General features: G+C 41.1%; 2 protein-coding genes and 1 long non-coding RNA gene across 3 annotated transcripts in view; 2 read left to right on the top strand and 1 right to left on the bottom strand.

Moving 5' to 3' along the window:
- Window positions 1-4,708: 4,708 nt before the first annotated feature.
- LOC103134494 (uncharacterized) lies at window positions 4,709-7,304 on the top strand. The gene is made up of 3 exons (XR_475841.2): window positions 4,709-4,795; window positions 5,438-5,560; window positions 6,584-7,304. It is a non-coding gene; the product is annotated as an uncharacterized LOC103134494 (long non-coding RNA).
- Window positions 7,305-16,035: 8,731 nt separating this feature from the next.
- Window positions 16,036-44,520, top strand: ppm1h (protein phosphatase, Mg2+/Mn2+ dependent, 1H). Its single transcript, XM_007546760.2, has 10 exons — window positions 16,036-16,526; window positions 23,562-23,727; window positions 25,816-26,175; window positions 30,515-30,627; window positions 30,743-30,827; window positions 32,244-32,362; window positions 38,034-38,097; window positions 39,655-39,762; window positions 41,846-41,997; window positions 43,134-44,520. The coding sequence occupies exons 1-10, from the start codon at window positions 16,294-16,296 to the stop codon at window positions 43,279-43,281; spliced, it is 1,548 nt and encodes a 515-aa protein (XP_007546822.1). The 5' UTR covers window positions 16,036-16,293; the 3' UTR covers window positions 43,282-44,520.
- A 5,145-nt stretch (window positions 44,521-49,665) lies between these two features.
- mon2 (MON2 homolog, regulator of endosome-to-Golgi trafficking) overlaps window positions 49,666-64,949 on the bottom strand; it is a 39,641-nt gene continuing 24,357 nt past the window's right edge. The window contains 20 exon segments of the mRNA XM_007546759.2: window positions 49,666-50,391; window positions 50,468-50,550; window positions 50,831-51,038; window positions 51,655-51,778; window positions 51,873-51,933; window positions 52,024-52,214; window positions 53,524-53,652; window positions 54,210-54,227; window positions 56,012-56,155; window positions 57,458-58,101; window positions 58,548-58,746; window positions 59,097-59,390; window positions 59,505-59,667; window positions 59,746-59,921; window positions 61,147-61,257; window positions 62,872-62,973; window positions 63,119-63,209; window positions 63,807-63,880; window positions 64,225-64,305; window positions 64,480-64,584. Coding sequence (XP_007546821.1) covers window positions 50,228-50,391; window positions 50,468-50,550; window positions 50,831-51,038; window positions 51,655-51,778; window positions 51,873-51,933; window positions 52,024-52,214; window positions 53,524-53,652; window positions 54,210-54,227; window positions 56,012-56,155; window positions 57,458-58,101; window positions 58,548-58,746; window positions 59,097-59,390; window positions 59,505-59,667; window positions 59,746-59,921; window positions 61,147-61,257; window positions 62,872-62,973; window positions 63,119-63,209; window positions 63,807-63,880; window positions 64,225-64,305; window positions 64,480-64,584 — 3,162 coding nt within the window. The 3' untranslated portion in view covers window positions 49,666-50,227.

Genomic DNA, 64,949 nt, shown 5'->3' with positions numbered 1-64,949 from the left:
TATATATATATATATATATATGAGCTTTTTGCTCAGTCCCATGTGCGTACTAAATCTTGTTTATATAAGTTCTAATATGTATTCATCAGAAGTACATTGCGAAAGGAGGGGATGTAGTTTTTGCGTCACCACTTTCAACCCGCCTGTGAACATTCTGGTGCGGCAGATAATTTAATATTTCAGCTAAATCTTTCACATGCTGACACGAGAACCTAGATGAGGCACAGATATTCCTGAGGGAGCTTGATATATTTAAAAAAGAGAAAATGTTAGCCACTGAAAAATTCAAGATGGTCACCATGGTGGTCAAAGAAAATACTACCAAGATTTATCACAGGTGTGTATTTCGCTATAGTGCTAAACTGATGAACCCATTGAAAAGAAAATAACTGCAGATGTCAGCGCTAAACCAAATACATGAAAAAATTAGTAGAAGCTAATGATAAACTGCTAAGCACGTAAACAAAATTTCTGGAAGCTAGCGCTAAACCAAACATGAAAAAATCAGCAGAAGCTATTGCTAAACTGCAATACACAAGAAATTAGTGGAAGCTAACGCTAACCTCTAAGCACATGAAAAAAATTTGTGGAAGCTTGTAGGAATCCAAACATTAAAAAATTGCAGAAGCTAATGCTAAACCGCTAAACAGAAAAATTGTGGAAGCTAATGCTAAACCGCTAAACAGAAAAATTGTGGAAGCTAATGCTAAACCTCTAAACAGAAAAATTGTGGAAGCTAATGCTAAACTGCTAAACCATGAAAAAAATAAGCAGAAGCTAATGCTAACCTTTAAGACGACTGCCTCTCAGTCTGTCTCACATCTTTATCTCCTTTATCTCCAGTTGACGACTGGTTTGAGATTCACAAATAGAAAAGTTCTCAGTTTCAGAATTTGCCACATATTGTTACTTTAAAGCTGATTGACCAAAGTCTAAAACATATGATCATGTGACAAAGTTAATTGAAGTCATGAAAATGGGTAACATTTTATGGCAATAATTGATTTAAAAGGTTCAAATGGCAGCCATCTTGTAAAATTACATCCTGACATTCAAGTGGCTAATTGGAAATATTAAAAACATACAACCTGAGAGCTGTGCATACAATTTTTTATGCTTGTATCCAGACATAGACAGTTTTTTTACAGTAATATGCTGCCCTGTTCTTAGTCTCCCCTCTCTCAAAAACATTCAGCTGTCTTGATGCTGTTGCTGCTGTCTGGGTCTCCCAGCAGAGCTGCCCGACTCTCTTCCTTTTCTGAGTGTTCACTGAGATAAAAGTCACTGCGGCCTGAAGGTGTTCATGGGTAAAAGCAGCCCTCTGGTCTCTAAGTAACCAAGGCAGCCACCACATCCTTTGTGTTTGAATTTCCATTTTGTTTTCGCTTTTTTTACTCTCTCTCTCTTTTTTTTTTTCTTACAACCACATTTCAGCGGTTTATGTAAAAATGTGAATAAAACCAAACCATGACCGAACATGAAAGCATTAACAGGGAAAAAAGAAAAAGATTTGAACATTTGTTTTTAATATAAATGTCTAAGGAGCTGTTTCATGCAGGCTCTCCTCTCTCAAATAACGGCTCTCAGTTCTGAGGCAGAAACACACGGAGCCGGCGGGGACACAGACTGTAGGTGATCCTGACGGCTCTCAGATGGCGACCCACCCTTTGCACACCGTTCTCATGACTTTCACAGAATGTCAAGGAGAAGCTCACACATTCCTCACAAAACACGTCAGCTCACTTCCCGAGTGTTTTTTTCTGACATCCTCTGTGTGGGCTCTGTTTTTGACTTTGTTTGCACACAAGACAAAAAGAATTTCCTGCACTTTAATATGATTTACGGCATTTTAACGGCCCTCAGACCACAACCACAGAGTCCAACAAGCGTGTAATTAATCAAAGTTGTATATATATTACTTTGTGTGTGTGCGTACGCATGTGTTCTAAAAGTGTAGCCTAATGTATATTTGTAAATAAAAAGGCACTTGAATATCTGTAAATAGAAGTAATATATGTAAATGGCTTTGTGCTCACATCTTAAAAGAAGCGATTTATGCTGAAATACACATTGATGTAATGAACACTAATGACTGTTGCCTGTTTTCATAGTCATAACACTGGAGGTTTCACTGTTTGTTTTATGCAGTTGCTGCACAGCCACAGAAATCTGTCTGTTGTTTGTGTTGGAATAGCACAATTTCTGAACTTATATCTCTAGCCAATCTGAACGCTTGCATCGTGCCAATATCTGGTGTTACGCAACCTTTCCATTGAAAATAGTGTGAATAGGAAGTCCAGATAAAACAGAGCTCTTTTCAGAAAACGGTGACAACAAAACCCTCCAAATACTCCATGAGGATAGGTTTAGAACCTCAATAACGCTGTTAGTGTTTTGTGTAGAAAAGCAATCTGTGGCTTTAGCACAGATTGCTAAAGCGACAGATTGCAAAGCAATCTGTCCAGAGGCTTTAATGTCTCTGGACATTAAAGTCCAGATTTTTGACTGCTAACATTAAAAACATCCTTGCTTTCAGACGCATTTGTTTGATTTGACTTACCGAAGCACCACTTATCAGTGGAACATTATATGACCAATAAATAAATGATTAAGTATAAAGTGATGAACCTTTTAAAACTCCCTCGCAAATATTCATCTTTTACTTGTAAAACTAAACTGTTCACACCACAAGTTGTAGTTTCTCACAGGCTAAGAAGCTAGCAGCATCAAGCTAACGTCTTTTCCTGCCTGTGAAGTTTATCAAATAAGGAGATGCTAGCCAATTTTCCGCCAAGAAATTAGCCTAATCAAAGCCGGGGAAAGGAGACAAAAGATAATGGGGTTTTACGTCCTAGATTTTATATTACTGTAGTTTGAAAAGACAAAAATCCAAAAATAACAACCAAACTAAAACACATACTGGGTTATGTAAAATAAACCTTGTTAATGTTTAAATCTCGAAAACATCTTTAAAGATTAGCTCTCTAATACACTTTTCTTCCTCTTAATTTTTCTTATGTTTTCTCTACATATGTTGTTTTATACTTTAATGACGTGTCACTCTAAAGTTTTTCCACTCCTGCTGAAAGTTTCAGGGAGGAGTCTCTGTTATTTTTGCACCACAAATCACCAACTAGGATGCCTTTCTGAAGGCTAACAGTGTTGTTGTTTTTTTAAACTGGAATGATTTCAACATCTAAAATCCTCTCAAAGAAATATTGACCAAAGCATGTCATCAAAAATATGCAAAGAACTCTGTACCTGGTGATCTCCAATACTTTTATTTATTGACGTGCTGAGATGTAGCTTATTTGACCAGTAATAAAGTAAAAAAAAATAATTCTTGGCTTGCTTTCAGTGTCTTGATAAATTTCTATGAGCTCCATCACTGAGGACTTTGCAAGACAACGGCAAAGTGAATTTCATTATTTCTAATTAAAATTGGACGCTTTGTGAGATTGTTATCCAATCAAATATTTCCGTTGGTCAAATTCTTGCTCGTGAAAATGTCCTTCACCTCTCTAAAATGGAATATTTGCAATGAAGCAGAAATGTGACTTAATCCAGATAACTGCATTAGCTTCATAGCATCTTTATCTGATTCAAAAAGCATTTTTCAGACTGTCAAGGGAAAAATTGCTCCACCACCCACATGTTACGCTGACACTTGGTTTCAAAACAGTTTGTTCATATTGACTCTCTCCTCCCAACTTCCCTCAGAATACCTCCAGATGTAATTTCACTCTAGAGTTTGTGGTTCTCGCCTTGTGACCCTCTAAAACACAGCTCCGAGACTTTTTTCATACAGGAAAATCCGCTGAGATCAAACAGTGATCTGCTCCATTCACAGCAGCGCAGAAACAGAAAAGTGCTCTAAAGTATCAGCTCATAGCATCACCTAGAAGAACAATTTGTAATTGGCGTCATGTCTGGATGACCTGGGCAAGTATTTCAGTAGCTGCAAGGTGGAAAATATATGTACCTTATCTTAAAACTCATAAAACCAGTAAGATGACCAGTAAAGTTCCTTTTTTTAATCTACACACCCCTGTTTTATCCATTCACAATGCCAACACTAAATTTTTTCTTTCTGTGAGATATCAATAATAAAATAAAAACTACTAGTTTCTTTTAGGCATGCAGTAATTCTACTATTGCATCACTTTTCTATTTCAACTTGACTATCCTTCGGTATAAAGGATAAGAAAATCACTGTCACCCAAAAGTCTCTTGATCCTTCTGCGTACTCTCGTAAATCAAGAGAGACGAATCTGCCGAGACGAATCGGATCCTACGAACAAAGGGCCTCGGTCCGCATCATCCCTGCGGCGGTTCGTGCATCGGCAGAAACAGGCAAACCGGGTTCTGCAGGTTGAATCAATCAGTCGAGCGATCTGGACGGTACTTTGTCACATTTTGTCATGTTACACAAATGTCGATGTTTGTGTTATTATTTGCCAATACAACGTAGTAAACGGTGGTAAGGTGAAAGAAAAAAAAAATCTTTAAGATTTTTTAGTGTTTTATAATCTGTTTATAGCTCACAATCTATATTCACCTTCACTCCTGCAAAGTTTGTCTAAAAACACGCAGTTGGTAATCTGCTATTGCTTTTATTTTGTTAATTTAAAATGGTCGTAGAGTCCTGAACGGTCGACTGTACAAGGATGCAAACCAAACTTGTCATTTTATTGTGTAACTTTTAAGGCGGAAATTGACAGCAGCTGTCAGTCGCAAGAATGTGGAGTAAACACTTTTTACTGGATAAGAAGAAGAACGGTCATTTACTTCATAAGTAAGTACGATATAAGTTCCAGTCAAATGTTTTATTATGGAGAAGGTCCGTTTCTAATTATTAGGAACCATGGGAACAACTGTCTCACCGTCATGTAGCCTAGCATGTACAAAAAAAGGGTTAGCATCTCCTCTTTTGTTTGCTTCTGTGTCTACAAGGGGAAACACAGTTTGTGGCATTTAGAGGTATAAATAATGTGGTGTGAATTCAGGCAAACTCAGCAATTCAATCAACACATCAGGAAGGAGAATCGGTTTCTAAGCTAGCCTTTACCAAATGGTGTAAATGCCGCTATGGGAGCAACAAGGTGTGCTACTTCCACAGACAAATTGCCATGACTTGAACAAGCAGAAGCTGTGATTATTTTGACAAAAACAACTCTTTTCAAAACTCCCTAAGTGTCGTATTCTTGTGTCAGATTGGATTCAGTCACAGCGCAAAGTTTTGGAGAATCTATGAGATGATTCTGATAGTTCTCATTCAAGGTCATCCCATCGAGTTTAGAACAGAAATCCCTGACTATCCAGTGTCTTCTTGGGCTCAGGGCTGCATTATCTTTTGCGTCATTTTAGACAGATGCCACGAAGATCCACACTTCCTTTCTTTGATGGGTAAATAACTCACATTGTGTTTTTCTCACAGGAAACAAATCTGCTTTTTCGGTTTCTGTCCAAACAATCACCTGGCTTACCGTCCACCTGACACGCCAACCTCTGAAACTGAAGCAAGCAGGCGAGGAACCAAAGGAAGCATTGGAGAAGGAAGGTAACCATTTTCTAAGTTGGTTAAAAAATGGATGCCACAAAGCGAGAGACACTCGCGACGCCTCGTCTTAATTCAGCCGTGGTTGGTCGGCGGTAGAGGAGACGACATGTGGCTCTCTCAGCGTCTTTACTACACGCCGCTTCCGTTTTCCTGCTCCATTGTTCTCCCTTTGAAAATAACACATACCTCAGTTTGCTATTGTGACGGCTAATCGGCCCCGCGGGGTCGCTCAGCCAATGCGAACAAGCCAATCCAAAAATACTATCATGCAAAAGCCGGAAGAAGTTAAAACATTGTTTTGATACTTCACACATTACATAAAAGCAGCCGGTCAAAAGGACGATTGAATAACAGCATTGATAAATAAGTTGTTTGGTTCTTTTTACATGGTTTGTAGATGAAAACCGACCGTCAGAAGCGGCTGATGCAATTTTTAGCAAGACCGATCTTCCATAAAACATTAGATTTTGCTTTTCTTTAAAGTTCGAGATCCTCATGGCAATTTCTTTCTAGTTTCCTTCAAAGACTCTTTTGCTCTCATTGATATTTTGTAACCCAAGTTACTTTTTGCACATTGCACAAAGTTTTGTAAACATTTCCGGTGGATTATGTCTTAAATGAAACCAGTTAACACTAACCCTGGGATGATTTTGGTATTAAAGGGGCTTTAATTCAGACTATGAACCCGTTTTGCATTAAAGTATAAACAGCTCAACTCAGTTCAGTGTTGTGTACCAAGTCAGCATATATTGAATATAAGTTAATGTTATATTTAAATGTTGGACATATCTTTAGGAATATACTGAGTGTTTATATGTGTGTGTCCTTAAGACTATTACTGCTCATTATTTATTGTTGTATGTTTATTATAATTATAATTTATTTATTTACTTATTTTTTTTGTTGTGTGCTATGCTGGGACAAACAAATCCCCACACTTCAGGGATCAATAATATCTTATCTTATCTTATCTTATCTTATCTTATCTTATCTTATCTTGTCTTGTCTTGTCTTATCTTACAGCTATGTAGTTTGCTGATGTTTCGTCTCGTCTTACAGAACACATTGCCACAAAACAAGAACAAGACAAAAAAAAAAAAAACCTCCCGGAAAAGCAGCCGTCAATCTCCAAAGATGAAGCCACGTTCATCTGAAAGTGTCAAACTTCTTGAAGTGTAAACAAATGCTAAGTAGCTTAAAACTTCTGCACTGAACCATATTTTACGACAAAACTGATTTGCATCCTGGAAACTGTGTGTGTTATTGTCCGGTGTTGGCTTCGGCTGTCGCCGGGTTTCCTCTGTCAGCTCAAGTAATTGTTTCCTAGCAGCATGGGGGTCTCATCATGGAGTTTGTTGCTGAGGCCATCAAAGGACAGAGCGGTGGATTTTTAAAACCTCTAATCTTGTCCATGACCCCTCGCCAGGAACCGTAGTGAACCTGTGCTTTACTGCTTCCCTTCGGAGGAAGAACACAATCACCTCCGCGGCGAAGAAAGATGGAAAAAGGGATGGAATAAAACATGAGGCCGTCTTTTGATGTGAGACTCAGATGTGGTCTGTGTAGCTGGAAGGGCTTGAAGTGAATGGTAATATCTCAACACCTCTTATAATAAATTACAAATATTAAAAACAGTAATTTAACACACGTATATTCAGCCGCCTTAATATCCCTCAATCATTTTTTTTTTGCCACAACCAGTTGTTGTATAATTTGATTTCAATATATTTAAAAAAAAAAAAATCTGCTCGGTGAAAACCTCAGAAGTTTGTCATAAAAAAACAAACCTTAGGTGTTCCTGCTTATAAAATTACGATTAAATAAAGCATGGGACACGACAAACGTGACGACACAAGATTTGAGACAGGGACAGAGGTTTGAACTCTGGTAAAAATAATAAATCAATTACTTCCTGGTCGTCTTCCCAGTCACTCGTCATCCTGTCTGTTTCGCCGAGTCAGACCTGAAACGCGCCCTCAAGAATCACCTCTGTTCCTGCTTGCACATTTGTGCATTCATCATAAGCAGAAGCTATTTTAGCTGCACTGTGTTTCACTCAATCTGACTGAACTTGAGACAAACGGGTTCAGTTTTCATCCTGTCTGTCATGGAGAGGTGAGAAAGGCAAACGGTGAACCACCCGGTCAGAAAAAGCTCAGATCTTATCAGGAAGTGGCAAAGAGAAACGGATGCTTGTTGGTTTTAGGAATAAAAATAAATAAATAAAAAAAACACTTAAGGAATGTGCATCATTTGGTTGAATCTGTTTTTATTTAGAAAACATGTCTACAGATGAGTGCAGGCAGGACTGTGGTTAAATATATTTCCCCTGCAAAATCTTCTCATCTTGATAACAATGGACAAGTAAGAAGGCAAAGAAACAATATAAGACTGTACAAAAACACAAAAACTTAGCAAGTATTTTCATCTAGTTTCTGTACCAAATGTCTTAGCTCACTTCAAATAAGACAAAACTAACTTTTCAGCAAAACGCAGGAGCCTGTTTTAAGTCAACGATTCTGTAATGTTGATGAAAAAGTGCTAAATCTGCTGGTAGATTTTTTTCACTTATAACAAGACATTATTCCCATGTTATAAGTGAAATAATGTTATAACATCATCAATATTAAGGAATTATGATCTCCAATATACTGCTGAAAAGAAAAGTTACTTGTGAGTCAGTTTTGTCTTATTTCAAGTGTTCTAAGATATCTTTTCTAGAAACTAGACACACTTGCAGTGTAGTTATTTAAATCCCTTTAACTTCAGTTCTTTGTTAAAAAACAAAACACTGAGTGTGTTTTTAATTGCACGCAAATTCTTGCGGTCTCGTGGAAGAGGCTTTGGTCGCACGCTGGCGCAGAATTGATCAAACGTGTGCTTTGATCCGCTGCCGGATCGCAGCATGACCTCACCTGAAGTCAGCTTACAGATGAGAGCCTTACGATGCACAGACCCGGTTTCAATCAGAGGCAGAGGCAGGGAGGCGGGCTGAGAGGCCGCCAGACACACTGACCTTTTCCTCTGGACGTCATTGTATAGGTGTGTGGTTACCGGGAACACGCAACGCAGGTGTCGGCCATGTTTATGGGGGGCCTCTCTGAGTCATTGGGCTTCCTGATTGGAAGGATTTCCAATGAAAATCCAGTCAAAACATTTCACCGAGTTGTTGACGCGAAAACGGACTGAAAACAGGCCGAGCGGGGAGCGCAGAGCGGTGTGTTGATGGCACGAGTTGTTGCCTAGCAGCAAATACCGAGTTAGGTTGTGTCTGTGATTAATGAAATGTCAGAGCTGAACTTTTTGCTGCCCTCAAACAAACAGGTACAAGTAACCGGCTCTGTAAACAGTTTTACAAGACAGGAATGTTTAAGCAGAGCAGCTTATCAGAGGTTTCATAAAATGATTTTTTTGTTTTTTTTTGAAGACAAGAGTTTTCCTTCTGAGAAGCACAAACATGTTTACATTCTCTGCTGATGGATGAGGTCGTGAGCAGCATCCTCACGCAAAGGCTAAATAATTCCTTCTGGCTTCAAAGGATTTTAAAATCCTTCTCTGTTATTAATCTTCTTACTTGTTATTGGGACATTTTACTCTTGTATCATGTCAGTAAAATGAAATAAAAATTGTGTGGCTGCCACAAATTGCAAAAGTGTTCACACCCCTCGCATCAAAACCACAATCAGTTGGGTTTTATTGGTGGGGAAATGCAACGTAGCCCACAATTGTGAGCTGGAAATAAAATGATATATGGTATTAAACATCTAAAAAGAGTGGCCTGCACCACCTGGTTCAGTATTGTGAAATACGTCGAAGCTTGCTGCTGTAATATATTAAATTGTGAAAAGTCCTGAGAATATGAATAAAGGCACTTTTTTTTCTGACCTGCTTTCCTTTTTTTTCTTTTTTTTTTGTTTTGTTTTGCAGGAAAGTGAAGCATTCAGTCATATAATTCAGTCATATAATGCATGTTTGGTCTGCATGTGTTGTGCTGTGCAAACTGAGACCAAAGTCCCCCAGATTAAATTATATTTTTTAAAAATTCAATTTGGATAATTTAATCAGATCTTCTCAGACAAAAAAACAAAACAAAAAAAAAAAAGAAAAACAAGAAAAGTCAAAACAAAATAAAACAAAGATCTTTGGCGTGTCTCAAAATGTCAAAAAATTTAATGTGGTTTGATCAAAGAGCATCCTCCTGCAAAAACATGTTTACAACCTGAACATTTCCCCCCTCCCTGTGCTTTCATGCTTCTCTCCTGCCAGCAGACTCTGACCTCAGCTCAACAAAGGAAAACAGTTGTTTACCACAAAGTGAGGAAAGAAGCAACAGAGACAAACGAATCGGGCAGGGGCTTCTTCCTGTGGAGCGTCTGACCACCATCTTAGCCCTCAGACGGGGGAGAAATGTCTCCAGGAGCTTCATATGCAAACCAATTTGTGGCGGCGGCAGCGGCACCTCTGCCGGCTCTGTGGAAGAAATTCATTCTGATTGATAATTTTCTTCTCCCTCATTCTTTCAGGAAGTCTGGGCAACATTGTTATCAATAGCAAAATGCAAAAAAACAAACAAACAAACAAACAAAACAAAAAAAACAACAAAAACAATAACTCAAGCAAGGTTTCACAGATTCAGTCTGAATCGTCAATCGTCCTCCAGGAGATTTTCAGATTGACAGTGCCATCTGCTGGTCAAAGAGCCAAACTACAAGGTTTGATTTAAAATGTTCATGGCTCCTTTTCAGATCAATTGAAGCCCCAATTTGACCCATTCTAGATCCAATCTCAAAAAAAAAAAGTTTTTGTACATCGTCTGTGTTTTACTGCGTACCATTTTCATTGATTGAGTTTCTGATCCCGGTTTGGTGCAGCCGATGGTTATGAACTGTGAACTTACGATCCCTGATCAGACTTGAAAGCTTTGTTAGGGCTCAAAAGCATTCTGTGAAAAGATTTTAAAAAATGAGAAAGTAAAAATACAGAGATGTATCAACATATCAAATGGTGGGAATTAAGTACGTTTGTATACTTTAATCCTTTTAATCCCAAGAAGTGTTTTAGAAAATCTCTCTTGCTCCGATGATTCCAGTTTAAGACCCAGTAGAGTTTGTCAAGGTACCAATAGCTACTTTTTTTGACCACTTGATTGGCCAGTATGCAGGTTTCACATAAATTTTTATTGTCTAGCATGGGAGGAGAGAGCTTGATTTTTTCACAGGTTATCTGTCTCGTGTTAAACATTGTCATTACAGTGACAGTTTTCATAAATATGTAAAGACAAAAATGCAATAATAGCTTCCTACTGCAGCTTTAATAACATTAAATATGTCACAACGTATGAAGCTTAACCCAAAATGTAGAAGTTTAACCTTTTATACCGACTTTCTGGGACGAATTAACATTTTGATGACATTTAATATTTGCATCGTATGTTAACAAAAGACAATTAAAAATAATTTAAATTAGAAACAATGGAGTGAGGGATCTGAACCATGAAGCCTCCTTTTCAACTTCTCTAGGATTTGGGATTTTTTTTCTTTTTCTTATTTTTAGCTTTTGAGATGCAATGCAGCTGCTCCCAGTTGTAAAAACAATACCTTGTTGCCACGGCTTCACATCATAACAACTGTCCGAAAGCAAAAAAAAAAATAAAAATAAAATACTTCCAGCTGCACAGCATCCAAAACTAGAGGGAATAATTGTCCAAACAAGCCCCCCCCAAAAAAAAAAAGATTTCTCTCAGCTGTAACTTGAGGTGCAGCAGTTTGCCTTTGTGAAAACATGGACTGCAGCTCCTCTAGTGGCAACAGATGGTATTAGATTTCACTCCTGATGACACCCTGAAAACAAACGCTGCAGTGAGAGTCGTTATCATAATCTCCATCATAAACACACACAAAACCGGCATAATTCACCCTGACATTAAGTCTAATAAATCGCCTCACTGTCTGTCTCACACATTTGTTACCGGACAGACGCAAACCTCCGCATGAACACACCGCGCCGCCACCTCCGGGTTGTCTATCCTCCCCAGTGAGTGTGTGTGGGAGCCATCTGTGTGTCTGTGTGAGTGAGTCAGTCGTCGGTCAGACAGGCCCGGCTTATTAAACCCACACACAGGCATCCATCCAAAAAGGACAACAGATTTTTTTAAATGTAATTTTTAAGCAAGCTTGACCCCTGTCATCAATGTCGTAATCATGTGAAGAAGAAGAAGAAAAACAAGAAGAAGAAGGCAGAGGTGAAGGGTGGTGATGTGCATGAAGTGAACCAAAAATAGAAAATGATTGAATCCAGCAGAGTTAAATTAGATCTAGTCATCGCTGACTAACACTGCAGCATTATGCAATGCGGCAGAGGCACAGAAGCAACCCGCTGGATGTGATTTATGGTTCATCTTGACGTTTTTGTCTGCTTCGTTTTGAGTAACAAGCAAAGACTTTAAGTTTTACCTTTATTTATTTATTTTTTTTTACTACAAGTAAAGTCTCTGAAACAGTGGTCCCGAAAGTCGGTCCTCGAGGGCCGGCATCCTGCATGTTTTAGTTCTCTCCCTGGTTTAACGAACCTGGATCAAATGATGGCTAAAGAAGGTCTAAGAAGAACATTGACCTTTGTGTCGGCTTGTTGCATACCACTCTACTTGGTCTCTACGGAGACACGGTGGTCTGTTGAGAACGGGGAAATCTGGGAACTTTTTTATCACAGTAAAACTCCAATGAAAAGGTTGTTACTACCAGCAGGGAGAGAACTAAAACGTGCAGGATGTCGGCCCTCGAGGACACCAGATGAAGCTTTTGAAGCTGCAAAATACTGCAGAACTGATGAAAGTGGAAACGTCAGTTTTCTATTTTAAGATAAATTCAATTAGTTTTGCATTTGGTGTCTTGTAAAGAATCTCAGTTCACTGGAGTTTTGCTGTGATAAAAAAGTTCCCAGATTTCCCCGTTCTCAACAGACCACCTTGTCTCCGTAGAGACCAAGTAGAGTGGTATGCAACAAGCCGACACAAAGTTTCAGTTTTGCAGAGACACCAAGCTCTGCTAACCTTTCAGGTCTCATGAGTTTGAACTTTTGGAAGTGCGAACATCATCGCCAGTCGCATCAAACCTTACACCGTTTCCGTCCGCCCCGGAAAGCTCAGAGTCACTGCGCGACTCTTCATGGGGGTCAGTGATAATGATGCCCCTGCTTCTGAGCTGAGCATGAAGTGAAATCAGGCCAACCGGACCGGACAGCACAGGTCAAACACTTAAACTCCATCAAACTGAATTAGTCTGGATGTTGTTGACGACCGAACCGAGCGAACCAGGGTCTAATTTTGCTGAAAACTCTTCATTAGAGTTGCTCTGGAAGCTGAAAAGCAGCCACCAATCTGTCTCAGTTTTGATATCACACAGATTAATTTGTTACGGAGCAGCGCTTAAGAGTCCTGCTACCTATTTATCAACCTCGTCTCTGCATGCCGTGTCAGCGCCGTGGGCGTAATCGGGTCAGTGGAACTCTGTGCAGACAAACTTTAAATTATTGATCAGCTGTAGTCTGCCAGCAGTCCATCATCAGACCACTCGCCGTCACTGGAGAGCCTCGGTTTAATGAGTGCACTCTCAGATTTAATGGCTGTGCTGCCTTTTAAAGAGTGAAGATGATCGTTGTTATTGAACGCAAACAAGAAGCTCGTCTAACGATCATTAGGAAGATCATTAGAGAACGATCATCATCCACTGTTGGTGGCTCCGGAGCAGAGGTCGACTGAGTAGAGCAACCAAAAGATTTGACTCGATGAGAGTAGAACTACTTTTGCATATTTTTACTCACGTAAAAGTAAAAAGTAGCCGTCCAAGAAATGACTCGAGTAAGAGTAAAAATGTGTTTGTGTAAAAAGGCTACTCTATCACACAATCAATCAATCATTTCATATTTCAAAATTATGATTTTTATGTAGTTATCTGGAATTTTTTTTTTAAGGCCCAAAATGAAACTAATTCATTTTGTAACATAATTACAAAATAACAAAATCAGGCAAAATAAAAAATAAATCCAAATGAGTTTGGCCTTGGTACAAGAGTGGCAGGAATTGATTGTTGAAAGAAAAACTATCAGAAGTCACATTTTTGTCGTTGCCAAGCAAAACACTGAGTCCATATTTTATTAAATCATTTTTCCTTGTGAAAATCAACTCTATTGATCACCCTCCACATCCGTCTATAGTTGAAAAGTATCAGAGGCAGCATATGATTTTAATCAAACAGTATAAATTACTTTTCGTTTTCTAAAATGCAAAAAAGGTTTTTTTGTGTCTTCAAATGTTTGAACGGTCCAGTCAAAGTCCAAGAACTCAGCCACCGACTGTGAATTCGGAGCCATCTCTTATCCCCTGGTCACAGCTACACGTTTGCAGTTTGTGTCCCGTTTGCAAAGTCCCAGTTATATTCAGGTCAAATCAAATCACTCTGTGACATCACTGGATTGTTGATGCTCACATCGACTAATGTCAGCATCAAAGCGCCGTGAGTTACAGGCTAATCTGATCAAAAATAGAAACGAGAGTTTCACTGAATGTTTTCAGGCAGCAAAACTTTGAGTTGGATTTGAATCATCATGTTTCCAGGCCTGTAGGGGGAAGTTTTTTTTTTTTTTTTTTTACTTTTAATGATAACAACAAAATAATGTTTTTGTTTCTTTTCCTCAAATCTGAAAGAGTGTCTTGCACTTCAGCTCTCTTCAGCTTCGCCAATAGAAAGCAGCCTCGAGGCTCTCTGTGCGGTTCGGCTCGTCTGCTGACTGTGCATTGTATAACAAATCAAGGCACACTTCTCCAAAATCCAGTTGGAACTGGAAAAGTGTGGCGCTGATAAGCAACAATAGGGATACCAACGGCCGCGTGATTTGATTTGACTGAAGCGTTGCCGTAGTTCTGGGGCCGTTACTCTGCTGACCGAGGCCAATGAACGTTGCCACACTTGATCCTCACAAGTTGAATTTGTCGGCTTGCTTTGAGGAAGACGTTTCGAGCGCAGCACGCTTAGAAACCACGCGGGAGAGAAACTCTGAGTTGCTTCTGTTTTTGTTGCGTCTTTTCTCTTTCTGACAGAGGATTCATGCTTTTATCAGTTTTTGCTTCCCAATGTCTTTTGTGTGTCTCTTTCAGAAATACAACTGCAGCTCAAAGAAACACGCAATATTAGTTTAAGGATAATATGTCAAAGTTCTTAAAACTGTGTTCATTTCTATGTAGCTGAGTGAATTGAATTGAATTAAATTGAATTAAATGAATTCAATCATTCATTTAACTGTCAATGAAATCTCAAAAATAAATTTGCTCAATGGAAGCTCGTCAATTTGGAGAGGGTTAGGATATCCTAACCCAAAACTTTTTTTACAAGAAACTTTGGAATGAGGTGGTTCTTAAGCTGCATCAAAACAAAACTGCAAAGGAAATATATAAAAATATTTTTTATGTGATCAACAACTTCATGTCACTGCTGCCGGGAAAGACGAAGACAACAGGACGTAGCATGAGGACGATGGTGTGCCATGTTTTTTAATGACATCTTATGACTTTAATTGCATTTCTAATTTAATGGAAATGCTGCAATTGCGCATATTTTTGCGCAAATTTGTAACGGAGACCCAGCTACCATAACCATCAAAATGACAAAAAAAAATAAAGGCTTGGAATATTTCCCTCTGTGTGTAATGACACAATATTATATATGAGTTTCACTTTCTGAAACGAGTGACAAGAAATATTAAACTATAAAACAAGAGGAGGCAAAGGGCAACACGATCATCGCTATGGGACTTTGACGTTCCAAGACGTGATTTCAGAGTGATTTTTTAATTCTTTTTTAAAAAAAATACCAGCTGTCTGATAAAAATCTAATGTATTCTGGACAGATATGTTCATCCAATGCTGTATTCCCAGTCTTGGATGAACTGGGAATACAGTTCCCAGTTCATCCAAGGATGGCGGAGGCGTCGTGATATGGGGGAACCATTTTTGCCAGCGGGGACAAGGAAACTGGTCAGAAATTATGAGAAAACTGATGAAGCCAAACACATGGCAGTCCTGGTTTAAGATCCTTAAAAAGCTTGATAGTTGATGCTGACGTGTAAAATTAGTCGAGACATAACCAAAGCATTGACTCGTGTGAGGTGAAAACTCTGAATACAGTATTCAAAATGTGTGGATGTTATTGCATGGCAATAAATGTCCTTAATAAACTCTATAGCTCATTCGCGGTTGCGCAAATAAGCCTCAAAGGAAGTCATAAAAAAGTCCCTGGGGAGTGCAGAAGTTTAAAACAGAGAACTATGACCTCCAACAGGCTTGTTGTGTTCAGTGAAGTCAATGTGGGAAACAGCACGCCTGCAGTATTTATCAGATTTCTGCACTAGTTACACAGCCTCGAGGTGATTTAAGCACCTTTGACCTCCAGCAGTAAGCGGCTCACTGAGGCGCGCGCGCACACACACACACACAAGCAGCGACCGGTTTGTCACATGACGACCAGCGTGAAGCCCAGTCTGCCTGTGTGTGTTTGGCTCCTATTTCCGCGTTCACCCACACCGACTGAATGAGTCTCTACCAGCACCACCAACACCGCCTCCTCCACCGCAGCAGCAGCAGCAGCAGCAGCTCTGTGTCTGCTGCCGCCTGACGCAGAGACACCGAGTCCCCCGTGCGGGCATCGTCGCCCACCCGCATCGCTCCGCCGCCCGCAGCAGCCATGCTCACGCGAGTGAAGTCGGCCGTGGCCAGCCTAATGGGAGGCGTGATGGCCGGAGGATCTAACGGAGACCATCCCGGCGGCCCGGATCTGCCGCTCAAATTTCCGTACAGCAGACCGGAGTTCCTGGGTCTGTCTGCCGACGAGGTCGAGTGCTCGGCGGATCACATAGCGCGACCGATCCTGATCCTGAAGGAGACCAAGCGGCTGCCGTGGGCCACCGGCTACGCGGAGTGAGTAACCTGCGCGTCCATCTTTTCTTGCATCCTTTGGAAAGTGAGATCACTCGGGCGGGTATAAACACAAACACCAGCACGCTTTTATGATCGGCCTGCTGTATGTGTGTGTGCGCCCTTAGATGTGCATATAAAGAGCGGCGGCTCTTTCATAATCCATTGGGATCGAGATGTAACATTAGAAATGATTGTGTTGAATATAAAGTGCAAGGACATTGCAACGAAAGATGCGGGTTATCTTTTCTCTCTCTCCATGCTCAGTTGAAAAAAAAATAATTTTATGATCATCAGCACTTGACCTAATAACCTACTTATTTCACATCATCCGCTTGGTTCTTTAAACAAACAAACAAAAAAAATGAATCCAGACTTCGTTGTTCATCTTTTTCTGTTACTGATATTCGATATATTCCATCTTTCTGCCTGCGGGGTAATAATGCCTGATGTGTTTACTTTGCCTGTGGGAGGCACAAAAGGAAGCAGAAATGTTTCCAAATCTAGAGGAGCAAGTATTTTTTTCTTTTTTAAAATTGTCTAAAATATGCAGCTTGTGCTTTACTGATAGAGCTTGTACTTTTTAAAAGAGAAACTGGAAAACGTGATAGAAATATAATCATCAGGGGGAAACATCTGGCATTTTATTAAGGTTTTTGTATCTAGCTGTTTATTTACATCCATCCATCCATCCATCATTTTTGAGACCTCATTTTATGTGAATTCTGGATTTCTGCGTTATCTGTAGCAAACATCTGATGAGTTTCACTTTGGCTGTTTTTCATCAGCTGGCAGAGTTTTAGCTCTTTTTTTAAGTTCACCTCATAAATGTAAATCATTTTGGAGTTTGATTGTCAGAGGCTTCAGAGGTGTGATTGTAACTTTAGCGGCTGATGAAGACGAGTGATCGTCCATTCGGAGCATTTCATCGGCACCTTTCTCTCTCCATATATATTCCGATATCCCGCGTTGGGCCCGAGTTCCTACCTCGTTACAGAGAGATACCATCTCAGTATGACATTTGACCCTTTATTTTCCTGCACTGACGTTTTCTTCAAAGGCTGCTATGATTGGAGCGAGTGCGTTTCCTTCCCTCTCTTTGTTTCGTAGTTGTTTATTTTTGGTAAAAAGCAGCGTCTGCAGAAATCCCCCCAGTCTTTCTCTAGCTAATCTTTTTAAGTTGAGCCATCCAGGTGTGAGGCCTGTTGAGATGAATGCCATTAGAAAGACAGCAGCGGAACAATGTCAAAAAAAGAAGAAGTGCAAAATAACCTTAAGGGTCCAACTTGACGTCTCCAGTGAATCTTTTGGATACTTTCCTGTTTAAGTGTTGAGCATCGGACGTAGAAACGGTTTCCAAAGTCACAGGGTTGCATGTTGTAGCTTGTTCTTTTCCAAACTAAAAAGCCCAAATTCCTAATCCTCTCAGATCAGACGGATCCAGAGGTCATTTGATATTCTTGCTTGCACAGCTTTAAAAGGAGGCTTTATCTACGTCTACTTGTGACAAAACTGACAAATTATGTAAAAGAAGACGTATAAACACACGACCAACGTGGTCCTCATCAAGTCTTTGGAAGACTGAAAAAACGGCCTATCAGGAAACAACCTTCTGCTGTAGAATAAGCTAAATTATCAATTAGGAATGTACAAATAAATGAGAAGCCAACAATTACTCAAAATGGCGAGTTTTGTTATTTTCAACAAACACCTCGACTCTTGTTTCATAAAAATCAAGTCTAGTCACAAGCTAAAAGTGACCATCCTTGGTGCTGCTAAATGCCGTCAGATTTGTTTTAATTCAGCCACGTTGAGCTCATTATACGCGCTACTCCTCAGTGCAACCCTGGTGAAAACGTTGCTAAGCAGCTAATAGAGGAGCCATGTTGTGATGACTTCCTGAAGGCGGAGTTTCAGAAAAAGCAGGAGTTTTTAAAGAGACGCACACCAAATTTCAAGGTGTGAAGTCAGGATGTAAAATTACTTTTAAGTCATATTTGATATATATAGCAGAGCCAAAGCATTGTGACCAACTTGGTCTTCAACGTGAGTTGACAACGTTGCTTGTAAGCCGATGTGAACAAAACAGAAAGATTGCATCACTCTGTAAAAAGTTTGAACAAAAATTAAGAAATTAAATTTTAAAAAAAAGTAAGGAAGTCACTTGGATAAATAATCTGGTTCATTAAAATGTAAGTTGTAAAGGGCTTTGATTAAAAACGCTGCTTCACCGGGAGGCGTTTAGGATCACTGTTGCTAACTGTGTTTCCATCGACATTTTTTTACACAACGCTTTAAGGTTGATGGAAAAGGCAAAATTTAAAATAAAGTCCTCAATTTCTCTCGCTTGAGGCCGTTCTCGTCTTTCCCGAAAAAGAGTTAACGAGCCAAAGGGGAGATGGAAGCATATGAGCCAAACAAGTTCCAGCTTAGGTGGGTTTGTACCTTACCAGGGCCACGAAACACTAAAAAATGTCCAAATCTCTACCTCCCGTTTGTTGGGGAGGACTTTCTCCATTATCTCTCCATGTGTGGTCCATGCTAGTTTGCAGCATCAAATTTTGTTTATTACAGCCACGTGCAGCGTCAACGTCTGATGACATCACGGATTGCGTTGCCTGGTTGATTTGCTCCACACTAATAGCTGGAATCGCAACTATACATAGTTTTTACCCCGCTTTAAGTAAAATACCCATTTGAAAGCTGCTTTTGTTTTTAGTCACTGGTTACCTTTTTTATCATAACATCTTTGATGACCTGAACCTGAAAACGTACGTAATTTTTCATTTAATTCTGCATTTACAAGTACAAATTTTAACAACTTTTGTTCTGAATTAAAATATTTAGATCAAATCAGTCTTTATCTGTGAGAATTAAAATCAGAGTTGGTTTTTCTTCTTCTTTAGTGAAGCCAGGCTGTGAGGTTATTCCTGCGTCAGTCCCTGGAGACGCAGGAAGAGCAGCTCTGCTGTTATCAGGATGATTCTGATGCCTGTTTGAGGATCTGGACCAGTGAGCAGGATCATTCAGATGGACCAGTGGTTATTGCTCACTCTTGTCTCAAGTGTGCATACAAGCCCCGCTCTCAATTTTTGCAGAGTGTTTGCTTCTTCTGCATCTCCTCTACCCCCGCAGTTGTTTTTCCACTGAGAAAAATCAACCTCTACTGCTGTTTTTTTTGTTTGTTTGTTTGTTTGTTTGCAGAGCGGAACGGGGAGTTGGGTTCATTACCACCAACGCTCGATCTGGATTTTTTTTTTTTTTTCCAGTATCGGGACCGGTACCAATATTAATATCGGATCGATGCATCTGTGCCTGTAATCCAGTATCGCTGTAGATTAAGGAGTCCAAACATGTGCTGTTTGCTCCTTCAATCTTTTAGTATTAATAAAGTCATCTTGTAGTCATTCAAGATTTAATTTATCATACAGAAGTCTGCTAATGACTGATTTTCATTATTTTAACTCCCTCTAATTTCACTCCATCCATTTTCCCACCAGCTGCCCAGCCTCCGTGTGCCACCTGAAGAATTAAAACCTCTCCACAGCGCCACCACCAGGGATCACCACGGGTTACATGCAGCCTTCGTGTTCCTCCTTGAACACTCTGGTTGAGCTGTTTTTCGTTCTGCTTCTTTAACCTTAGCCCAGACAGCTGTACAGTCCAAACCTCATCTCGAGCAGAGCCGTCGTATCGATGGTGCAAAGATCAGTTGTCACAGAGCTTTGTCCTCCTGCTGCTCCTATATTTGTTTTATTTTTTTACTTACCGATCCACAACGGTTAATGCACAACCTCAGCAGCTGTAAGATCAATAACCAATCAATAGGTTTCTCTGCAATATAAACACGAGGGCCAACTTTCCACCTTCTCGTTTGGTTGCACCAGCGTTTCCAGCTCACCGCAGAGAGTTTATCCTTCAGCTCTGACTGCAGTTTCTATCTGTCTTGGCTCTTTGCCTTCTGCTTTTGTGTGTTTTTTTTTTTATTTTCATTTTTTTACTTGTACATATTTTGTGTTCTCATCAAAAGAAGCAACATAGTAGAAGGGGGCTAAGAGGAGGCACATGAACAGCATCAGTCACAAGACTCTTCACATGCTCACCACCTGCATCGGCGCGGGAAGGAGGAAGGAGCGATTGGCCGATTTCATTTCAACCTGGAACCTAAAACTGAAAAACGTAACATTTTAGGTTTATGTTTTCAGCAGGGCTAAATTAAAGATTAAATGATGACTGTTGAAAATCTGTTATAAGCAATTTGACAACAAGGATGATGATTTCTTTTTTTTCATAACTAACCCCAAAAGCCTATAATTGTCAGCATTCGTAGCCTGCAGGCTGTTCACCCCAGCTTTTGTTTGTGCAGCAAGTAGCAAAAAAGTGATCCAGGGCAGCCTGTAATTCATAACATCCGCCACCAATTGATCCGCCTCCAATGTTTTTGAAGTTCACAGTCTGCAAGATGTCAAACAAAGCTCCCATGTAGTTCCTACGGGCTGAACGCCTTCCAAAGCAGCAGTGGAAAATTTAAAGGAAAATCAACCTGTGTGGATGAAGGCAGAATGAGCAGCAAGTCCGAACATGGCTGAAACATGGCGTTTTAATATTTGACAAACAGCGTTAAATAAGTCACTGCATGTCAAAGTATTTACCCCACGTTCAGCTGCTCAACTCGTTCCTTGTTGTATTCTTGGCAGTATTTGCACCCCTTATAAGTTTTGCTACTTTGTCAGGTTACAACCAAAGACGTGATTTCTTTAAGGCTTTCAATCATTCTACGTTTTAATTCCCTTTTTAAACTGTGTTAAGATCTTCTGGCTAACTATTTTACAGCTTAACCATGGCAACAGAGATGCACATACTTTTAAAAGTAATATTTAAACGTCGTTTTAAGTTAAATTTCCATCTCGGCTCGTATCTCCCGTCTCTTTCCTTAGCGCCGATACATCATGCATTCCTAGTAATATTTGAATGTTGATTTTGCAAAATGTGAAAAATGATGATGCTGATGTAAAAACAGAAGTAGTTCTCTTGTTGATGTTCGTACTTGGTATAAATTGATTGGAGGAACAAAATAAAACAAATCTGGAGGACAAAAACTTCCCCTGCAGCATCAACTGCATGATTGTTGAGGACGTAATCGGGGTCGAGTTGAGGAAGCGGGATAACCCAATGCGACCGGTTCGTCTTCTCACGGAGAAGAAAGGCCGGCGCTGATCTCGTGACCTCGCGGGGTCAGCTGAGCTTCGCTCCCTGCGGAGGTTCGCTCTTACGCAACCCGCAAAACGTGGCGCAGAGCCACGGGGTTCTGCTGCTTTTCCTGGCTACGACAAAGCTTCGTGTTTCCTATTGTTTTATAACTGCATGCTCTGAAGGAATAGTTCTGAATTTATAATTTGTTGTAAAAGGCTGTCAGGAGTTCGTCCTGATCTTCATTCTGCACTGAGGCGAAAAGCTGAGAGATTATCCTAAAGAAACATGGGTTACTATTAGACAAAACACAATGTGCATCATAAGTTGTTTTTTCAGGTGTTAGTTTACCGTGTTAGTTGTTACAACAAAGGGAAGTGAATCATTTCTAAGCTGCCATGACTCTGACACCAATTAAAATCAGTTTTACTGACAGAAAGGGCAGCGCAGCAATTTTTCCGTTAGGTTGATGACCCGGAGTGTTTTCTCAGCTGCAGACAGAGAATGTCCACTCATTGGATCTTATCCTTACGGCCGCTAATGAATGCTTAAATTAGATTTGTGCAAACAATGCTTAACATTTCTGTTGCCACGATAACATTTGACTATCACATATCCATACACTGCAAAAAAAAAAACAAAAAAAAAAAAAAAAAAAAAAAAAAAAAAAAAACACCTGAAAATCTTACAAAATTGTTGGTGTCCACAGGCAGATTTCACTTATAACATCGGAAAAATGTCTTATTATAAGTGAGGTAATCTGCCAATGGAAATAGTACTTTTTAGTCAATATTAATGCCCCGTATCTTGCTGAAAAGTTACTTGCAAGTTAGTTTTGTCTCATTCCATGTGCACTAAGGTATTTGCACCAGAAACTAGACAGAAAATACTTGTTAAGAGTTTGTGTTTTTGCAGTGCATGGTTGCTATTTCATATCACAATAATTTAATATAGTCCTAAAGATAAAGACTGATTATCTGGAGTCGAGCTAAATTTAAGAAAATGAAATCAGATACTGATTCGTAAAGTTTTGTTCTTTCAGCTCCTGGTGAACCAGTTTGAAAAGCCGCTACAGCATATTTACAGATCCAGCAGGAATGCAGAGTTACTGTGACCCAGTGCTTTTCCATGGCTGCAGCAGCAGATCCCAGCTGTAGTCAGCTGCAGCATCTGCCAGCTGTTCACAGTCTGCAGTGTTTGAGGTTTCTGTTTCCTTTGTCCTGCATGAGTGGGAATGTTTTGTAAGTGAAATTTCTCTTCTTTTTCTAAGATTGTGTCGCTTCTTGTGTGAAGAACAATAATAAAGGCTCAGATTATGTTTGGGTGAGTTTTGTGGGTTGCAGGACATGACAAGGGGCCTCCTTAGACAGAAAATAGCATTTCTATCTAAAGAAAAATTAAAATAAGGAAATGATAATTGAAGCCAAATTTGGTCGTTAAAAGTTTGCATAACCCTTTTTCTGTCAGTGTTGATCTTGGGGGAAAAAGCACAATTGTGTGAATTGTTTGATTGGTACAATGGAGCAATTTAATGTATAACAATGCTTCGCTACCTGCAGATATGGCTGTTGGATATCATGGAAATTCAAAAAGTCTGACTATATGTTTTCCAAATGTACCATATAAAATATAATTACATTTTATGAATGTATTTATTGATAGGTTTTGTTCTGGCTAGTGCTAAACAATTCTAAAAGAGTAAATGTTTTATTTAAAGGAGTTCCATCACATATATTCTTACATCCTTGTTTCTGCTGAGTTTTTATTGTTCATGTGTGTTTGACCATCATTGTGTTACACTGGTGTCCTAAAGCACTGTCTTCCCTTCCTTCTTCTGTCTCCATGTAGGGTGATCAATGCTGGGAAGAGCACCTTAAACGAGGACCAGGCCTGCTGCGAGGTGCTCATGCTCAAACGGAGGCCTCTGGAGAGCTCAGGGCCAAACCGAAACCCCGCAGCCCGTCGGAGGTCTTCCCTGCCCAACGGAGAAGGCCTCGGCCTCCGAGACGGCAGCGTGAGTGAGACGGACAGAGATCTCTAATATGTCACACAGAGTCTCAAGATAAAAGTTCAGAGTTCTGTAGTCTGTGAAAGTGATCTCAAGTGATCCGCTCTGACGCGGACCAAAAAAGCGAACTGGTCCAACTAAAAACCTCGGTCTCGGTTCGGCTTGGTTCGAAGTAAACTGGCATGATTTGAATGCATATGTGAATGCCAAGCGGACAGGAGGCTGCTCCAAAAGCAGGAAGTGGATTGTAGCGTAGGGAATTCTGGGTAAATGCAACCAAAACATTTGCGCTTGTGGGTGAAAAAGACCATGGTCTTTTGCTCCAGAAAAAACTGGTAAAATTTTATGCTACTCCATTTTTGTTCACATTTTTCAAACAAGGAAGTTGTGCTCATGTCTTCTTCTGAGGTTTTAATGTCGTTTCCTTCAGTGGTTCTTGGTGCAGAGTTTGTTTTACAAAGGGTTTGGATCATTTGCCTCAATGCAGTGTGGAAGTGAACCGCACCAGCTGAAAATGTAACAAATGTTGCAATTTTGCTCCGCAGTCAAACAAAGGTTACCAGATTACTGGGTGTGAAAAAACCCTTAAACATGTTATTTTTCGGTCGTTACTGCAGTAACTGGATAGCAGTCACATTCCTTTCAAAGCAGTGGTGTAAATATCTCCAAGTCGTGACGCACACGCCACAGAATCTCGTAACATGTTCCAAAAATCTGTAGCAATTTGACTCAGATTGGACGCATAGCAAGTCGATTCTGGCTATTGCAATGTGAGTGTGAGAGGGTTGAAAACTACAGGAAGTACATAAAAGAAGTGGCTGACATGATATCAGTGGGAGTGAAACCGGTCCGCAGGCCCGACTGTCCCCTCAATCAGTCCAACACGCAGTTCATTGGAGCGTAGACCGACGCGTCCTTTCCACATCCTATCGGCGGTCAGCAGCTCTTGCATGCGAATCAGCCCTGAAGTCTGATCTCGTTGCAGTCAGAGGTGCATTGTGGACAGAACTCCAAAAAGATGTGTATCATCCTGCACTAGACAGTCCTTGCTGTTTGTTTTTGTGGAGCAGCTTTGACAGATATTCATTGACTTGAGTTGACGCAGTCTCTGTTCTTCAGTTTGTCTGGTTTTGTAGCAACAGAAAAGTAGCCCTACGTTACATTTTCTCAGTCTGTCCTTACTTCACACGAGATCGCCAGAAGCCAACAGCAAATGCATACAAGAGCCTCTCATGACTCACTCCTGCAGTGCCTGCGGACCGATATGAGAACTGTAGAGCCTCTCTTTGCCTCCTGGAATCATGCTGTAGAATCTGCCTGTGCTATATTTAGAAAACCCTGCTTTTTGCTCTGTGGATAAACACAGAGCATAAAACTCAAACTACGGCTAGAGCACTCTGCGGTGCAAAGTCATGTTCTGTCTTTGAGGGCTGTGTAGCGCCAGGCGACTTCATTTCAGAGGCTGGTCTGTACCAGAACTGATGCGGAAACAGAAGAGTTTGTGTCAGAAGATCTTAGATTTACTGTGTTCTGTGAAGACGGCCGACTCAAAGGGTAACATGAGTGAGCCGCATCGCACAGGAGACTCTGTTCAAACCTTATGTGGGAGGCAGAGTAGTTGAAAAACTGACCAACCGATTCAGGACCATTTCTAAAGGCCTTTCAATTTAATTTGTTTTTCTTTAATAAGTCTGGAGTTCTGAAAGTTTGGCCAATTTCTTTTCAAATAAAAAAAAAAAGAAACAAACTGCATTAACTGAGCCAGCTGTTTCTATGAGAAGTACTTTTCCTTGTTGGGACTTTATGAGGTAAAATTTGTAAAGTTCTGTATCCTCTGATGAGGTCAATTGCACTTGAACTTGACGGCAGCTGATGTGTGACACAAAATATCTTAAAGAAACAGAAACAAGTTATTTAAAGAGAGCTAACAACAACACCTTACCAAGCATGTTATTTAAAAAAAAAATCAGCCAAAATCCTGCCCAAAACCTCCAGATCTCTCCAGTAGGTCTGTGGAATGAAAGATTGACGATTACAAGATTTAAATGCTAAATTATCACTGATGTGACGATCATTGTTCTTCCTTGCCTCCAGGATGGCTCAGAGGATCTTACCTTTCACTACTGGGCGCTGTTCGACGGCCACGCTGGTTCTGGGGCTGCCGTCATGGCGTCTCGTCTTCTCCATCACCACATCGCGCTGCACCTTCAGGAGGTGATGGAGATTCTGTGCACACCCAACCTGCAGCCGCCCACTTGCCTGGACGAGGAGCCCGTCAATCACCTCCTGTCTGCAACGTCCAACCGCGCCCTGTCCAGGGCTGCGTCGCTACGAGGAGCCGCGGGCGCCCCGGGTTCACCCAGCGCCCCGCCACCAACGCGCTTCTTCACCGAGAAGAAAGTTTCGCAAGAAAGCCTGGTTATCGGAGCCATAGAGAATGCCTTCAAAGACATGGTGAGTTTACAGGTTGATGACAAATGCAAGTTGTGGTCCTGCCAGTGGAGTTTTCCTCGTCGTGAGTAGGAAGTCAGGTATTTAATTTACTGATTACTTTAAAGGAATGAGTGATGTCCCAATCACTATGATTGGAATTGACAAGTTAGTTTGAGCCAATATAACTGATGATCTGCAGGTCAGATCTTGATAAAGCAGAACTGTTTTTCCCGTATGGAACAATAAAACCCAGACAATAGGTGAGTCTGGGTTTTATTGCCTGTATCAAGGAAGCTGCAGTGTTTGTTGTACTGAATCGATGAATCAGGGCACAGTTTACAGCGATGAGTTTCTGTTTTCAGGCGATAAAAGCCCGACTGTGCATTTCCACTAACTGTTTTCTGATTAGTTTCTGAGGGCTTGAAAGTACTGTGGTTGAAGACACGATAGTGTTTAAGTAGAAAAATAATAACGGGTGGATTCCCCCAGGAACATAAAATATTCACTGCAGAGTTGCTTATTTTCGTTGCAGTGAGATTCTGCCTCTGAAAAATACCCTGTCAATATTTTTTGCCAGCTAATTTCGCAAAACCATTTCAAACATCTTTCATGTGCACATCTGCAGCTGCGACCACTTAAATAACATATTGGAAGTTTAGCTGTTTGTCTGATTTTTCTGCTTAACTCTTGTGCATGCGAGGACTGAGGCAAATGATACAAGTGATACAGGTGTGGGGTCAGTTGGACCCAATTTGTAAATACAAGGGTTAAGTAATTACATATTTCTAGTGTTGCACGTTGAAGTCCGACACCTGGCTTTCGGATGGATTTCCGATACAGCGTAACTTTCAGGTGATATTTTGTTGCCTATGGATTTAAAAGTATCAATAAATATGTTTTAAGGTGCGCCGACTCGAAGGGCAAATACTACATTTCGATATTCCAGCTGCACTTATAAACCCCTACAGCAGTAGATCGAGTTCTTCTGGCCTCCAGGAGCAGAAAGATGTGCTTCTTTGTTTTGGCCACTAGATGGCAGTGCACAGTAACGTTTTACCGAACCGGTAGTTCAGAACAAGATTGACGAAGATGACGAATTAATTCTTCGTGCTTGTTGAAAATGAGAACTAAAAAACTGGGTTGATTGGTTTGTTTGTGTTTGCGAGGATGATTTTGATATATTTTGCTCAAAATATATTAATCTATAGTGCAGTAATGTCATAATTTAAAGAAGTACAGTCAAATAAATAGGCATTTAGCATGCTGTCTTTCTTTCAGTTTCTGTCGTTTTGCTTCCTGTGTTTTCCATGTCGGGAGACATCAATTCTCCCCTCGCTGTTATTAGGTTTTACATTTTAGTTTCAGCATTCCAGGCAGCTTCAGGCTAAATTTAAGTTATTTTGGCTGGAAACAAAGCATTTTAACTTCAGTTTTTTAAACATATTTTAAAGAGGCAATAAGTGCAAGGGAATGTATCAGCACAGTTTTGGGGTTTTCTCCACAGCTCTCAAGTTTCTGTGCAAGATTCACCTCTAACTCATACTTTAATCTATGTAATTTGATTTGATAAGCGCTGAGAAAAGTAAACCTAAAAAGCAGAATGAAGATGATTTCTGGCCTTTTTACGAATCAGCGTTTTATTTGGAGTTTATGTGATGGACCAAAAAATAATATTTCATAATTGCAAAGTGGAGGGAGAATAATAAAGAGCCCTAATTTATTTATTTATTTATTTATTTTCACAAATAAAACCACTGAAAAATTGGGTAAACTTGGAAAGCTGACCGAAAAGCAAACATGTTAATTCAGCGGTCTGGCTATGTTCAGACCCTCAGGTCGGATCTGATGTCTGTGTTATTTTAGCAGCCTTTAATAATCTGGCATTTTCCAGTTTTCCACCAGACTTTCCTCGGGGCCGTCTGTCTTGCCTGTGTTATGTCTCAACTTTGACTAATTAGTGAAAAAATGATTAATTCAGTTAATTACCTGCCACTCTGTCCGCCGCCTGGGTTTCCCATCATTTACTGACAGCCGTTTCTCGCCGTTCCGTGACATTTCTTTCCATTTCCTGCTTTTGGGGCTCGGAGCTTTTGGGTTTCTATCAAAGCTTCAGACAGAAAGAAAATGGCTTAAACGTTCCTTTGAGGGCACAAAATCCCACCTTATTGTAGAATCAACAAACTATGAAATATCAGATCAGCTCATGATTGGATTACTATGAAAATGTTCCATTTAACATAGAAATGCCCGGATCAGGGTTTTGCCTCCTGATACCGAGTTGGAAAACTTTTTGCATTTAATGAGCAGGAGAAAAAGAATCAAAATGTTCAGTGTTTAAGTTGTGAAAGCAAATCAACAGAGAAAATTTGCCAACATCAGTCACTGGCTAATTAATTGGTGGAAATCAGTTCATAATCCTAAATGCTTTTTGTATGTTCCTCAAGTTCAGGGTCTTTTTTTCTCTCAGAGCTGGGATGTTCTTTTTCTCAATGTTTCAAAATCACAGTTCGTCCCTGTATTAATAAACCATGATGCAGGCAGGTTATGAGCCAGTAGATGGATAAAAGTGGAGTTTTCTGGGAGTACTTCATGATCCGGAGCGTCTCTGTTGGACTCCTGCCTTCTTAAAGCGCAGTGAGCTTCTTTGGCCACTAGGGGGCCTCTCACATCAGGATCTGGGGAAGTGCAACGCTTCCTACCTCCCACATGGATCCAGTTGTTTACAATGTCACAGGGAGACAGAAGAAAAAGCATCTCCACAGTATGATGTTGCCACCACCGTGTTTAGCAGTGGGGATGCCATGTTCAGAGTGATGTGCTTCTGTTGCATGTTTGCCACATGACTTGTGATCTGTAATATTGCAGTTTGCAGACTATTTTTGTATAGTGCGATTGGGAACAGCATAATAAATGCAGATGATAAATCCCCATACCCAGTTTATTTTTCACAGGAACAACTTGACACTTGAAGCAGGTTGAATATTTGTAAAGCCTGACTTTGTTACCATCAGACGGCTAATCGATTAATCAGTTTTAAAGATTTGCTACATTCTGTAGATTTTTCATTCAACCACTTAAAATTTTTCTTATTAGAAATACATTAAAACATGCAAATGAATACCTTCGATTCTTTTTTTTTTACACAAGAAAATAAATAAACATTCTGTTGCCTAAAATGCAACAGAGTGAGTCTTTAGTGAACGCTTGATCATTTTTAGCAAAGGATGCTGCAAAATACTGTGTGTGTGTGTGTGTGTGTGTGTGTGTGTGTGTGTGTGTGTGTGTGTGTGTGTGTGTGAGAGCTGTCCCTCTTGGTTATTTGTCTCTGCTGTCAAATTGTTCCTGGCTGAACTTGTGAGGATAAAGGTGTGGATGTCTGTGCAGCCGTTTCCATTATGAAAGCCTCGCCTGCAGCAAGAGGTGCTGGTGCTGGGATACAGCGAAGATAAATATGTATGGCTCACCGTGGATCCATAATTCACCCGGGCTGAAGGACACACTCGTTCACCAAACCACCACCACCTCCTGCCGACCTCTAACCCCCCAGGCGGTGGAGTTTTTGTCAGTACGGTGGAACCAAAACACACAGACGGCCTCCGTATCCGGGGGAACGTTAATGTGCCGTGACACACTCCTCATCTACCAGAGGTTCAGAGGGCGGTTCGCTCTAACTGTGTCGTGGGAGAAACACGGCAGTGCCGTCACCTGCTCTCCGAAGCATTTTCAGTCCTTCTCAAACTGCCGATAGTGACAGAGAGACGGGACAGAAACGCCCCGGGGGCCCAATTATATTCCTGGGACGTCTCTCTGCTTCTGTTTGGGAATGATTAAGGCGTCAGTGAGGGCTGACGAGGTAGCTGTGGCTCAGATATGTGCCAGTGTTTTGATTAGACCAATGGCAGGGCAATTATAGTTCTAATTAATAGACTGATCGTATGTGTGTTTTTAAAATTATTTTGGGATTAATTAGCATCATATTGATAAAGACTAATTAACTGCTGGAATAAGCAGCACTTTATGTAAACTCTCAGTCTCTGGATTCCCTTTATTCTGTTGCTGCTTGACTTAGACTGATGAATAAATGAATGAATGAACGAATGAATAAATTGATTACATGATAAACACATAGAGGTAGTTTTAATTTTACAACAGCTGGGTTCCTACACAGTCTAGGAGAGGTTGGATTTCGTCCGTCCATCCATCATGGAGTTTTGACAGAAACTGTAGAAATGCTGACACAGAATGTTGATTGTTCAGCTTTAATTTTTCACTCTCTTTGTCTGAAAAATGAATGTTTAGCATAAAACAGGGAAACTTGTCCAAATGATGAGCTCACATTGTGTCTGTGATGGTGTGTCAGGACGTGCAGATCGAGAAGGAGAAGGCGTCCTTCAACATCTCAGGAGGCTGCACCGCTCTAATGGTCGCCTGTCTGCAGGGGAAGCTGTACGTCGGCAACGCAGGGGACAGCAGGTGCGACTCACGCCCTCCGACAAACCACGACGAGCGCTCATGTTTGCTTGCACTTCACCCAGCCATGTCTCCGTCCGTCCGGCTGAACAGAACTATGTCTGCTTCTCTCCCTCAGAGCGATCATTGTGCGAGCCGGGGAAGTCATTCCCATGTCCTCAGAGTTCACGCCGGAGTCAGAGAGACAGCGGCTGCAGTTTCTGGTAAGAAGGAACCGACCCAAGCTACTTTCTAGCAATTACAGCACAAGTTCTTTATCTAAGAAAACCCACCAGAGTCACCAACGTTCGGCTTTCACTCCTCCTGGACGAGCGTGTTGTGGTCAAGAGAGAATCATTTGCGTTGTGTTGTGGCCGTCTGCTATAACCGACTGGAGATTGGAATACAAAGAGCGCGCACACACTCAAAAACACACACACGCAGACGCACTAATCCAACAGTCAGCTCCATTAGTGGCTTCATGTAGCTGAGCGACACAGCTAAACAGAAAAAGCTCCGAGCTGGTTTTAAAAGCAGCAGAATGAAAGAGTATATATAGTTAGTCGCAGTAAAGGTTCGGCCAATAGCTTTGCCTAGGAGAGAGGAGGGTTAAACACTGAAAGACGGGATACAGTGTGTCATCTGTGGAAGGAGTTGTTGGCAGCACAGTGTTAGCTAATCTCCCCCCTTCAGGAAGGTGTTGCAGGTAAACAGATGTTTGTTCTATGAAGAGTTCAAAACAAAAAGTTAAAATCTGAGAGTGTTTTCACAGCTGCTAGACCGGAGACGAAAAATTGCAACGTTTGTTACATTTTCAGCTGGTGCGGTTCGCGTTCCCACCTCACTGTGTCAACCAAACCAAACCCTTCACCTGTTCACCTCCTCGCCTGCGGTGGCGCTGCTCCAAGAAAGGACATAAAAACCTCTGAAGAAGACATGATCTCAACTTCCTTCTTCTCAAAATGTAGACGAAAATACAGAAGCGGCAGATTTTAGCGGATGTTGGATTTCTTTTTTTGTCTTTGCTAAAAGATCAGAAGCCATTCCTCCCGCCAGTGCTAGGCTCTCGCGATTATTTTGGTTGTATTTACCCAGAATCCCCTGAACTATTGTCCAGTTCCTGCTTTTTTGACCTGCACCCTGAAATAACAGCAAAAAGAAGAAAAAAAAAGATCGAAAAATTAGACAGTAGTAGGAGAACATAGAATGGTCAGGAAAAGGAAATGGACCAAGCACTGAACCCTGTGGTACTCCACAAGTAACGCGGGAATCTAAATGTACATTTATCATTTACGTGACCGAAGTCGAATCTGTTGGACAAATATTTGTAGACAACAGAGGAAGATTGTAATGTATTAAGATATCTTGATTGTGAAAAGTATGTGTTTAGATAAATCATATCTAAAATCTGAGATCTAATCAAAGGCATCGATCGGCTACGGCATACAGGCTGAAGGTTTAGATGAAGCTACCGTCTCTGAAAGCTCAACTGAATCAAAACAGTTCAAACAAATCAGGTTTTGCAGTCTCCTCCGATGCGTCCTCATTCGCTGAATCATCTTCAAGGAGACTCTAAAAGTTTTTCCTGTCCCCGGTGCGTCTTCCGCTCTCTAAAGCTTTTCTCTCCTCTCGTTTTGAAGGCGTACATGCAGCCACACTTGCTGGGGAACGAGTTCACACACCTGGAGTTCCCACGGCGGGTGCAGAGGAAGGAGGTGGGGAAGAGGATGCTGTACCGGGACTTCACCATGTCGGGATGGTGGGTTTGCTTAAAGACTCGTCCATATAATGATTGTTCCTCAGAAGAGCAACCTCCACAGCTAGCTTACACTTCGATGAGGATGTGCAGAATTTGAGTACATTTATTCAAATGTGAGATAAATCCGAATTAGTTTAAATTCCTGCTTTTATTTTTCTCAAGTCGGTTCATTTTTCTCCGACCATTTAAGGATCCGTTACTTCGTATATAAAATTAGAAGGACGGAGCACAATGCAGACGCTCGTTCGTCTGGCCTCCGTCCAGTCAGGAGGACGAGGCGCTGAAGGCATCCTGGGGTTTCCATAATGGATATTAGATGCTATTTTTATGCCGTGCCATCTGTTTTTTTTTTTTTGTTTTTTTTTGGGAGGAAAAAGCCACAGAGATGGATGTGAGGAGCCTAATCTCTGCTTAACACAGGCAAGAAAAACCTAGAATTGGAATAATTTCCAGGATCTGGATAAGTTGGAGAGTTTTTTATTTCTAGATTTTCTTCCTTCTTTTCTGCAATACTTCCTCCCATTCTGCCCTTCCTTTCTGCCAGGTCTTTCCTTTTTTGTCATTCCGTCAGTGATTCTTTTTCCTCATTCCTTTTTTCTATCTTCCCTTTGTACTTTTCTTCTCTCCTTTTCACCTCCTTTTGCCCCTTCTATCCTTCCTTTCTTTGCTTCATTTTCTACTTCTGTCCTTCCTTCCCTGCTTTTTCTTTTCTCTTTTTCCTTCCTCCTGTTCTTCTTTATTCCATTCCTTCCATCTTTCCATCTTTTACTTTCCGTCCACATTGCTTTTCTTTATTCCTGTTTTCTTCCTTGGTCATTTCTTTTTGCTCATCCCCTTTTCTTTTCCATCTTGACCTTGGCAGAAATATCTGCAGTAAATTCTCTGTGAACTTTGATACTTTGAGAAACTGAACCGAGTGATTCAGATTCTGGAAAGGTCAGAGTGAGTGTAGGAACTCTGACTGCTCATAGGTCGATTGCAAAACACGTTTTGTCAGATGAAACTATGATTAAACTTTTCGGATATTGTGCAAAACAAAAGATGAATATGCGGATACAAACTTTTTCCACCCTGTTAAGTACAGCGGAGAACTTGTGATGCTGTGGGCCGGCTTCTTTTCCACTTGTGATTCATGCTAACAAGGCCTTTTATATGCACTAGAATTGTGTAGTTAGATGCGGTAAAAATCCTTACATAATATACAGTGTTTTCAAGGTGAGGACACCAGGAAGACAAAACTTCGTTCATCTTTGCTCGCTTTTCTGGAGGAGTGATACAAATTTTTTTTAGTGCTTTCTGTAAAAAGTGAGACACAGATGTGAAAATGCAGAGAAACAAAGGCCGCGGCGTGTGTTCACCCTGCAGGAACACACTCCGCGGCAAAACGGAGGAGATGACGGGAGATGAGCGGGATTATTTCCGGCCCCTTCTCTTCGCCGCTCCCGTTCCGTGGCTTGGCTTCGCCTCATGTAGGTCAGCGTTGCCGGGCCCAGAGCTCTCCGCCTGCTCGTCGTCTCCGCAGCACAGACGTTTTGTGATGTATTTTTAATCAGGCTCTTCCCTCAACCCAGTTCTGCCGCAGCTTCGCCCAGACTCGGTCTGGGCTTCGACTTTAAAACCCCCGTAAGCTAGCGTGGCTGATTGCTTTGATGTGTAAGAGGCTTCGCTGTTTATCCCCCGCAGGCTCAGTTCCTCCTAATGACTGTGAAGCTTTTTGTCTCTGGATGTGCGCTGCTCTCCTCTAACGCCTGGACGGTCAGATCTCCACTTTAGCGAAACCTCACTGACCTGCAGACGTCCTCGCTCACTCTCTACGCCTCCTCCATCTCTGCCAGTCGGGCCAGAGGGGTAAAAATCTGGCGGTGGAGACTTTTAACGGTTGTTGGTGACACAGGAACCGGGCGGTTTTGCTTGCACAGAACGATGGACGTTGACCGGTCGGCCGAGGCGAGGCGTCGGGTGGAAAGAAAACACGGGGAGGAGAGAGTGAAGGAAACCAAAACGCGAAGAAGTGAGTGGGTTGAATCAATCTCCAAAGACGGACAAATGTAAAGCTGGAGATCAAGGCACTCAGAGGAAGGAGGAGAGTCGGAGATCAATGGCGGGATTAGTCTGGAGACCGGGGAGGCCACAGAAACAACCCAAAGAAAAGAAAGAGGAGTAAAGAAATGTCAGCAGAATGACGGCTCAAGTGGAGTTAGGTGAGCTTCTGGTTCAAGACTGCAGAACAAGAACCAGAACATGAAGAGGTTCTGTTCGGTTTTTACGCGCCACAAATCTGGAACAAACTTCCAGAAAACTACAGAACTACCGAAACGCCGACTTCCTTTAAGCCAAGACTTGTTTAGATGTGGATTATTCAAAACTATAACGTTACTCAGCAAATCCGATGACAATTATTCTTGCGTGTTGCTTGTTTCGTGATTGGTGACTGTCTTATGATTTCATCACGTAAGGCGCTTTGAACTTTCTGGTTGCTGAAACGCGCTTTACGAATAAACTTGACTTGACTTTAAAAGGGGTCCCTGGAAAAAAATAACCAGAAACGCAAATGATTGATGAAAGATCTCTTCCATTTTTGAGTTTCCTCAGCTTTTAAATGATCCTTTCATTCATAAAGGGAGAAAGAAGCACTCCTAGCCAACCTGACTCTGGGGGAGAAGAAAACATGGCCTTTGCTAAATCATGAATTTCCTGTGATTAAAGAATATTTTTGTACTCAATTTCACTCAACCCTGATTACTGCCAGATTTGTAAATTCAGAAATCATTCAAATGTAACCGGTCTGACAACATGACGGAGGCTAAAACTGCTCAAAATGCAAAATGTCCTGATCAAACAAATTCAGGAACTGATGAGAAACAGCATGGCTGATGTTAATCAGTCTGGAAAGGTCAACAAAAAGTCACGTGTAGAGCAATTTGGACTCAAATTACTCCAAGAATTTTGATACCTTCATGGGCTGTCAAAATTACCCCAATGACATATAAATGTCTCATCTGTGAGGTCACAGTCAAACTCACAAGTGGATTCCTAAATATTTACGGGAAAATAAGGATACAGGAGCATGGTGAGACTTAATGTTCCCGGCCAAAATGGGAGACTTGACAGATACTCGGTATGATACAGGTGTTGTGCGTTTGGAGAACATTAGAGAGCATCATGAAGACCAAAAAACACAGCAAACGGGTCAAGAAGAGCTGGAGCCATTTTGCTGTGGAGGCAGAAAGTTTCTACCTCTAGCAGGGCCGAAATGATGAATCGGATTAATCGTGTTGAGTCGCTTATTGAAATAATCATCAACTAATTTGTTATTGATTAACTCGTTAACGCAAAAAAACACTGAAAGAAAAACATTACTAGTAGTAATTAAATGGTAAAAGGTGGATTATTATGGGTTAATATTCTAATCCATAAATTAACCAGATCAGTTGTGGACTGTATTGATATCAAATCAAGCAGGAAAAGCTGATTTATTTATTTATTTAGTTTTATATATGTTCATGTTAGAACGTTAATGTTACAAATGATCAAGTTTAAACGAACCCTACTTCACTGTATTTTAGGCAAAAATGTTTCTTTCATATAAAAACAAGTAATTTAATTATTTCATTATTTGCACTTTTTAAAAACTTATTTCTAATATTACATAAAAAGGTTTAGATGAAAAATCCAATCCAATTTTTAAAAATCCAATTAATCACTAGAATAATCCACAGATTAATCAGTCAATAGCTAAACTGATCTAATCTCCCGATGGTAGAGGCCGCCTTTGAACGCTTTGTGTCGTATTCTGCCGCAAACTTGGCAGATGTGCGTCGAGTTTGTGCTTCTTAAACGGAAACGTCGAACAGACATGGCACTGTAAGATGGAACGGTAATTATAATGGAGTAGATTTTAACTAGATGTAATCCTCTCTCCCTCCGGCCCGAAGTCGCCCACCGAGGAGACGGTCAGCCCTCCTCCCCACTCAGCCCACCTCTTGGTTAGTTACGCGCTGCTGTGGCCCGTGGGGTGTGAAAACGCTCGGTGTTGTGGTCGGACTGACTCCCCAGCTGCTCAGCAACTTGTGCTGCTGGTTTTGCGCTCGGTGAAGGGATTGTCAGGGTTCATCTCGCAGGACCCACGTCTCAAACAGGACGCCGTCCTCAAAAAGCTCTCCAGGGAAGCTCCTCGTTGAGGGAGTCTGTATGAAACTGACACGTTTAAGTGGAAAAATTCGGTCCTTTTAAAGTAGATAATGTCAGCCTTACGTAACGTATACTTTTTCCTTTTTTGCTCGGAGCAGTCTCAGTCTGTTGCGTTCGCCTTGATAGCCTGCGCCGCTCCAAGAACTGCTGAGTGCAGCGTTTTTAGCGCTCGCCTGAGGTGGAAACATATGGCCTCTCTGAGTGAAACCAGCAGTGATGTGAAAACCATCCCGGTCTTGTGTTTCTGAGCAGCTGAAATGCATTCGGTATGGGGAGGGGGGAGGCTACGGCACGGTGTAGTTTCTTTATAACAGCGAGGCCCAAACTTTCCAGCTTCTTTTGACCCAAAAAACAGGAATGACCCAGAGTCTTGCTCAAGTGTAAATGAATTTTTGCCGAGTCGGTTAAAAACTGGTACGACGACGACTCGATTATGATCGACATGTTGCTTTTATTATGTGAATGCTGTGAGGCATCGGATTTTTCTGGTTGCTAATTTTTGGACTTTTAGCGATTTTTATATTTCTAAAACGTTCTGCTCGTTCAGAAAATTCTGCCTCTGACTTTTGGTATTGATATCCACTACGTTCTATGAAATATTAAGCTTTCTTTGATCATTAGAAATAAATGGCACATCTCATAAATTGTGCCAGAGCTTTGTGCTCTTTTACAGCTGAGCTGCTTCCACATACTTTAAATTAGAAACAGCATTCAAAGTTTTTAATGTAGTCGTGCTCTTTGGCTACTACTGCATGATTCTGATTTTTCATATCTTTTACAGTTTTCTCAACATCCCTCTTCAAGTTTTTGGTCGCATTATGCTCATTTTTCAGAAAAGAAAAAAAACGTGGGTTGCTCTGGTTGCTAAGCAATTGAGCCACAGTGATCCACTCTAGCTTTTTGAGAATCCACAGGGTTCCCAAACAAATGATTCTTACTCACTCACATTTCAACATGTTCCTGTTGTATTTAATATGTGAAATGGAAAGAATACATTTTTACTGGCTTGTATTGCTGATTATCTTTATGTTATGTTGTTTAGCAGATGCTTTTATCCAAAGTGACTTGGATAACAATGCGCTTAATGTCAAAGCTAACATAAAGCTAATTCAACCCCTAGTCGGGTTCTCTCAGGTGACATGCCTTAGCTTAAGCAGTTAGCCGACATGCTAATGTTGTTATTTTAGCTAATGTTAGCGTTTTTAGCTTGTGTTAGTGTTGTACATTTTGACATGCTACGTTTTAGCCAGTTGTTAGTATAAGTAGATGAAGTAACTTCCTTGTGTTACCTAACAATAGCGTGTTAGCTAGCATGAACATTTATTGTAAAAAAGAAAAGGTGGTTATGCTAGTTTCTTATCCTGCGTCCACCCGGGCAGTCGTGATTCTAGAGCTGGAATCAACGCGTCCTCAGCCTATAAGCACGCCCCTGCCGTAAACCATAAGAAAGCCATTAACGTGTCGTCTTTCTCCTGCTCAGGGCGTATAAAACCATAGAAGACGATGACCTGAAGTTCCCTCTGATTTACGGCGAGGGGAAGAAGGTAAGCGTTGCTCGGCAGCCACTCGCTGACAGTTAGTTCCGCGGCCGAGAAAGCCTCGTCTGTAATCAAACCTCTCAGTCAGCCCCCATCCTGCTACCGTACGGGGCAGCAGGACTCATTAGTGGGCCTGTTTTCCCAACATCAGTTGCCACCTGACAGGACAGTGTTTATTTACTTGGGAATAATGTAACTGGAAGAGAGCCAGAATGAGAGGACTTTCATGTGTACTGCAGAGAAAAACCAATGAAATTTGAGAAATGTGACTTATGTTTCGCCTATGTGGGTTTATACATGCATCTAGGCCATTTGAACTTTTTGTCAAATCACAGCCGAAAACTTTAATCAATTTGTTTTCGGATTTTATGCCATAATTCGGAAGTTCAAGAAAAGATAGTTGTTTTTTTTTTTTTTCAAAATCTTAAATCTTGTGTTCAGTCCTGCTTTGTCGATGATTTGCAGAACCACCACTTTGTTCTGAAGCACCTAAATAAACTCCAACTACTTCATTTTCGAAGAGATTTAATTAGTAAATGTTGTCAGCCTGCGTTTAATCTAATCTTCCTATAAAAAGTTTTGTAAGAACAGGGTTTTTTTTAGGAAATCTTGATCAACAAAATGACCCAGGGATTTTAGGTTTATTGGAATATGACAGTGGTGTCCCCAAAAGGTGGGTAAAAGGGGGCCAGAGCCCCACTGAAAAAAAAAAGCTGCCTACCTCACTTGCCATGTTAAGTTCATTCAAAGGCATAGAGAGTCATGTTGATCAATCAATACATCAATATAATACCCAATATTTAAAACAAAATATACATAAATATATTGAAAAATAATCCCTTAGCATTGACTGAAAAGTACTACTTCCACCGGCAGTTTATTTCACTTATAAGTATATTTATTTATTTATTTACTTGTGTGAGCCTAAGATTTTTACTTGTCACCCCTAAGAAGATTTTTGTTGCAGCGCTACTAGAAAGAAAACCTTAAATAACAAAAGTATTGAGCAATTTTATCGGTACTTTGGCACAGAGATTAAAAAAACATAGTCATGTGATCATAACATTGTTCATTCCCCTTTGGTTTTCCCTTCAGGCTGTGACGTTGTGAGTACAGTGCAGCGTCATGTTTGAGATGTGTTGAAAAGGTCAAAGCCAGACGAGACAAATGTGAATCTGCTGCTTTAGCCGCTGCTTTGAAAGACCACAAAAAATAGCCATATGGTATATGATAAGTTTACATTTGTATTCTCGAAGAATTTGTTTAAAATTTCATATTCCTAAATAATAAACGACCACTGGCGACTTAGTTCCTAACTTTGTGGTCTGTTCTTTTTTCCGCGTAATTTATCCTGACCGTCAAAAACCAGATCCAAAGCTTTGATAATCAGTTCATGAGTAAAACGTTTCCTGGAAGGGTGAGCCTTTCTCTGACAGTAGAGATGGCTTTGAGGTGTTTTAAGTTTTACATTTTTTCCCTCAGAAAGAGGCCTTAAAACGAGGAGATTAAGGAAACGAATCCCAGAAGGTGGCCGAGTAACGCACATCTCTGATCCTTTTGCAGGCTCGAGTGTTGGCGACCATCGGCGTCACGAGAGGCTTCGGGGATCACAACCTGAGAGTTCACGACTCCAACATTTACATCAAGCCCTTCCTGTCCTGCTGCCCAGAGGTATGCCGATTTCCCACGTCTCTTATCATTTAGAGCGCGTTAGCAACCTGTAGAGTCAGGCCGATGAATCGCCTCCTCAGTTTGTAACTACCGCTGTGACTGTGGAAGAAATCAACTTACTGGAGGAACATGTTGGATTAAATTTTTTATTTTTTACTTTTGTGTGTGACAAATTAAAATCAGAATTTTCTTTTTTTTTTTTTTTGTAGCCCCATTCCTTTAAAAATAAAACTTGTGTCAAGGTAAAATTGTAACCAACCAGTCTCATAATGAAAACAGATTTTTTTTCATTATGATAATATTAACTTACATAATAACATTAATACTGTCTGTCATGAATCCTTGTGACTTCATGTTTTGGTGCTTTAGCTGTTCTCTGAGTGTCTGTTATCAAATTCTCAGATTCAATTTTTCAGATTTTTGAAAAACAATACTGTACTGACAGGATGTGCACTCATTTGATGAAACATAATACCCAAGGTAACTACGGAGCTACACTGAGACCAGAAAATTGGTTAAAAAAAAAAGAAGAAGAACCAAAACTTGAATCTGAAAAGTATTTTTGGAACTTTTGTTTAACCCTCCTGTCCTCGGGTCAAAATGAGCCGAGTACAACAGGAGGGTTAACTGTTTTTTGTTTTAAAATATTTTTAAATTTCAAATTTTTTTTCACTTTCAACATTTTTTTTTTTTTTACAAAATCTGTGGCTCCAAAGTAGCTCCATAAGTACCAATTAAAAAGGCCCTTTTGTATTGAAGAGTGCATTCTGGGAGACGGACTCTAACCCTCCCCACAGTCCTCTCCCCTCGTAGCAACGACTGCACATGACCGCATTAGTCACCAACGTTGTGAACTCTCGCCGTCCTCGCTGCACTGCTGCCGGGTTCAGGCGCAGGTCACGCCTCGTTCATCTGCGACAAGTTGAGACGCTTTAGTGAGGGAGGTCGTTCTGAAGAATCAGAATAACGTTTTAATTGGCACTTAAAAACAGTCAGCATAAAGTGTTCAGGTTGACCTTAAATTGATTTTTTTTTTTTTTTTTTTTAATTTGAGTATAAAATTCAATCTGACTCTTCCAGAGAGCATTCTGCTGCCGTATTGAGAAATCCAGGAATTATTGGGTCATCTGTGTTTTGTTCTGGGAAGCCTGACTGAAGTCATGAGGTTTACTGTGTAACCCAGACAGAGGGCCGTCGGATTTCTTTAATTATCCTCACAGTGGCTCTTTTCCCAGCAGCCTCGGCTGCAGGGTCATCTGTCTGCTGTGACCCTCCCTCTGTATCAGAGGGATAAAGGTCATGTGGGCAGAAAGTTTACAGAGTTAAAATCATTTTCTTTTTTTTTTATAAGGCTCCCATTATTTCCCATACATGAATTCATAAACTGAATTCAGAGGTGTTTGGAAGCTGTGCAGCATGCTAAATATGATACTTGTATGCAGTAGGATCCCCCAAAGGTCTTTTAGTTTTTATCATTTTAAAATTAAAAAACATTGACACTTTAAACCTTTTACCAGGGATGTCCAAAGTGTGGCTCCTGGGCCCTTTTGCAGATCTTGGAGTGATTTTGTGCAGCCTTCTACAATTTAGGAAATTATTTAATTTTTTTATTTATTTTTTTATTTTTTTTTGTGGGGGCTTTGGAAATTTTCACTGACAAATTTAACTCTTAAAATTGAAAACGCAAGAATATTTTTCACTTAATGTATTAGTAGACTGGTGCACAAACATCCAGTGATTTTTATCTATTTATTTATTTTTTCCAGTTTTTTTTTTTTTCCTCAAAAGCAACCTTGGACTAAACACAGCAACTGTTTCTGAAGACAATCTGACCTGTAAATCATTTTTCATGACTTCAACATGCATCAGTAGGCATTAGAACCATGCGTTGTTGTTTGGTGGTTTGAGCCAAATTTAAGACAATATCTCCACCGGACATAATATGGGAAGGAAATCCACTCAGGTTATGTTATTACTACGGGAAATAACATAATCTTGAGCTTGTTTACTGTATTTCTATTGAGTTTTGTTATAAAACTGCTCAATCTCCACTCTTGCCTTTCCCCCCCTCGTCTGCCTCCAGGTCAGAGTTTACCCCTTATCGCAGTTCGAGCACGGAGCAGATGACGTTCTGATTCTGGGAACCGACGGCCTGTGGGACGTCCTCTCTAACCAGGAAGTGGCTGAAGCGGTCACCGGTTTCCTGGCAAACTGCGACCCAGACGACCAGCACAGGCACGTTCTTCCACCCCTCCCCTCCGTGCCCCGTCCTGTCCCGGCCCGACCCGACCTGACGCGAGCGCAGCTGCAGCCAGTCAGGCCTGAACTCCTGCTCACTCAAAAAACATTTCTCTGCCATCTTTTTAGACTACTCCTCTAAGCTTAGCTTTGCCCTTTTAACTTATTTTTTTAGTATTCAATGTGATTTTTGTATTTATTTATTTTGTAAAACAATTGTATTTTTATATTTTTAACAGGATATCACCTTAGATGTCAAACTCTTTTTCATTTTTGGCCACATCAAGATCATGAATTTTCTTAACGGGCTGGTTTTGCTAGAGAATATTGATAAAAACCAGTTAACAAACTGTTACAATATTATTAAATAGATGTCCGCATTCGTACAATTAGACAGTATTTTTTTTTTTGTTCCTGTAAGATTTTCCGATTGTTTTTTGCGATATTTTCTATAATCAAAGTCGCTAGTTTTGGGGTGGTGATTGCGCTAATGCAATCACCCCGTATCGATTGAATAAGGCCGAGACAGCAGACTAGTAGAAGTAAGAAATACTGCCACCTGCAGGTGGGAGTGTGCAGAGTTTGGCATTAACTTGGTTACATTTACTCCAGTAACTTTTTGGCAAAATAGCTCTTTCAGGAGTAGTTTAAAAGTGCTTTTTATTTTTACTTGAGTAATTTAATTACAAGATAACGCTACTCCTATTTGAGTAAAATGTCTGGATTGCTAGAAACTCCACCAAATAAAGAACAAGCTTGTTTTAACTAAAACGTCATCAGACACACACCGTTTTTGTGTAAAATCTGTGATAAACTCGCAATCATCCATTGGCGCGAAACAGTGTGAGGATCTGTCGATTTTGAGTGAATTTCTGCTGTCACAGAATCGCAACAAACAGTCGGATTGATGAAATTTGGCAGTAAACGGATAAAAACCACAATGATTTGATTGATAAGATCATATTTAAGCTCACACATTATCTGGAAGGTTCCATCCGCGCGTCCCGCTCAAGTCTGGAGGGCCACGTCAGACGCTACGGCGGGCCGGATGTTGGCCCTCGGGCCTTGAGTTTGACACACCCGCCTCACGGCGTGACTACGCAGCGCTTCGCTAATCGCGTCTGCTTTGACAGGTACACAATGGCCGCTCAGGACCTGGTCATGAGGGCGCGTGGGGAGCTGAAGGACCGCGGCTGGAGGATAACCAACGACAGACTGGGCTCCGGAGACGACATCTCCGTCTACATCATCCCCCTCATGTACGGGAACAAGCAGAACTAGCAGAGGAACAAGAACTGCAACCCAAAAGTTTTCCTCTTTTTTTTTTTTCGTCTTTTTTTTGTTGTTGTTGTTGTAAAGACGTGCAGATTTCCGGGAGGATCCGAACCGTTTCTTCTTCTCCGAACTTGGATTTCTCTTTGGTGTAAAGAAGAAAACGAGAAACCAGACAATGAAAGGAACTGCTGATGACTTTAATTATTATTATTTTTTTTCTTTTTTAAGTCTCGAAGAAGCCATCTTTAACTTGGACTCTCTGGCGGACGGTGCAGTGACGTGCGTCTCAGGACCGCTATTACTTCACGATGCACAGTATTTATAAATGTGATGCGTGTAAATACCAGCACAGCGTTTGACAAAAGTGGGATTTGTGGAATATTTGTATGATGCACGAGGAAAGAAAAAAAAAAAAAAAAAAAAAAGGTCTTGGCACTGAAATGGAGAAAAATAAAATGTCAAATGATACGGACTCCGTCAGCCAGGCCTCAGTTAGCGTTTTGGTGAACTAGACTTAGCAGAACTACAATTCCCAGCCCGGGTTCGACTCTAATCAAAAAAAGAACAAAAGGCCTCTTTGTGTTGCACTTTGAGAACTTTCTGTCTTCCTCTTCCTCATTCCTTTGACTAACAGGTGCCTCCGACACGAATTGATCAAATGTTTTCTTTGTTTTTCATAAACTACTTCTACATGACGCCCATAGACGCTGACAGCTGAGTGGACAATCACCTTCCATGTCTCTACAATCACTATGTTGTCAGATCCTGTGGTTTTTCCGTGTTTTTGTCCAGGCTGAGTCTTGTGAGTGCAACGCAGTACAGAGGAACTTCAACTAAAGTGCCTTGCAAAAGTATTCACACCCCTTGAACCTTTTTGAAATGTTACAGTCACACAAACTTCACTGTGTTTAATGGTGATTTTTATTATTTTTTTTTGTATGTGTGTGCTAAATCATCACATATCAGAGGATATGTGGACATAAATTTTCACCTCTTGCCACGTATTCCCACTAATATTTAGGTCTGGACTTTGACTAGGTCGTGCTAGCTCCAGTCTCAAGTCTTAAACTGTTCGTTTTGCCATTGTTGAGCATGTTGAATATTTTTTATTTATTTACGCCGACAGCAAATTGCTTCTGAAGCTAGTCGGTGGCTGCTTAAGTTTCATTTTGGCTTATGGGGAGTAAAACATATCGAAAAACATGTTTGATATATTAAGTTTGTGTTTGAAATGTGACCAAATGTGAAAAAAGAAGTTCAAAGGGTGTGAATAGTACTGTGTAGCACCAGTGTTTTTGTTTTGTTTTTTTTCCTCCATGTTTTTATTTTATTGTTTTGTGTTTAGATCTCGTCTTGGTGTTAGCCGCTGTGTACGTTGGTGTAAAACGCAGAAACGGTGTCGATTCATTCAAATGTAAATAAAAACTCCAGCTGACGCTCTTCTGTTGACGAACCAAAACATGCAGTTTGTAAGATTTTTAAAATCAGAGGAAAGTTAAAAAAAAAAAAAAAAGGTTCAACGAATTAAAAAAAAAAATCTCAATAAAATAAAATTGTTCTGGTTCTTTGGTGTTTTCATAGTAAAATGTTACATTTGTTTCCCTTCACATGCCCAGCGCTTAGTTTAATCTTTTTTTTTTTTTTTTGCAGTCTCAACCATAGATTTTTGTAAAAAAAAAAAAAAAAATGATAATGCCATTCTTAATAAGACTGGTTAAATGGTTTCTTTGTGTTTTAGGGTTTAGCTAACCGCTGTCTCTTTAAGCACTTAGCTTGTCCAATCCCCACCAACACGTTGAGTTGGTGGGGATTAAACTGCAGCTTTAGTGCGATTTAAACAGTTTTGATTACAGAAAATATTAAAAATAAAATATTAAATGCCTTCCTTTGCTGCAGCAGATGCACAAGAAAGAAAAAAAAAGAGGCTGCAGTTGCTCTGATAGGCCAGTTCAGAGTGTGAATGAAGGCAGATCAGGATACAGGAGGCCTTGAAAGGTCAGTTAAAGGTTTCACGCCGTCAGCCTCAGAAAAAACATAAGATATTCCAGGAAGAGCAAAAATATTAGAAACCACACAGTAATCTTTCCTAGCCACACAAGAGTTTGTGATCCTTGAGTTTTTTTCCACCACATTTTGTAACTTTAAAACCACAACTGTTTTGTCACGTTTCATGTGGATTTGAACAAATAAAGTGGCACAAAATCGAATGATGTGGTGCAGAAGTAAAATAGAGAAAGAAAAAAAAGTGAGAACGCACCTGTAACAAAAACAGATGAGTTGCTGGTGGACAGGAGCTTGTTGGGTTCTGCTGTCGTTTGGGTTTGTGTTCGGCCCGCCTCACTTAACTCTCACACGTTCCCAGCTTCTCTGCAGGAGCTCCAAGGACCATCTGGTCCCGTCAGAACCAGCGCCACATCCGCCTGCAGTCAGACCAGCACTGATCTGGCACTCTACTCCTACTCTCAACGTGTGTGTAGGTGTGTGTGTGTGTGGTCCAGATTGGATGACGGCAGCGATGACACAGTCACTGCTGTGGGTGGCTTGTTTTTTCCAAGGTCACAGCACTCCCACCCCACCCATGTACGCATCTGAAGTGAGATGGAGAGTGGGGGATAAGCGTTTCACTCCCTAGAGTGAGACGTTTATTGATTTTACATGAAGAAGCAAAGCATTACCTCACTGCGTTTTTTTTTTTTTTTCCAATCATGTTTTTCAACCCAGGATTCAATTTGGTTTTTGCCACAGACTAAAACTTTAGGGAATCTGCAGCCGCCTGTGTGTGAGCACACATGGCAGGGGCAGTAGCCCAGGATGCCAAGGATTTTGGGGTGTCAGTTTTTTATTTTTATTTTTTTTTTTATGAGTTCATAGTTTGAGTAAACTCATAGAAAACTCACAAACCCGTATGAAGCTAGGTGTTTAAAAATTGTTGGATTTTATTAGCACAATATTAAATCAATAGTATTGGAAGAAAATAAATTCCTAGTCCACCATATAGCATAACGCATTGATTCGTACACACCGACGTGTTGGTCAACCTTTCTGCAATTTGTATGTGTTAAATACGTTTTTGGTGGATGGGGCACCAAAACCGTCTCCGGTCCTGGGGCCCCCATCCTTCTACGTCCGGCCCTGGACATGATGGGCGTGGGCTGGCGGTGGTCCCATCTGGGGAAAATGGTCCGCCTCCTTCAGAAGGCACAATTTCCAATTTGCAGTTCCTTGCAAAAGTGTTCTCATCCCTTTGACTTCGACCCACAAACTCTATTGTATCTTATTTATTTTATGTGACGGTTTAGAACAGATAAACACAGGATTGCTGAAGGGGAAGGAAACTGTTTTACAAATAATTAGGAAAGTGCAGAGAACCAGCAAACATCCAAATTTATTCACATTTACCAAAGCAATTCTTGAAAGCTTTACTTTCTTGACTGTAAGAAACTACAGTGAGCCACATTTAATGTCTTTGCCAGCAGACTAGTAGTAACAGAAGGACCCACTGCTTCAACAGTTCAGCCTACTGCTGCACTGTTTAAATGTAATTTTTTAGTGGTAGTAATAATGTAAAAAAAAGGTTAAATAACAAACCTGCCACTCAATTTCAAATATCAGTAGCAGAAAAACAAGCATCAGTCAACCTGAAGGCTGTTAATTAGGTGACATCTGAAGAGAAATGACTGTACAGACTAATTTAATAAATTAAAAATGCGATTGAAAAGCCAATTTTTTTAAATGAACTTTATCAAAGTGAAACATGATGTAGACTAATTTCACACAGGTTTGAAAATCTGTATTTGTCGTATGATTATTTTTCCACAGAAATTTGGACTTATCGAAAAGTGTTTCTCTGCTAACGGGTTACTTTCAATCCGAGACTCATCACTGTGCACATATTCTACTTTAATGAATATGAATGCTCTTTATTTTATTTAGTCATGATGAAGGAGGCTTCGTATAAAAACACATCCTTAATGTTTTGAGTTAGTTGCTGAAAAACATTTTTTCCCCCCACTTGACCACTTTGTGTTGGTCTTTCACGTGAAATCTAAGTAAAATACACGACGTCTCTTGTCATAACGCGTACATATGTGTGATTTATGTGCAGCACGGCTCAGGTGCAGCTCTGTGATCCATTGGCTGCGTCTCTCTACGGCTGGAATATGACACCCACACCCAGAGAGCCTGCATTACTCACATGAGAGAAACCTGTTGGAGCTTTACGCAACATCACTAATGACACCCAGTCTTGTTCTTAAACCGGAGAGCTGCAATCATAGACCAAAAAAACAGAAGCAGAAAACGTAGCTACAGATTGCAGCAAGCATGAGCTCCTTACTGTAGGATTTATTGTGCAATTTCAGCACAGAGACGCTGGTGAGCGGAGCCCCTCCAGGACGAATACAACTCATAAATATTTCACAGTTGCTCCTCTTGGAAGGTCAAAGCAGGAATCATTCTTCCTCTGCGAGGGTCCTTTTACTCAAGAAAGCAGGGGGCCCCCCTTTCCAGGAATCATCGACCCAGGCTTCCAGCCAATCAAAGCTCCTCACACGTCCCGCTCCCCACCCCCGTCAGCGGACCAATGAGAGGCTGGATGCTGCTGGGCAGCAAAGGGAGGGTCCCAGAGGTTAACAGCGGAGCTGTTTCCTGCTCAACTGAGGGGGAATAGGTGGGGTCAGGTCACTGTACTGGAGAGCTTTGGGCTTTTTCTTTTTGGGGTGGTGGGGATTAAGGGAGATCCGCCGAGGCAAGACGCGTTCAGATCTGAGCGGGTTGTTCTGGGAGTCAGAGTGGATTTAGTGAATGAGCGCCGCTCACTCTGCCCTGATGGTGATGGTATGCAGCAGCGCTGACAACAAAGGACACCCGGGGAGAGCAGATGTATTGTGGGACACCTCAGTGGGAAGCGCGAGCCACGTCACGGCTCTCCACATAGCAACAGCCCTGCTGACCTACATGCCTCGTTCCCACACGGTCCAGCCGCCGCGCGTGGGGCTGCAAACCAGAACAAATACTCCCACAGTAATATTACATTTAGAAAAAATACTTGAATTTACACGAGGAAAGATGAAAAACTACATAAGACAGAGCTCTTGTGGGTTTTTTCCCCCGTACTTTTTTTATTATTAATAAACGCGTGACACAGTGAGAAACACGACACAGTTCTGAGATTGTTTAGAGGAAAAAAAACAACACAAAAGCAGTTACATTCCTTATTTTTACATGAATTAAAACCCCTGTGAGTTTCAGCGGGGTGTGTTACCTGGGAGAGCCGCTGACCGCGTTACAAGATGCGGGGACTTTCTGTTCGTCCTTCGGCTGAAGCGGAGGCACCAGCACTGGCAAGGCAGTAGCTTGCGCAGTCATCTCCATAGCGGGCAGTGTCTCAACCCAACCAACAGCACAAACTACTACCTCAGCCAGTAACGTGGCCTAAAGGCGGACGAAAAGCTGGACGCCGTAAAAAATTTAAGAAGGAAAAAAAGAAGAAGAAAAAAAAAAAAGTCGAGCAGTTTCGAAAATCCCTTGCAGTCGAAGATGTCCGTGCACTCCTGCCTCTGTCCTCTACTGAGCCGCACACTTGAACTGGGAGGGAAACCCCGCCCAAGCAGACCTGCCCTCATCCTCACTTCCCCTCATGTGACCTGTCGATGGGAGACCGAGCTACGGCTGCCAGAGTTCAGAGGAGGCCATGAAGCTGCAAACGTGCTTTCTCTTCAAAATGTATGTTAATCCCCCCCCCATGCTTGTGTGGCGAAAAGGGGATCACCACACCCATTGATATTCAGTGTATTGGTTTAAATTAAATACCTAAGAAGATGAATGAATGCAGTCTATCTCGTCATACCAGCTACCTGAAACCTAAATGTTCTGGTTGCGAAATGACGAACCAATTGACGATCCACTTTAGAAAATCTTTAGATTAACGCGTTTGGTTTTAAAATATTTGAGCCTATTTCATGTTCATGTCTGACAGGTTTGTATTTCAAGTGGTTCCATGATTCTGCAACTCCTTCTCAAAAAATGTGGTTACACCAAAGCTAATTCGTAATCTAACAATTGGATAATTATGTTTTCACATAGTACCATGTTGGTTTGGATGTCTTGTTTCCCTTAATTTAAATCACCATAAAAAAAAAAATTAAAAAAAAAAAAACTTTCATACCTACATGCCCCCGATGACATCACATCAGGTATGAGATACCAAATTAAGGTCCTTTTTAGGCCTGAGCAGCTAAGCGCTGCAGCTTTAATTTACTTAAATACTTTGTCAACACTGTATATTCATCCTTCTGGTTCACATCATAGTAAAAAATAAAAAGAAGAAATGTGTAGGAAACAGATGAAGTGTTTCCCCTGAGCATGCCTTGTAATGAAGCAGACAGCCGATTGGAGAAATGTCCCGTTTATTGTACACAGTCATGTACATCCCTTTTCACACGGCTGGCTGAAGGCGACATGGAATGTTAAAAGATTTGGGGAAGTTTTTTTTATTTGCATAAAATTTTGCAAGAACTTCATTGCTGGAAATGGTGAAAAAACCCCAAAAAGAAATCTGGGTTTTTCATTTGTACTATCAGTTTCTGCCTTTCTTTTCCTTAAGAACATAATCACTGTACATCAATGCGGCATCTTCGGAAGAATGAAACAAACCAAACCCAAGAGCAACACTGCAACTTTCTCTTTTATTTTTGTAGTTGACAGGCAACTGCAGCCAGCCTGAAGGTGAATGGAGGCGGAGGGGTTTAAGTGTCATTAGCTCATATGAAAAGCACACAATGATGCATGTTAAGTCTGGAGTCGTCCGGCCTTCTCTGCGGGGAGGGGAGCTGCTTCGCGTCGTCGTAAATGGAGTTCAATGTCCAAGCACTTGTGAAGCACCCCGGGATAAGAATCCAGATTCAAGATTTCTTCATTATTATAAAAACAGGGAGTGTGAGAGTAAGTCCGGTCAGGACTCTCCGTTCTGGACTTTGGAGATGGGCGGCTGCATAAAGTCTTTAAAGGGCCCCAGGGCCTCCTTCAGGGCTGCGCTCACCTCGGACGAGGAGCAGGTGATGCACTCTACTAACGCGGGGTACAGAGCGATCACCTGAGCCCACGTGTTGCCATCCACTGCATGAAGGGAAAAAGAAGAAAGATTAATAGGCAGAAAGGGGAAGGATGTCTTCAGGCACGGTGAGGAAAATACCGTTTTCTGGCAGAGTCTTTTTAAGCGAGTCCATCAAAGTGCTTATAGCTTTCAAAACGAAGATAATCTCCGTCACTTGCTGCCTGAAAATCATAAGAAGCAAAAAAAAAAAAACACGAGTAAGACAGCAAAGTAAATTTATGGTATTCTTTTGTTGATGCCGTTTTCATGTGAGTGTGGAAAAAGTTACTGCTGGTCTAGTTGATAAATCCGAATAAAATACCCCGAAGTTTGTGATTGGCTGAATGTTTTTTTAAAAAAATGGGTGCATCTCCATTAAGCAAATTTATTTCTGTACTTCCAATTTGCACAACTTTATGGTCGATGGAAACGTGGCGGCTGCGACAAAGCGTACGGACATACCTCGGTAACGGACAGCGTCCGCTCAACCGCTCGTCCTCCACGTAGCGTCGGAGGACGTCCTGGGCCCTCTTGAGGAGCACGGAGAGCGCCATGCGAGAGATGTAGCCCTCCTGAGGGGTGGACACCTTGTTGCTGAAGGAAAACTGGAGCAGCGTCTCGAAGCACACCTTCGAAAACTCTTCCCGCATCCGCACGTCTATCTCAGCCTCTGAGGAAAGAAAAACCACATTGGTATCTATAGAGTTAAACTGACCGCTATCCTTTTGCGACACTTCAGCGGTCGCTGCTGCCACTTTCATTCGACTCTAGTTTGTTTGTCTGGAAAGTCGGGTTTGTTTGGGGAGGTGTGAACGCGCGATCGAACTCTGATGGAGGCTAAAAAAAGCAAACGCTAGTCCACCTAAAAAGCTAGGTCTTGGTTTGATTCAAGTGAACTTTGGTGTGGTTCGAATGCATATCTGAACACCTAGCGGACCGGAGACCGCTCCAAAAGCAGGATGTGGACTATAGTGCAAGGCATTCTGGGTAAATACAACCAATCCAATGCACAAGTTTAGTGCTAGTGGGAGAAATGCCTCGTGGTCTTTTACCAAAGACAAAAGAGAAATGCTACACCAGCTAAAATCCGACACCACTCCATTTTTCTTTGTGTCGTTTCCTTCAGTACCTCTTGATGCCTCAGGTTTTTGAAAGTGCTTGGTTCATTTTACACAGTGCAGCATGAAAGCGAATCGCAGCTGAAAATGTAATAAATGTTGCACTTTTGGTCCCCAAACGAACCGAGTCTATCGGACTACCAGGTGTGAAGACAGCCTTAATTTTACCTGTGAACGAGGGAGCTTGGGAGTGAATGGAGCCCTTGTTGAGCATAGCCATGATCTGACCAACAAAGTCTTTGGGGATGAAATTGGCAAATGGTAAAATCTCTGTGCTGATCAACTGGACCACCTGAACGGAAGGAGACCATTATGATGTAAGGGAAAAGAAAAGAAGCGAAAACGTTTCTGAGATAAGTCACTGGACGCTCGAACAGATAAAATACCTCAACATCGATCGATTCGTTCTGCTGAAACTCCTGAATGGACAGATTATCAGGGGGAGAGCTGAAGAAAAAAAAAAAAAACTGTTAGCGCACCACGAGAGCATTCTGAAACCGTCCGTACGCGTCAACGAGGTTTGAGGGGAAAACATACCTTTTGGTGAAAAGAAAGTCTTCAAAGGCGTTGGCCAACTCCGGCCACATGGTGTCGAACTTCCCAGACGAGGCATGTTGGCGAGCAACAGGCAACCCGATGGACAGCACCTTGAGCAGAGACGACACGGCGAGCTTCCAGGTGCTCTCCGACGGACAGGCGTACTTCAAACCCAGCGGCATTCTTAAAGTCTTGAAAAAGAGAAAAGAAAAAACAACAATGCAATTTTAATCTTATGAACATTGTTTGAAGAACGATTATAAGAAAATGTATAAAACTTAGAGCAGCTCTGCTGCGTTTGTTCTGATGTTTGTCTTTTTTTTGTTGCTCTTTATGGTTTTTGGATGCTGTGCAACTGGCAGGATTTTTGCTCTTATGTTTTTACTTGCAGATAGTTGATTATGATGCGTAACTGTGGCAACAAGGTATTTTTTATTTTATTTTTTTTTTACAACTGGGAGCAACTGATTAGCATCTCAAAAGCATGTAGGATGTGAAAACAAGGACCGTTTATCTAATTATTTATTTACTCATCCATGTCTAGTTTCACATGCAACATATTTTTTCAAAATGAACATAGAGGACAAGAAAGAAAAAAAAAAGAAAAACGGACTTAGTGACTTCATTAAATCACCCTACTGTAAGGAAATGATGGACAGACTGGCAACGGATGAAACTGCCTGTGGAAAAACTATTTTATGCACAAATGACTTTTAGGGTTCTTAAAAGACATTAGTGATTTTATTTTTAAGTAAAGGACAATGGAGCTACCAACTTTTCATTGTCTTAGCAAAGTGTAGCTAGACTGTTTCCTTATTTTGATTTTAAAAAAAAAAACATGTTGAAAATAATTTTTAAGTGTCATTTAGTTTTTCTTTCCTTTTTTCCCCTTTTCATTAAAATTAGATTCGATTAAGGCAGAAAAATGTTTCCTGAGACATTGGAGAACTAGTTTATTGGAGAACTAGTTTATTTCTTTGGTTTGCAGCAGGTCAGCAGCGAGTTCTGAAGAGAAAAATTGATTTTAATCTTTGCAAATCAGAACCGAGAAAACAACGAGCCACTTTTCAAATGTTGGATGCTTCAACATTAAAGTCCAGATTCTGCCTGCAGACGTTGTGTTGAACGTGTTGGTTGATAACAAATCAGTTCTTTTTGAAACTTTATGTCTGCACAAACTGGCAAGTTACTGTAATCCCACAGAAATGACAAACGTAAAACTAGAAAGAATCACGAGCAAAGACGACTTAACGGCATCAGATCTGGTACAAAACTAAACGTCCTCCTTACTGAAAATATTCTGCATAATAATCTTAAAAGAAATGTACTCTGAGGCTAAATAGTAGCATTTATCATAGGCAAACATGATGAAAACGGCTTTGTTATTGTTCCTGTCAGAAGTCAGAACTTGTAAAACTCTCCATGGATTTTATGAATGAATTTCTTTGACTATGCTTCTTAAAATTCACATTTTAGCTCATATTTACTCAGCATAAATACCTTGATGATATTCTGCAGAACCTTCTCGTTGATGACAGCTTTGTGGCACGCCGTTTTATGGTAAAGGTCCACCACCACCTCCAAGGACCGCTCAGCAAAGGGCACGTAGTTTAAGGCAACCCACTCTGCCTGTGGAGGCAAACCCCCCCCCCCAAAGAAACATTTTACATTAACCTGAAAATCTAAAAATCAGAAAGAAAAGATTCCCTCTTCAAAATCTGGCAACACTGAAAGCGTGATTTAAAGGCACACTTTAAAGCAGGAAGGAAGAAACTTTACCGCTGCTATAAGTTTTGCCCCATGATGTTAGAGTCAAACCATCAAAGTGTGCCTTTAAGAAACAAAGAGAGCCACACTCGTGTAAAAAATAAATAAATTAATAAATAAATAAAAGGATCACCAAAAATCACAAAGTCAACTGAAAAATGAACTCCACACGGACGGTGCACACAGAGGCGCAACGACCAGTTAGTGGCAGGCAGAGAGGGGTGGAAGGGTGGAGGAGGAGGGATGGAGTGAGTGTGAGACGCAGATGAGACACGAGAGAAAACACCGAGCGGACCGATTCCTCGTCTGCCGCAGAGGGGAGCTCATCACCGATCAGCTTAGTGCCACTATAGATGAGGGAGGGGGCGGGGTGGAGGAAGGTGGAGGGGGCGGGGCTTGAGGCAGATAGCGAAACTCACCGGTGCAAACAGCTGGATCTAAAATTGGTTATCCGCGGTGAGCGGGTCCGAGAAACAGAATGAGAAAAAGACTGAGATTAACCGGCTGCTTTGAAGCAGAGGAGCTGACTTTGCAGAAAATTAACTATTATGATTTTTTTTATTTTATATATTTTTTTTTTCAGTGGGGGTAGAATAAGTCAGGGATAACTGAGCCAATCAGACGTGAGGAATTAACGTCCACTGTCTTTTCGAAACTTTGCTGCTTTACAACCAAAACCGTCCAAGTTTTTTAGTTGGAATTTTATGTAAGAGAGCAAAAATATTTCAGTCTAGACTTTTTGTTTGAAACCCTTAATTTATGTCTAAGGGTCAAAATAAATAACATCAAGCGCCAGGCATGACGCAACCCTTCAAGGGTAAGCTAGTATGGACGACCTCACTGTGCATAAGTTTTCCCTTCTCTTCAGATGTAACCACAACTGTCAAAAGTGTAAACATAAAAAAAAATAAAATAAAAAAAATCCTTCAGTTTGCTTACACATCGATGCTGGAGTAAGCAACGTTTGATACTTTACACACAAATGGAATCAAAAGTAAAATCTGTGGCACCAGCAGAGCATTCTGGGATTTGTAGTATTAGCAACACTTCTGCCATCTGGTGGCTGGCTGGTAGAATCTCTTATTAAACCAGTGGGCCAAATATATTTAAACAACAGGCCAAATTTGGCCCATGTGCCTCAGTTTGACACCTATAATCTAAACCATTCATTGCAGCTCTGCCTGCTTGTTTGTTTGTTTTGTGTGTAAAAATGTGAAAAACACATCATGCACTGATGTGTTACTTAATCACACAGAATCTATGAAGGATTTGATCTTAGTAGGACAAAATATCGAAAAGATAACAGTGACGTGAATACTTTTGCAGAACATAAGGTTGTGTGTAGAGTTAGATATCTGAACATCTCTCATCAACATCTTGGTTAGAATTTAGAAACTGGCAGTCGCCCAGGGCCCCAGGTTTTGGGGCGGCCCACAAGAAAAAGCAATTTATTTTTGGGGTATTATGCATGTAATTAAACTCTCTGGCTCCTTTCACATGTGGTGTTTTTTTTTTCTTCAATATTGTTGGATTTTCAAAATTTTAACACCACTCAAATATATAAAAAATGATGACATCATAGCATATCTTTCATGAAGCCATCTGCCATATGTTTCAAATCAACCATCCATCAATTCATACATCCTAATGTGTAGCTTTGCATGAGTAAAAGATTGTATTTATTTTTTGGCGGGGGGACTGGGCACCAAAACTGGCTCCAACCCGGAGGCCCTTATTTTTCTGAACCCGGTCGTGAATCCGGTGGATAACACACAGCACATTATTTTCTGCGAGCATTTTTCTCGACATTTTGTTTGGGTTTTAAATCTCAGCGGTTGGCATCATTCTGTGCAGATAACGCGTGGCGTCTCTCAGGTCTGAGAACTTGTTGACTGAAGAAATTGTCGTTTCCCAGCGTGCAAACAAAGATGCTGTAGTTAGATGTTTTGTAACTACTGCAATCTCTCTCACAATAATTCAAAGACTAAAGAAAAGTGACAACACAAGCTAAACTATGTGCATGTTGGGAGCCAAATCTATGCAGGAGGGAGGAATTTTCAGAAAGAAATAGCTTGCAGCTTCTAAAACAACTCCATAAGCATGTGAGGAATAGTTTGATTGGATAGGAGGTTGGATTATATTCAGCCTCCTTTGATGTAACAAACAAACAAAACATCCAGAACACCTGCGTGGAGGTGGCATGGTGAGTCGGAGGTCGTACCTGGTTGTACTTAGCGTTGGCCACGTGTTTGGTTTCCACCCGGCCGTACTGAGGAGGCTTACAGGAAAACTCCACGAAAAGCAGCAGCTGCTCAAAGATGGCCGGGTACATGACCTGCAGGTTCTCAGGGCCCACACAGATGGCCTGCAGCGGGGAGGGAGGAGAGGAACAAACACCGCTGACATTCACCGCAGGACTGCATATTCGATGATGCAAACAAACAATCTTCCCCCGAAGCAGCTCTGAAAATCTGTCCTGCTGAAACCATTTATATCATTACTTTTTTGACTCAGAGAGCTTTTAACCATTGTTTTTTTAATCCTTGACATATGAGGTAAAATAAATCATATAATAACCCATAATTAGGGCTGCACAATTTGGAGTGTTGCAGTAACAATGGCCTGCTTGGATTCAATTAGGGATGCACTGATGGGAACATTTTGAGCGAATATCACTCTCTAACACTAACATTGCTGTTATAGATGATTACTGATATTTACAATGATCAATAATTGCATAGCCAACTTGAAACAAAACAAAACAAAAAAAAACACAACTACACAGCTTATATTGCCCCTCTAATTTAGTTAAACACTCCCAAAATCATTGAATCGCTGACTGGATGTCCAAACAAAAACAACATGGCTGACTCCAGTGGCGACCACAATTGGGGGGTCAGGGGGGGCCATGGCTCCCTCATAAAAAATAGTAGCCATACTGAGTTATCTTTTTCCATGCAGACATAAATGTACAACAAAATAAATAAGCAAAATTATACATTTTATTTACAAATTCTGCATGCTCTGAGTATTTTTGGTGTTTTTGATATACTTTGAATTCCCTACACGTCCAAACCAGATGTACATGTTTAGTAGAGGGTGGGCATTTATTGTGTCATTTATCATTTATCGTGAAAAATTTCTTATAAGAATTTTGATTTATCATTATAAATTTCAGTTCCTGATGGTAGATAAAAAAAATTTAAAAATTGACCATAAAATCGGAAATGTTATTTTTACCATTTTCTCCACCGTTTGTTCCACAAAAGCATCAAAATCATGATTTAATGCACTTGTTGTGTGCAGTATTTACAAATCAGACTTTTTAAAGTAAATGCCTCTGTAAATCGGAATAATTTTCAGGAGTTGTACTTGTGTTTGTGGTGCTATGAATGCTGTGTCTGCAGTCACAACCATCCAGTTCTCTACAAAATGCGTAATAAGTAGTTTGTTTGTTTTTTAATCACAATCTCTGGTGTTTTCACAATAGCACCATAAAACATTGTGATAAAATTAGAAATCCATATTCCCCACCACTGACGTTTAGCTGTGGAGATGCAAAGCATCGTGGGGACATTTTCATGAAAGAACAGAAAAGATTCAAATTTCCCACAATTAACCCCTTCATCACGATATTCCGCAGCGCCCCAGCTGCGCGCCGCCCTACCTTCTGCAACACATCCAGAGCGGTGAGCACAGCTTCCTGCAGGCTAGTGAGCGTGGCTTCTGTGTAGGAAGGCAGGATGAAGGGCGAGGCGTCGCTGCTTATAGGCACAGACACGGCGCCGTGGAGGATCACTCCCAGCTTCTTCAGGTCGTCCATGCTGAAGTTCGCTTTGATGTGCTGGTAGAGCGCCGGGAAAATCTGGATCAGTGCCGTGAGGAAGGGCTGGCTCGGGATGAAGGCCAGCTTCTCGGCCGGGCCGCTGGGGGGCCTGGTGCTCTCCGTTCCCGCTCGGTACCACGTGTTCCACGCGGACCACCACAGCGTCGAGTCCTCCAGCGCGGACTCCTCCCCCGGCGGCGGCGCCTGCAGCTCTGCGCCGTTGTACCTCGTCAGCCTCTCGACCAGCGAGTCTGAGCGCACCAGGGGTCTGCCGGGGCCAGAGGCGGAGAGCGGGTCGATCAGGACGGGGGGCACGCCCATGGCGGCGAGAGCGTCCCCGGCTTTGTCCGAGTCTTTGACCGGCGTGACGATCTGCAGGATTTCTTGGAAGCTCTTGAGAGCGGCTAGCGAGACCTCGTTGTTTTTACTGAGGGCGGCCGACTGGATGTGGTTCAACAGAACCTCCCAGGCCTCAAAGAAATCCCCTGCGGAAACATGGCGAGACGGTCAGAACCAACAAGAAGTGGCTGTGATTACTAGGGGTGTCCCGATCCGACATCAGCCATAAGAAAAGTTACATCGTCCTGCATCTAAAATCTAAAAGCATTTAGTCCGCCCCAGCATTTCTATCCAGACCCATTGGTTAACAATAAATAGGTCACTTATTCTAAAACTATTGTTCTCCGTTTAAGTAACATCACTAGATTTCTAATGTTCCACACTACAAAATAAGTAACAGAAAATATCTGATTTGTGTTGATATCGTATCAGGTCAATATCGGTATCGGTCGATACGCAAAGCTTCAATATCGGTATCGGTCGATACGCAAAGCTTCAATATCGGTATCGTATCAGAAGTGACACCCCTGAAGATGATCAACACTTTCATATGAAGCTTTTGCGAAACGAGTAGCGTCTGTTGCAGGCTCACCTAGTTGCTGGAGGAGATACCGCCTCGTGTTGAAAATGCGAGCCACACCGGCCAGCGTCAGCACCCAGGTCTCTGCCCACTGCTTTTCGGCAGTGTCACGAGAGTGGTGGATGAGGATGTTCCCGCCCCCAGACTCGATCTTCTCCTTGTCCGCTGTGGTGGAGGACGTCCTCACACAGTCCAGTAGCTGGAACAAAACCTAAAATACCAAAGAAAGATGCCAAAGAGGAGGCAATTAAAGGAAAAACTCTGTTTGCTTCAAATTCAAGGTCAAATACTTCTTCAAGGTATAAATGAACTAAGAGAATATCAATGCTCTTAAATTTGATCTAATTGTTTCAGCATAGATAAATTAAATTTATGAGGCTTTAGTAGCTCTTTCGTTTCGTGTCTACTGAGTTTTTAATAAGCGCCACAGAGACTGATTTGGTTCCTCGAGCTTCATGGGATGAGTTGTCCTGTTCTCTGTGCAGAGATGTTTGTTTTTTAATAAAAACAAAAACACACAAAGGCTTATAATACACTGGGGTAAACCCTGCGGCATGCTACCTTCCAGACCACGATGTGCCACGTCGGCTGCTGCAGCAGGGTCCCGTGGGCGGCGATGGTGGAGAACAACGTCTGGCCTGCGCTTTTGCGTACGGCGGGCCGCGGGTCGACGCACAGCTCACCCAGCTTGGCGTACAAACACAACCACAGGCAGTCGAAGGGAGGGGCAGGGTGGAACGGCCTGTTCAGCGTCTCGCCCTTCTCCAGCGCCTGCTTCTGCAGAGCCTCCTCCTCTCTCTCCAGCTCCTGGGTGATGGCCTCCCCTCTTTGGAAGAAGTAATCGGAAATGTTCCACTGTGGATGAACATGGAACGGAGGACAAAAAGGGGGATTTATCTCCTCGTCACGACACGAGTTAGCGCATCGTACACTGAACATGACTGTGGGAAATGACGAGTGAAAGTTCACCAGCAGGCCGATGGAAGTAAGGCTGATGTTGAGCTCCTGGTTCTGAAGGCCGAAGCTGCCGGCCACATCCACCACAATCTGGAGGCACGTGCAAGGCATTGTGGGGAGGAAGTCGGTCACCACCAACTGCAGGCACTGGAAGGCTGTTCGGATCAACGATTCGCTGAGAAAACAACAGGAATCAAAGGTCCGTGTCAGTAAAACGCCAGCAGCCGACCGCCGCCACGTCCGTTGTTCTTACCCTTGATCGTTGCGGATAGCGCCGATGACGCCCAACACGAGGGGCCAGGCGGGGCCGAGGCTGTCGCCCTGACTCTGCAGGATCTGAAGGACGCACTCCAGCTGTTTCTGCCGAATGTCGGCGTGTAACACGTTGGACAGCTCCTTCAGGGGGTTCAGCAGCAGCAGCTGCAGCCGCTTTGGGGAGAGGAAGAACATGACTAGGGCTGAAACGATTAACCGGATTAATCGCGATTAATTCATTATTCAAATAATCATTAACTAATTTAGCAATCGATTAATCTATAAATTGAATATAAAGACTCAAAAAGCCATTTGCTGGCAAAAACAACATATTAAGGGGAATACTTTATAGGTTATATGGGAAATCTGCAGAATGTGCCAAGTTTTCTTATCCGATTAATCGATTAATCGTTAAAACATTCTGTAGAATAATCAATTACTAAAATAATCGTTATTTGCAGCCCTGCACATGAAAATCGGTTCTTGATTTGCAAATCTGCAATTTAAAAGCTGGCAGGTGCAGTCATAGCAACGCCACAAAATTATTTCCCCCATGTCCCTCAGAAATAAGATATACAGGTATTAGAAGATGATGATGCAAATAATAACATTGAGGATTGGGCTCATTCAAAGTAATGAATACATTTGAACGGCCGGCCTGAGGAATGTGACAGAGGTTACAAGAATGATCAGAGGTTCCTGAACCCTGGAAAGCTAAACTAATAACCAAACTAATGAAAATAACAGATTAAAAACATAAAAATCTTTGTTGTCTTTTCAATAACTGTGCAGCAAAAAGTTTTTCAATTGAAAATCTTGCTTATTTTTGTCAAAATATCGTTAATTACATTAAGGAGTGTTGACATATTAAGTTTACAGAATAAATCTCCACAAATTACGAAAAATCCACAAAAATGGGCATAAACGTCTTACAGAATCAGCCTAAAATATAAATGCAATGTATATCTATGACGGTGAAATGCACCCATGCACATCGACTACTAATATTGATATGTTTTTCTCCGAGTTTTGCAGATCTATTCTTTTGCACAGTTGTTGTGTCCGGCCTTAATGGTGTCGCCTGTATCTGCTTCAGCGAGGTAAAGGTCACCAAGTCTCACAGCACAAGATGACGGTGACATATCTTATCTCGTTTTCTTGCAGTTGGCAGACGCGTGCTCGTCATGGTTACTACGTGACAGCGGAGACTTTCTAAATGTCAGCATCACAAACAGCCAATTTGAAGGACAAATGCAGAAAAAAAGTGCATTAGGAAAGTCTAGGAAAATTGTTTTTTTAAATTATTTTTTATATTTCTCCATAAAGTTTGACATTATTTAGCGCAAAAACAAGAAAAGAAGAAAAAAAGAGCGTCTTTTGAGTACGTGATCAAGCCTACCTGATTTTGGGCGAGGGGAGGGTTGTGTTTATAGGAGAGCCCGGCTTTGATTAGCGCCGTCAGGGCCTCGGCCCCCCACTCCCTCATTCTGGAGTTTGGGTGCTGGCAGACCTACAAGAGACACGAAAACATCAGACGCATAAAAGATCAACCTGCAGCTGTAGATTAGGTTGTTATAGACGAGGCAATGTTGGGAGTGTGGATACACATGGAGAGGCCTGGATGAGTAGCAGAACAAATACACAGCTGGATCTACCTCTGTAATTGTAAACAGGTAGACATTTTAGCAATGAAATGACAAATTCAGAATCCAGATGATCCATGTGTATCATTTTGTGTCCACATAAAGCTCAACATTTTAATCACAATCTGCATTTGGAAAATAATAATAATTATAAAAAAACGTGGTAAAAGTATGAATCGTAGCATAGTTTCTTTAAACTATGAAGGAATTTGAATAAGCGCGCAGGGAAAGATTTCAGATAGGCAGACTTTGAAGGTGCACATTTAGATTCTTGCTGTGTGATGAATCAGATTAACACGGCAAACAAACTGCGGACACATTCTGACATTCAGCGCCGTCTCGGATCCAACAAGTTTATGTTGGACAGCGAGAGAGAGAGGAAGAGAGAGACATGAGGGGGAAAAATAAACGAGAAAAAGAAGTGGTTCAAAAAAATAATAGCTTACCTTCTGCAAAACAAACGTGTGCAAAAGAGGGGGAGATAAGGAAGATGTAAAGAAACCTTTCAACACTCTGAGACAGATGTCCAAATGTAGAAATGTTACTCAACACTTCTGACATATTTTGTCACGGTACAACTATAAACTTTAATGCAGATTATTGATATGTGTATGTTAACTGTGCTTTCTTCAAAAATGAAAACAAAAAACTATTTTAAAACCATATATCACCTTTGTTCCACTTCACAGGTAACTCTACTTTGTCTTTAACATAAAATCTCAACAGAGGTCATTAAAGATCATGGTTTTACCGGGACACACTGTGGAAAAATTCAACGAGTATGAAAACTTTTTCACTTTTTATTGACACTCCCTGCATTATTTCACAGGGCAAAACATAAAGGCTATTATGGGTTTACATTAGGTTTGAAAATATTTGAAAAAATGTAAAGATTTATTGACATGCAAGTAGGGATCTGAAAATTTGGGCAAATACCGACATCCGATATTAATGTAGATTAATATCCAATATTTTATATATCATGTATATTTAAATTACATTTCAATAAAAAATAAAATAAAATAAAATAAAAACACCACACTGCTGACATTGCTAAAAAGTCAATAATTCTGCCTCATTATCACACAGCCACAGAAAAACAACCCCAAAATTACCTCAAACACTTACACTGATGTGAAAAAGAAGGCAGAAACAACGGTTATCAATATCTGCCCAGGTACAAAAAAATGACTAAAATCGGCCGATAACGATGTTGGCGCTGATATACATCAGCAAAATGTATACAAGTCCTAGCAGCCTTCCAGTCTGTCAATGTAAACAGGGCATTTTAAGTAAACAGTAATTGAGCTTTCTGCAGAATCACTTTCTAATATCTGTTTGTGCAAACATACCATAAGATGGTGTTTCATTTGGCATATTTGTGGGGGGAATAATGAAATGTTTCCAACTGTTTCCCACTAAGCGTCTCGGCCTATTTTTAGCCGTCATTAGTGGGCGGGCTTAACGCAGGTAAAGGTTACCTCTAACAGGTGTCCTGTCAGGGGTCTCCACAGGATCTCGATGCGGTCCATGTTGACGAGGCCAGTCTCCAGCAGCTTAGCGACGGCGAACAGAGACGGCTCCTGAACAACGGCCAGAAAACAAGACGTATGAAAGTATTGGAAGTAGCGTGAAACGACATGTGAGGCAATGCAGATGTAAGATTGGATTTTAACCAGTGGAAACTCAAAAAGAGAAAATATTGGTGAGTTTGAAAACTTTTCTTACCTTATTATTTCCATAAGCCATTTCCATGGCCTCCAGAGAGAGGGAACAGAGCGCATTGATTAAGTGATGCAAAGACACGTCATCCAGGTACCTAATAAAAAAAATACATATTTTAAAATTGTTTTACTTTAATAGTAAAAGGTAAACTGTAACTATAAATGTGAGTAGGGGTGAACATTTATCGTATTGTTTATCATTTATTGTGATAAATGAATTATGATAAGAATTTTGACTTATTGTTGTCACAATAAATTCCAATTAATTGTTTAAAATCCCCGAAAACTGTCTGAATTGTTAATTTTACTATTTTTTCCACACTGTTTGTTCAGTAAATGCCAATAAATTTTAAAATCTGACTAAAAACAGTTACAATATTCATCTAGCTGATATAAATCACATTTCTTTGTGTTACTGGTATCCTAAAGAAGCAAATGGGAACGTTTTTCAAGAGCAGTATTTGTGTTTGTGGGGCTAGAATTGCTGTGACACGCAGTCACAACCACACAGTTACCTAAAAATAAATAGTTCTTTTCGTCACTTTTATTGATATCACAATAGTACCACTAAATATTGTGCTAAACTTTAAGTCCATATCGCCTAAATGTGATGCTGATTAGCTGAAAACATATTAAACTTATACTAAAATCAATACTAAATTTGACACCATTGAAGATTGAAAAATTCTTACTGTGAGCTTTCAAAGAGTCGGGACAGGATGTTGGAGATGACGGGCAGATCCGTCATGACTGCTGTGGTCAGCACCTGTTCACATTCACAGTCAGTTAGCTCAACGTAAAAGGTGGCAGCAAAGATTACGACACCTGCAAACAAAACGTCCGGGGCCAGAACTTTATCCAGGAGCAAGGACAGTTTTCTGGGATGAACAGAGACGCATATTGACTATGAATTCCTTAACGATTTATTGCCAGATATGAATTTCCCCCATGATCTTTTTATCTTCTAGGCCACATTTCCAATTTTTCGGTCATTTCTGTTGACTGCTCCTGATGTTAGCACCTACGCCACACACAGCCGTCGCCCTAGACAAATTAGTAGAAGAGGAGAGAATAATTTTCCTATGTGAAAAAGACGGAAACAAAACTCACCGTACTCGGTCCCTCCACGGCTCGGCCTGGTTTCAGGGCTCCGCCCACCGCAGGCTTTAGTCCCAGGATCCAAACTAGATGCTGGGAGAGAAAGAAAAAGCTGTCAAAGTTGATCCGACGCCATCCATCACAGAGCAGATTCATGAAATAAAACAATGGAGATGTATGTCTCCATTCTTTTATTTGTACAAGTGTAAGGTATGTAAAGCCCTCAACTCCCTAATCAAATTACACGAGTGACTAGGTGTGTCGTACCTGGAGGGTCGCCAGCACCAGCTGCCACGACGTCCCCAGCACGGCGCCGTGGCAGTGAGCCAGGTTCAGCAGCGTCCTCATGCACTGGATGTTTTTGGCAGTCAGCTGAAATAAAAGCGAGATGATTATTTACACGGTGACACGCTTAGCGGACACCTAAAACTAAAACAATCTGAACGAATGACGGAGCATGTGGAGTGAAAACGGCACATGCTTCGTTTTCACCGCTACAGTTAGACTTGATAAAACATTTTGCTGGGTGATAAATTGCGATAAACGATAATATTGTTGTTTTGAGAACTTTTTTGAGTAAATTATTGATAAATGGGAAAAGTAATGCAAGTTCGCCCTCTCTCAAAGACGAATACATTTTCATTTTGTAAAGGTCACTTGGCACTGGGACTGGAAGACATTTTAAACACCCCAAAAAAAAACAACCAAAAACAAAAAAAAAACAAAAAAAAAACAAA

This window comes from Poecilia formosa, unplaced genomic scaffold (genome assembly GCF_000485575.1).
Source record: "Poecilia formosa unplaced genomic scaffold, Poecilia_formosa-5.1.2 Scaffold17, whole genome shotgun sequence".
Taxonomy (NCBI): domain Eukaryota; kingdom Metazoa; phylum Chordata; class Actinopteri; order Cyprinodontiformes; family Poeciliidae; genus Poecilia; species Poecilia formosa.
The sequence above is the reverse complement of the archived record's forward strand: the minus strand, read 5'-3'. Positions and strand labels throughout refer to the sequence as shown.

Excerpts from the sequence above, each read along its gene's own strand:
- ppm1h (XM_007546760.2), top strand. The coding sequence starts at position 16,294 with ATGCTCACGCGAGTGAAGTCGGCCGTGGCCAGCCTAATGGGAGGCGTG. Across the intron at positions 30,828-32,243 it reads GACAGCGGCTGCAGTTTCTG|GCGTACATGCAGCCACACTT; the intron begins GTAAGAAGGAAC and ends CTCGTTTTGAAG. Across the intron at positions 41,998-43,133 it reads GACCCAGACGACCAGCACAG|GTACACAATGGCCGCTCAGG; the intron begins GCACGTTCTTCC and ends CTGCTTTGACAG.